Consider the following 72,089-nt stretch of genomic DNA (forward strand, 5'->3'; position numbering starts at 1 on the left):
TAGACAGGAAAAACAAACCTAAGAAAAAAACTTTTCCTAAATCCTGAGAGGTACACAATCTTATCTTTTTTGAACAGGCACATGAGACAAGATTTACCAATCAACACAATTAACTTATGCTATGGTGAACGACAATTTGTCCACCATTTTCCTCTTGAGAGGAATCCTCTGACTTCTTTCTATCAAAGCGATTTTACCATACCTTTTTTTTTCTAATGGCCTCATTTTGTCTTTGGAAACCAACCTCTTAGACGAAGATAAAATCTTACATACCTCAGCAGTCTTCTGAGAAAGTTTAAGCTTCCTTGCCAATCGATTTGCTCTTCGTTGAAGTTTGTTGGCGTGCCTCACTTGATGTTTGTACTTGTAACATCTTGATAGTTCATGACCTCTCTGAGAACAAAATGATCACGTCAATCCTGGATGGTATTCAGGCATCTGTGGTGTGAAAGCATCTAGACACATAGTAGATCCTGAAACATTACAGACAGAGTTTTCAAATGATGGGTCAATTGATTCTTCCATCTTGATTGGATTTTCTTCTTCACCGAAACAATCAAGGTTGATATATGTATTGATACAATTATCAAAATCAATGTTTTCACATAGAAGACCAACACTTGATTTCCTATCTTCATCAGAATCATAGATCTCAGACATCTCATCAAGTGTTACAGCAAGACCTTTGTTCCCAGCGTATTTTCTACGATTTGGGCACTCGTTTGAAAAATGACCAAAAAATTTACACTTAAAGCACTGTGGAATATCCTCGTCATCAGCCTCGTCAGCATCCTTGTTTTTAAGAGGAACGCGATTGTGAGGTTTATCTGATGACCTGGGTTTGTCTCTTGAAAACCGTTTACTTCTCTTCAATAGAAGATCCTTAAACTGTCTTGTGATGAAGGAGACTGATTTTTCAAGATATTCATCTGAAAAATCACCCTCTGACTGGTCATCCTCAGAGACATAAACACTTTCACTTTTATAAAGTAATTTAGTGTTCTTTTGTGCTTTGAAGTCAACATCCTTTCCGATTTTGGATGTATGCTCATGGTCAAAGATCTTTAACTTTCAAACCAAAGTATTTCTTGAAATATTATCAAGGTTATTTCCCTCAATGATGGCATGCTTCTTAGACTCGTATCTAGATGGCAGCGATCTGAGAATTTTCATCACAATGTCCTTTTCAGGAATAGTCTTACCCAATGCAAAAGATGCATTAACAACTTCAGACACTCTGTGATTAAACTCATCAAATGTATCTTCATCTTCCACACGAAGGTTCTCCCAATCAAAATTAAGGTTTTGAAGCCTAGATTCCTTTTCACTGGAGTTACCTTCAAATACGGTTTCTAAGATATCCCAAGCATCTTTAGACCTAGTGCAATTTGACAAATGGTGCTGATGATTTGGGGTAATGGCATGTATGATGGCATTCAAACCGTCGGAATTTTGCTTTGCAGCAAGTAACTCGGCAGGACTATATTCACCAATATTCTTGGGAACGTTTATATCTCCAACTGCCACAACGGGAGCATCATAGCCATTAACAACATATACCCATGATTGAAAATCACGCGCTTGAAGAAAAGCTCGCATAGCAATTTTCCACCATAAGTAATTAGAGCCATCGAAGACTGGTGGTACATTAATAGAGATAACACCTCTATCCATAGAGTCAGATCGCTACAAACACAGACTTGTAAGGTCTTAAACGTTTTTGGCTGCTCTGATACCAATTGAAAAGGTGGGGGGTCTAACAACACCACCCTATATTTCTCTTAGCAATCTGTATGGAAAAAATCGAATATACTTTTAAGAGAATCAATAAGACTCAATCAACTAAAAATATATCAACGAGTTTATATCTCTCTTCTTGATTTGATTTATTCAAGCAAGAACTACGAGTTCAAATCAAATGCAAGGAATAACTTGGATGGTACCAAAGACCAATATCCAAGGATCAATCAATAGCAACCAACAACCAAAGGTCATATTTCCAATTGATTGATTCAAACACACAACCTGTATTATTTCAATTATATAAACAAATATAACGCGGAAATAGAAATAACACAGACACCAGAAATTTTGTTAACGAGGAAACCGCAAATGCAGAAAAACCTCGGGACCTAGTCCAGATTGAACACACACTGTATTAAGCCGCTACAGACACTAGCCTACTCCAAGCTAACTTCGGACTGGACTGTAGTTGAACCCCAATCAGTCTCCCACTGATCCAAGGTACAGTTGTACTCCCTACGCCTCTGATCCCAGCAGGATACTGCGCAGTTGATTCCCTTAGCTGATCTCACCCAAAACTAAGAGTTGCTGCGACCCAAAGTCGAAGACTTGACAATAAACAAATTTGTCTCACACAGACAAGTCTATCAAAAGATCAATCTGTCTCCCACAGATAAATCCTAAAATGTTTTGTTCCGTCTTTTGATAATAATCAAGGTGAACAGGAAGCTATTGATAATCCGGTCTTATATTCCCGAAGAACAACCTAGAGTTATCAATCACCTCATAACAATATTAATTGTATGGTAGCGAAACAAGATGTTGCGGAATCACAAACAATGAGAGATGTTTGTGATTACTTTTTATATCTTTCCTATCGGAGATATCAATCTCAAGCCAATCAATCTGATTGTACTCGTACGATAGAAGATGGAAGATCATATCACACAACTACGATAAAAGTAGTATCGGTCTGGCTTCACAATCTCAATGAAGTCTTTAATTCGTTAACCTGGTTTTAGATGAAGAAAATCAAAGGTTAAAGGAGAACCAATTCTAGTATGCAAACTAGTATCACACGTGAGGTGTGGGGATTAGTTTTGCACATATACTAGAGTTCCCCTTATATAGTCTTTCAAATCAGGCTTTGCAATTAAGTTACCTTGGTAACAAAGCAATCAATATCCACTGTTAGATGAAAACCTGATTTAGATTCAAGATAATATTTCTCAACCGTTAGATTGAAAAATTAGCTTGTTACACACACTTGATAATGCACGCTTCTAGGTTTGTTAACCGTACCCAAACGTATGCACTTGTTGGTTCAAAAATAGTTAACCAAAAGGTTAGCCATATGAGCATTCCATATCAACCACGTTCTTCTTCACCAAAACTAGTTCAAATGATTTCAAATGAACTAGTTACAGAGTTGTTCAATTTCAAGGAAATCTCATGTACTACACAAGACACAATTGAAGCAAAGATGATTTGATTCACTTGAATCGGTTCATGAAATTTTATAGCCACGGTTTGCAAACTGCATTCCTTAGTCTTTTTAAGTTTAAGTTCAGAAATTATCTTCAGATATATAACTTTCTCAAGTTCACAGACTAGGTTCGCGGACTTAAGTTACCAGGCAGAGTTTACAAACTCCAGCAGAAATTCTCGGGTATGAGAACTTCGCCGGTTCACGGACTTAGTTTCACGCAAGTAGTTTGTCAACTCCAGAAGAAATTCTCGGGTTTGAGAACTTCGGCAGTTCGCGGACAGAGTTTGCGGACTTGGCACACACCATTCTTCCGGTTCTCTTGATCAACAAAGTTCGCAAAATTTGGTTCAAAGAATAGGACTTGTACATAAATGTGTTTCCACAACAATGCTTATGTCTACCATTAGTTATGTAATCTAAACTCTTGTTTCAATCATTGAAATATTCTTAGAGGACATTATATACTTGTTACACCATTTCTCGTTAAAGAAATTTTCAAGATGATTGAAACATATCATGACTTTCGTCACATGGTAAAGATAAACTTGGTTAAAGCGAAAATCTTACCAACTCATATTTCGAGATATAGATAGGCGAGGTATACTCGGCTCGAAATACTAAATGTGTATAATCAAAGTCTATATATATAGCATACGACTTCTTGTCTGAAAGAGTAGGAGATAGAGTAGATAGACTTTTGAGTGATACATATGTTCAAGTCTTTGCATACCTTTTTGTCGGGAGTTCCACCGGTTCCTTGAGTAGTTCTTCTACTTGTATGATGAATCGCCATGAAGTCCTTGAGCTCAACTACACTTTCTATCTAGTCCGAGACTTAGCTATAATAGACTAGAAATCAAGACTTATAGTTTTGATCACTAACATTGACAAACATGCTTGAGATAGCAACGCATGCGAGTTCGACCGAGCATTGCTCTAAAAAGCTAGATGATTCATTTAACTAGTTTGAGTAGTCAAGGCCAAGGCTATTTTGCACAGGACAGCTTTGTGTTCCACCATCATTGCGCTAACCATCTAAAGTTGCAATCACTAACTTAATCTACTCAGGCCTTCTTATCCTCCAATAATCAGCTGCTCTTGACTGCAATACCTAACTTCAATGCATTCATTTTCCCCTGTAATACAAACCTAAGCAAGCAAACCACTGCACAAACACCAACATCGATTCCATGGCTTCTACATATCAGGTGACCTTAATACCAGCAGCAACACATCACCGCAATTCCAGCCTAAATATACATCTATTTCAGGCAGTTCAGTCAAGCGGCTTCGACTGCACCAGTCCTCGCAATTACTTCAACTGCATATTCTGCAGCAGCAGTTCATCATCTCCTGTTTCCGACTCTCAACTGCACAACCATACAGACTCAAACACCCACAATCACTTGAATCAATTATCATCACCACCTTCAAGTAAGGTTCAACCATCACTTGCTCTCCCAAATACAACAGCTGCAACACTAACTGAACTGCACCAACACCTAGGTGTTCATCTTAGCCGTCATTCCTTCATCTGTAATTACATACTTAATCTTATCACCATCATCTTCCAGTTCTTGTTCTCTGCTCAGCCATCATCCATGTAACAGTAACAAGTAGTAACATCTTCACCAACACAAACCCCTATCACTGTCTGTAATCAACGTCCAAACAAACTCCATTCAACCAAAATTAGAACAAACAATCTTCAAATTACCACAAGTTCCTTAGTCACCACAACTGGCATCATTTTCATACTTCAACACCAGATTCATTATCTCAACAAAACTTAAACCCAAGAATTCCAACATCATCAAACATCCTCAGATAACACATCAAAAACAACACAAGTTCAACCCATTTCTGTAACTTGATCCAACCTTGATTCCAACACAAACCCATCTGAATCTTCTCGTTGTACAGATCCATCTAACATCAATTTATTTAATTGTAGCAGAAACGATCAATTCATGAACAACCAAGTCTTAAGATCCTATCAACTCCTAAAACCCCCTTTTAATCTTCAGAAATTCTTCGATCTTATTGACAGAACCCTAATTTCAGTTTACTCTTCATCTCTATGTGTTCTTCTTCTCATTCTCTTCAGTTGTTCTTCATTTGAGCATCAACAAAACAATAATCAAAACTCCTCTCAATTTCATTTCTGAATTTCTCTCCCTTACTCTGCCGCCATTTAGTTTCTCTCTGCTCTCGATTTCAGGTGACACTTGGAAGTAAAAGAGAAACAATTCTCTTAGAATTAGGGCTTGGTAATAATGATAAGTGTTATAAGCACCCATCGAATTGATACAAGAAGCCACTTTAGTAAACCACTTCTCCATAGATATTTTTTTTTGACGTTAAGCAAATTGACTTTGTTAATTATTTTTTAGAAGACAATAGAATATTCGAACATAAATAGGAAGACATCCTAACAACTCCAAGTTACATATTGAAAATCAAAAAAAGTAATCAATCTACTGTCATTGCCGCTCTAACTTGACCGCTCTCCTACGAGAGTCATATAGGCCTTGGGACTTCTCCATAGATAGACTCCGCATATCCTTCGCCTGTGAAATGACCTTTTTTCTCCTTTCACTCCAAACGAATGATTTCTTCTTCATTTGTGCTAAATAATTCCAAAGCACCTAAACAATCAAAAGCAAACATAAGATACATATTTTACAAGAAAACTCACAAAGAAAGCATAAAAAATAGATAAATATCAAAGTGTTTTAGACACCTATCAAATTTCCCCACACTTAGACGTCCTCGAGCGAATCAAACTAAACTTATTTTGAAACATACAACTCCATTTCGTTGAGGATACGGTTACACTTAGCATGTGTAACAAGCCTTTGAAAAATTTGAAAGAGGTATACCACAAAACCTATATTTCCAAACTCCAGTTACATGTGAAAAATTTAAGAACGATATTAAAAAATATCCTTAATTAGCACACTCTCAATGACTACAGTAGGAAGTACCCTGATGCGAATCGAATTCATATATAAGTCACAGAGCTCTACTCAGAAAGTTGAAAAAAACCACAATACTTGGAATGTAACTGACCTAAATCACATGAATAGATTAAGAAGATGGATATAGAGATAAATGGTTTGCGAATGTTAACTAAGGTGAACGGTGTTTCCCATATATCTGTCTGAAGGTCGCTGGCATATACAAGGGAACCAGCGGTCGAGAATCTTAATTCTAGATCAACTCAGCTGACGTATACAAGGGAACCATCGGTCGATTTTATTGAACAATAATAAATTATTATTATTTTCAAAAAAAAAAATTCCCGAATTGACAACATGATTAGATCTTTTGGATCCATGCGCATGTTTCTTGTCAGCAGATTACATGGTAATTCCCATGGATGTTGCATTCCATGCTTGTTTAGGCGACAGGACAGGGAAAACACACACTTAAAAAGCGGGGGTATAATAACCACACCGAATAATTCGTTCAACAATCTTTTTGGACAAACTCCAATATAATTCTGAAAGCACCAATTTAACAGCGAGCTCAATCAAGAGATATATCAAAGAGCTTAATCTCAATTTCTCAATACAATCTACAATCGAACAGATAGAAATCTGTGAGCCTGATTGTTATGAGAAATAACTTGGACGGTACCAAAGACCAACGCCTAAGTGCCAATCAATTCCTATCCAACAATCAATGTCGGATTTACCAATTGATTGAACTACGCACAACCTGTGATATTTCCATTATATAAAAAATATAATGCGAAAAAGAAATAACACAAACACCAAAAATTTTGTTAACGAGAAAACCGCAAATGCAGAAATCCCCTGGAACTAGTCCAGATTGAATACCACACTGTATTAAGCTGCTACAGACATTATCCTATTATAAGTTAACTTCGGACTGGAATGTAGTTGAGCCCTAACCAAGTCTCACACTGATTAAGGTACAGTCGAGTTCCTTACGCCTCTAGAACCACGCCAGATTCTGCGCACTTGATTCCTATAGCTGATCTCACCCACAACAAAGAGTTGCTACGACCCAAAGTCGAAGACTTATAAACAAATCTGTCTCCCATAGACAAGTCTATTCTGATAAATAAATCTGTCTCCCACAGAAATACCTATGAATTTTTGTTCTGTCTTATGATAAATCAAGGTGAACATGAACCAATTGATAATCCGGTCTTATACTTCCGAAGAGCATCCTAGAACTATCAATCACCTCACAATAACTTAACTATATTGTGGTAAAAGAAATTACCGTGAAATCAAAAATTCTGAGACGAAGAACTTTGTGACTACCTATCGAAGATAAATCTCAAGCAAATCTTAGAGAAGATAATACTCAACACGATAGAACAAGTAAGATCAGAAAACACAACTTGTTGATGGTGGATTTTCAACAAAGGGAAAAACCGTAAAATCATGAGGCATATTTTTGACACGGCTTTCAGGCATGCAACGATTCATATTTTACGAAGCCATGATGAATATGTTGTCGAAGAGCCCCACTAGCTGAGCGATTCGATCCCTGGAAATTCATCATGACCTCTATGCAGATTAACAGTTTCATGACTGCAGGAGAGAGATCCACCTCCACATAGAAGAAAGATTAGGCGGTTCTCCGTAGATTGAGAGCATGAACGCCTTCAGGACGTCGGTGACACTCAATGTTCCCTGACTATGTGGAGAGACCGTGTATAGATTCAGGCGGTTCTCCGTAGATTGAAAGCAGTAACGCCTTCAGGTCGTAAACAACACCGTGACTCCCTGACTATGCACTATTATGAATGGATGTGACGATTTAACTGGCTAATATTCTTTCTGCAATAGATTAATTCTGACATGACATTCACCACTGAATTCCCAGAATGATCTATTATTGCTCCTATTCCATGGTCGAATCCACGGCCTGATCCCATGGAATGTCAATAACAATTGCTCATATTACATGGTCGAATCCACGGCTTGATACCATGGAATGGCAATAACAATTGCTCCTATTCCATGGTAGAATCCACGGTCTGATCCCATGGAATGGCAATAACAATTGCTCTTATTTCATGGTCGAATCAACGATCCCACAGAGTGGTAATGCTTGTCTTATTATTCTGAATTCATAGTCGAATCCACAGATGATCCTATGAATTGATAATAAATAACTACTCATTTTTATTACTGTGTTTCATGAATTATTCTCCACTGAATTTCATGAATTAGTAATAAATACTCAATAACTGGGCATCTGGACCATCGCTGAGTAATCCCCACAATATGGTGCAAGTATACTCAACAATGATGCACGACTGGGCACCCGGATGCACAAACGAGCATCCAAAAATATGGATAGATGAGGAATCCTATACAAAACATGAGAAAACTACAAATAATAATAAGAGGCGCCCATGGGGCTGGGCCCACCGGCCGGCCGTCCATGCCCTAGCCGTGGCCGGTCCCATGCCTCTTCCATTATTTTTCCCTATTTTTTTATTTTCATGAACTCATGAAAAACTCCTTCAATTTAGCAATTTTCCTTGTTTGTGCAAAACTCATGAATTCCCCATAACTTCATGGATTCATGAAATATTGTTATAAAATAAGGAAAGGTGTGCGGGACCGGGCAACATAGCCGACCAGCCATGCCCTAGCCGTGGCCGGTCTCACACCTCACAATCCCTATTCTTTTATAATTATTATTTCCCAATCTCATGAAACTCCTCTGTTTCAACAAAAACTCATGCATTCTCCATAACTTCACGGATTCATGAAAAATAATATAATAAAATAGGGAAAGGTGTGCGGGACAGGGCAACATGACCGGCCATGCCCTAGCCGTGGCCGGTCCCACACCTTGCAATCCCTAGTCTTTTATAATTATTATTTTCCTAAATTCATGAAACTCCTTGGTTTGACCAAAAATCATGATTTCGTCATAACTTCTCAAATTTTGCTCGAATCACGAAAAACCAAAAGCCAACATGGTCACACGACCGTCTAGCCTCTCACGGTAATTTTAAATGTTAAAATACTCTTATTTTAATATTTACAAAATGTTGATCAATTGATCATACATGCTCATTCCAACAAAAATCAAGAATTTTAGTCAAGATGAAACTCTTCTGAAAATTCACAATGTTGCTCGAACCACATCAGAAAATACTGAGACTCTCAGTACGGAGACACGGACACCATGGTAACACGTGCATGCCTCCTTAACTGACCAGAGTCATTCCTAGGGCTTGCACAAAGCCGGTCCCACACGTTTTCATGATTCTGACCTAATTTGCTCAATTGCTCATATTGGGCCCAAATTCTCTCCAACCAACATGGGGACTGCTCAAACGACCAACAGATGGTCCCGTGACCACCAAGAGCGGGCCCCATGCTCTCTTGGTCTGTCCCCCATCTTTCATACTTAGGTTTTATCACCTAATGCTGAACCCAGCAATATTTCAATAAATGATAAAACCGGCATTTAATCATCATTCTTTCACAAACCCTCCAACTGAGAACCCTGGTGCATGCTCAATCGAGCACTGGGCACGATATGGACGCCCATCATCCCATGTGGTTGATCCCTCTATCACTCGTGATCTATTTTCAGCGATTCATCAATTATGATCTGCAATTAGGGTTTTCGAATAAATGCTCTACGAATCATCATTCTGAGCAAGATTCAATCACTAATGAATTTATGTTGATTCAGCAACCAACATCTGAATTAATCATACGATATTTGGTAATCACCAATATTTTAATATTTTATTGGGTCACGTCACCGATAAATAATTCGTTGAATTGAGCAATACTTGCTCAATTGCTCAAATATTGATCCAGCTATCCATATTTAGTAATTTATCAGTAATTTGTCGAATTGAGCAATACTTGCTCAGTTGCTCGTCAAATTATCCACATATTTGTCGAGTTGAGCAACACTTGCTCAGTTGCACGTCAAATTTTCAATATTCAGTAATTCGCCAAAATTGAGCAATACTTGCTCAGTCCTCAAATACTAGTCAATAATTCATCACTGAATCAACAATATTGACATCATTTCAGAGAACTACATGTTCTATCCATGAATCACTGAGCATTCATCACTCATGCTCGATCAACAACTGACTCACTAATACACGTCTGTCATGCAGACTCCATTATTCGTGATACATCAATCACGTCAAAGTGGGGGATATCAATTAGGGTTTTGGTCTGGCGACCTACATCACGTGGATTCACCCATAACGAGAAATGTGAGTAAGTCGTGTCCACGGTTGAATGAGTTTGCAAAGTAGTGGGTGAATGATCAACCAAGTCTCCGCACAATCTGGAACTGGTTTCACCATGATCTACCACTTTCCCACTCTTTCACTCAAGAAACCGTCACTCTTACAGGGATCAAGGTGTTCACAACTCTGACAATAAAAATAAGTCTCTGAATCCATGATTAAAGAAACAGACAGCGTATGATCATCAGCTATCAGCAATTGTCTACACATAATTCTCTAGAGTAACTACTCTCAAGAATTCATCAATCCATCAGAACTTATTTCGAACTCATCAGTTCACCTAAATTGCAGAAACCTTCAACACATCCACAATCCTTGATCATCACTGATCCCACACAATTCTTAGATTCCCTCCTCTAGATCAACCCATCTCCCTCCTTGCGACCGAATTGACTCTGGAACGGCCATGACTTGGTTTAGGCTGGAGTCCTACAGATTGATCTCTCTAATCTAAGCACTCTCTTTGCAGTGCATCTGTGTGAGATTGAACAGTTTGCTCGGTTGAGAAGTCTCGACAACACGCTCGTCTCTTCGCTACCCTAAAAAACCAGCGACTCGTTTTCCCCATCTACAGATTGGCGACCATAGTGAGAGATTAATCTCTCGGTTGAAATTTCACATTTTCACAAAATGGTTTATCTTAGGTCAGGTTCAGTTACAAATCCTAACACAAACAACGCTAGCACTAGCAACGACGGTGGTACTCCAGAAACTACTCATGCTTCCAACACCAGTGTTTTTGATACCACTCCTCCTCAAACCAACGTCGGAAACCATCCTCTCTTCGGCCGGTCTCCCGAGAAAATCAGAGAAAATCCGCCTACCATAGGTGATCCTATGAAGGTGCAAGAGACTCTTGACAAAATCAGATACATGGCTGCAACACAGAAAGAGCTATGCAATTATCTCAAAACTCTCATCTACAAGATGTGAGAGAAAAATCAATCGAAGGGGAAGGCCAAAGAGACATCCTCGACTAATGATCCTGAAGTCATTCCAATCCATGTAGTAGACAATGATGAAGTTCACAAGGCTGTAGATAACCCACCAACAAAGTAACCTGCATGATTCATCACTCGCGAGGACCTGGAACGCTTCATGGAGGATCGAAGAAAAGACAAGACACCATATGTCTACTGTCATCAACCTCCATATCCTGCTTCTACTCAAAGAATTCTTCTCCCGAAGGGTTATACCTCTCCAACGTCAACGTTGTACAACGGAACAGGGAACGCTCGAGAACACGTCTGTCGATTCATGGAGGCACTAGGAGAGCATGAACACAACGGAATGATCTCAATCTACAGAGCATTGCTGGAGAATCTGCGATTCCAGACTTTCTCAAAACTTCATGAAGCAGCCAAGCGATCAGCAACTACCGCGCATGCTTTACTGGAAAGAGAAAGACCTAGACTGAGAACCTCGTGGTACCCAGTGTCTCTTCAACAGAAAATACAACCTCCAACCTTCCATGAACATTGTTGCTGAAGGAAGCAAAAGGAAAACCGAAGCACCACACTAAAAGCATACTTCTCCAATCTTTCAGGACCCTTCGGAAGCGCAAAGAAAGGATAACCAATCCTGAAATGCACAAATCTCAACCCTGCATGAACAAAAAAGGAGATGCACTACTGGGGACTGCTTACCAGTCCATCTCAGAAGAAATGAATTCGAAAGAATGTTGATCGATGCTGACACCGTCATCAACATCGTTCCACTGAAAACCCTCAGAGCCGTTGGCATCACTCGACAAGAATCTACTTGTCATCCCATCATTAGAACACTTGGAGAAATTTCGAACTTTGACGAGGTTGAAGCAAGAACATGCAAAAGATGCATAGATATTCATCAAGAGGTTCCGCACTCAGGCAAGTCTCATTCCTTCCATGTCTATGTCATTTATTTCGTCACGTGTTATCCTAGCATGGGGACTCAATTTTGCTAGCAACTCTGCAATACGTCATGAATGGTAGCTTCACCGCATTAGTATTTCACCAAGTGGTTGAATCTGACACCGCTTCGAATCGAGCATCTCACCGAGACATTCACTACTGAGAGATGACAGAAGCATGGAAAATAACGCTTTTGGAGTTTCTCCATAGACTTGTAGGAATGTCCACGAGTATCAGAAATCTATGATGTCTGCACAAGTGTTGAATCCCGCTATTGCAGCGGAATGTCGAATCAATAGAAGATACACGGTCCGAGACAATCAATCCTAAGACATTCGACACTTCAGCACTCAAGCATATAAGAAGCCTTCAAATTTTACTCCCAATCAAAGAGTACACCTTCGATAATAACGCCTCTAGCTTCAGCAGAATATCTCGACGTGACACACCGGTTCAACACTGACACAATCAAAGTATATCTGAATTAAAATCGATAAGCCTTCACTATCCCATGATAATACTTCTGAAGTAGATGCAACATCGTTCATAAATGGATGCTACAAACTCCTTCAACTCTGCTAAGTGAATGAGGGATGCACTGGGGACTTGATTTTATTGGAAATATCAATTCAATATATTTCAATAAATGTTATCCACATAACAAGTCATTGCAACCTAATGTGATTCCATGAAATTTCGTCAAACGGAACCTCTCTACATCAAAAGCCCCTGCACGACCGGGGAACTTCCTCTCTTCACCAATCATATCCAGAATGAAGACTGCTTCTGTTATCTACCGCGCAACAACATCGATTCCATGACGAAGCTACTTCATAGTAAAGTCATATCAGGAGAATTTGGGTTGAAATCCTAATACACCTTCATCTTAGGAATGCTCAACTCACCAATTAGTTCGTGCATGCTCACTGGATGGAAGAGCAAAGACTATCATCTTCGGTCTCTGTATCAACTCCAATCATAATATTGGCATCAGCATGTGGAGGAAATCTATTCATGGTCTCAGCATCAACAAGAATTTATGGAGAACTTCCAGTTGTAATCTCAGCATCACTCTCGGGTGCAACATCCGGCTTCATAAACTATCCATCCTCTAGGGATCATACTTCTTCAAGCCCTAATGATTCATATCAAGATGTGTAGACCTGAAAACATGGTAACGTGAACGTCTTCCCAAAGCTTACACGACATACGGGCATAAATCAAAGTCTTCTACAAGATGTTTTCATCACTTCTACAAATGAGATACAACACACTTCAGTCCATGGGTTTACAAAAACGTACCAATGGATAGGGAATAGGACAATAATTCCTCAACAAAAGATGTTTGTCTATGTCTTTTCTACAACATCCCAAAGAGGCGTATCGATCGGACATACGAGCTGAAAGATATAACCTTTACCGTCAGGTCTACGAAATCTGAAAAATTTGTACGAGATTAGAAATTACAAATGTGCACGCTTCGTTGGCTGACCTCTGCAAGTCCAAATTGAGTGATTTTTTCTCATGTGATAACTCAGTCTCTTATCTTAAAAATTTGGGGTTAAGCATTGAATTCCGACATCGTATGAGGTTCCTACAGCTTCCAGAGCATACAACATGCAAGCAGAAATTCTTAGACGGGATTCATAACTTCCACAGTCGATCAGTGATCACCGGGTCTTTCGGCTAACTCCTTCATCAAAGTACCTCCAACTTCTACCACCTAGATCTTTACATCAATTTCTCTACCTGAGTCCTCTATCTAGATCTCGCCAGAAGAAGGGAAAACGAAAAGGAGAGATTTGACAAAATACTGGGGACTGACGGTTTACTGATCATGGCGATTAGTTTCATAGTCCAAGACCCGTGGCAGCATACTCTCATGTGTTGGTTATTCATCATAAAAGTAATTCTATCACCGGTACATGCAACTATGGTCACTACATCACCCTCTCTAGGGAGCAACCTCAGTTATGGTCCCGTGACCAGGGTTTCAGAAGCGATGTTTCTACGACTGACAGAAACAAGATGGCACTGCAAGCACCATGCTCATGTATAAACCATCAAGGGTTCCTGATATCAAATGAATCAATGACATTAAAATCCTTCACCAACCATTCAAGACACAAGCGAATGGTCTAAAGACAACATGATTTTTTTGCGACAAATCCGTCTGAAGTAATTTTACACTGCCCTGTACAAAGCAATGATCTGGGAGAAATTGGTGAAGAATATAGGGATGGGTCATATACCATTTTCTTCGTATGGGTGTCCTCTACAACATATCCAAAATTCACAACAATCGGATAAACGAGCAAAGATAACATTGGACTACATGTCAGCTGAAAATTTTCTGAAAGTCTCCTGGAAGTTTACTGGTTCGCCTTTTTCAGGCCCTAAACAAGATCAAAACTCAAAAATCTCTATTAATAAAGCTTGGAAATTTTCTGGGATTGAAGATACTTATGCAGATCGCGAAAATCCGACTTCTAACGAAGATTCTACGGTGTTTTTACTAAAAGGCTGAAGTCTGAAATTTTCTGGTGACGTATTTCAGCAAAATTACTCGTATACTCACATGGATTCTCATTCATTCATTCATTCACACATCAGCAATTTCATACTTCTATGAAGAGATTACAGGAGATATACTTACTAAGGGAGTCTCTAAATCATTTGAAGGCTCGACAATTCCGGAATCTCCATTGGAAACTCCGCTATGTCCATTCGGTTCAGGATTTCGGGAATCTCCATATTCCCGTGTCCCAAATAAGAGCACGCTTCATCAACATGCTGCTTATCTACAATGATTTCTTCCTGGATTCATCAACAACAACTATTATTATTTCGTTCAAGGAGATGCCACGATCACCTGCATGAAAGAGATACTTACATTGACTTCTTCATCAATGCTGGATTCCTGAATTGTTTGTCCGGGAACAAGTTGAAGACCTTCATGGAGCCAAATTCTGAAAATAAATAACAAACCTTGGTTTCGTGATCCTAATTGCACGGGCAAGGAAAATCATGACACAAGGAGCGCTAACAACTCACCAAAGAAACGGCTGGGGGCTGCACGTCATCTTGTAGTCCTTACTTCTGGGTTCTCCGCTCCCGTATACTTTCTTCCATTTCCGTGGAGCCTACATTGATTCGGGATCTCACTATACGATCATCCTGTGGTAAAGTTAATGGAATAACCAGGAGTACAACTCAGTATGAAGGATCTCTCACCACTCATAGCACATCGTTCATACAAAGTGAAGGATTCGACAAAACAATGAATCATGGAAGAAAGGTGCTCACAACAGCGTCTACAAAAATGGTAACCATCCAACTCTTACTTATTTACAATTTCACTAGTTGTAGTGAGTACATTCTCGAGAAGTTGTTCGCTCCTTCAAACCTGCAAAGACGAACAAAATTTGTTATTCAAAACCATAACGTGATTTTCATAAAACTGTGAACAATTCACGAAACTTCCATCATGTGAACAGTTCACGTTATTTTCACCGTGTGAGAAACTTCCATCGAGTGAACACTCATTGGTTTTTTGTATACGCTATCAGATCACAAAATACATACAAACAATATTTTATTACTTCTAGCAATTGCTGAAAATCAAAATTTAATTTCACATAAATTTTCACTGTGTGAACATTCACTGGTTTTTCAAAAATTGGATAAACGTCCATTCTACAATTGTGAAAACTCACATACAGACATTATTTCACCGTGAATAATTATCCACTTTCAACAGTTGTTCAAAATCAAAACATTGATTTCAAATACATATATATTTAAAGTGAAACTCACGTACCTTTGAAAATATATGTATATATATATTTGCTCCCTCTTGCGAGCATCTGTCTTTGAAACGAGAGCATATTTTCAAAAAATTTATGAAGACTCATATATCGAAAATAAAAAATTTCATGAAAGCTCATAAAATTTTTTTTTATTACTAACAGAAGCACGTCTATTCAAAAAGAAAACTTTTATCTCGTACCAGCATCCATCTTTGAAACAAGAGTTTATTCTTTTTTGTGAAATCTCACATATTTAAAAAATAAAATTTTGGCTTCCGTGAAAGCGCATAGACAAAATTTTTATCATTAGACTCAAGTCTATTTCGTTTGTTTCTTAAACTAATGAACAAGCAAACGTCTGTTCCTAAAACAGGGATTTCCTTTTTGGTCCCGAGCCCGCAAACATTAAACCGACCAAAAAAGGATGCCCGATCAGCCAAATCAGCAGTGCCTCATCTCACGGGATGACACTTTATCATTCAGGGTCCTTATCTGAGCATTTGCTTGTACATGACACCATTGGAGCAAATCGAGGATTCTGAACATACCTTTGTAGACTGAGTTCAACCACCGATCTCATCGACTGAAAATCACCATTTAACGCATTACTGTGGAACATGACTGTTCCCCACTAAGCAGGGGACTTAATGTTGATAGTGGATTTTCAACAAAGGGAAAAACCGTAAAATCATGAGGCATGTTTTTGACACGGCTTTCAAGCATGCAACGATTCATATTTTACGAAGCCATGATGAATATGTTCTCTAAGATCCCCACTAGCTGAGAGATTCGATCCCTGGAAATTTATCATGACCTCTACGTAGATTAACAGTTCCATGACTGCAGGAGAGAGATCCACCTCCACATAGAAGAATTATTAGGAGGTTCTCCGTAGATTGAGAGCATGAACGCCTTCAGGACGTCGGTGACACTCACTGTTCCCTGACTATGTGGAGAGACCGTGTATAGATTCAGGCGATTCTCCATAGATTGAGAGTAGTAACGCCTTCAGGTCGTAAACAACACCGTGACTCCCTGACTATGCACCATTCAGAAAGGATGTGACGCTTTAACTGGATAATATTCTTTCTGCAATAGATTAATTTTGCCGTGACATTCATCACTGAATTCCAAGAATGATCTATTATTGCTCTTATTCCATGGTCGAATCCACGGCCTGATCCCATGGAATGGAAATAACGATTGATCTTATTCCATGGTCGAATCCATGACCTGATCCCATGGAATGGCAATAACAATTGCTCCTATTCCATGGTCGAATCCACCGCCTGATCCCATGGAATGGCAATAAAAATTGCTCTTATTCCATGGTCGAATCCACGATCCCACGGAATGGTAATGCTTGTTTTATTATTCTGAATTCATGGTCAAATCCACAGCTGATCCTATGAATTGATAATAAATAACTACTCATTTTTATTACTCCTTTTCATGAATTATTCTCCACTGAATTTCATGAATTAGCAATAAATACTCAACAAATGGGCATCTGGACTATCGCTGAGTAAGCCCCACAATATGGTGCAAGTGTACTCGACAATGATGCACGACTGAGCACCCGTATGCACAAACGAGCATCCAAAAATATGGACAGATGAGGAATCCTACGCAAAACAGGAGAAAACTACAAATAATAATAAAATAATAAGAGGCGCCCAGGGGGCCGGGCCCACCGGCCTGCCGGCCATACCCTAGCCGTGAAAAACTCCTTCAATTTAGCAATTTTTCTTGTTTGTGCAAAACTCATGAATTCCCCATAACTTCATGAATTCATGAAAATAATGTTATAAAATAGAGAAAGGTGTGCGGGACCGGGCAACATCTCCGGCCGACCATGCCCTAGCCGTGGCCGGTCCCAATCCTCACAATCCCCAGCCTTTTATAATTATTATTTCCCAATCTCATGAAACTCCTCCGTTTCAACAAAAACTCATGGATTCTCCATAACTTCACGGATTCATGAAAAATGAAATTATAAAATAGGGAAAGGTGTGCGGGACCGGGCAACATGGGCGTGGCCGGTACCACACCTTGCAATACCTAGTCTTTTATAATTATTATTTTCCTAAATTCATGAAACTCCTTGGTTTGAGCAAAAATCATGATTTAGTCATAACTTCTCAAATTTTGCTCGAATCACGAAAAACCAAAAGCCAACATGGTTACACGACCGGCTAGCCTCTCACAGTAATTTTAAATGTTAAAATACTCTTACTTTAGTATTTACAAAATGTTGATCAATTGAGCGTACATGCTCATTCCAACAAAAATCAAGAATTTCAGTCAAGATGAAACTCTTCTGAAAATTCACAATGTTGCTCGAACCACATCAGAAAATACTTAGACTCTCAGTACGGAGACACGGACGCCATGGTAACACGTGCATTCCTCCTTTACCGACCAGAGTCATTCCTAGGGCTTGCACAAATCCGGTCCCACACGTTTTCATGATTCTAACCTAATTTGCTCAATTACTCATATTGGGTCCAAATTCTCTCCAACCAACCTGGGGATTGCTCAAACGACCAACAGATGGTCCCGTGACCACCAAGATCCGGTCCCATGCTCTCTTGGTCGGTCCCCCATCTTTCATACTTAGGTTTTATCACCTAATGCTGAACCCAGCAATATTTCAATAAATGATAAAACCGGCATTTAATCATCATTCTTTCACAAACCCTCCAACTGAGAACCCTGGTGCATGCTCAATCGAGCACTGGGCACGATATGGACGCCCATCATCCCATGTGGTTGATCCCTCTATCACTCATGACCTATTTTCAGCGATTCATCAATTATGATCTGAAATTAGGGTTTCGAATAAATGCTCTACGAATCATCATTCTGAGCAAGATTCAATCACTAATGAATTTATATTGATTCAGCAACCAACATCTGAATTAATCATATGATATTTGGTAATCCACTAGTATCTTAATATTTTATTTGGTCACGTCACCGATAAATAATTCGTCGAATTGAGCAATACTTGCTCAATTGCTCAAATATTGATCCAGCTATCCATATTTAGTAATTATCAGTAATTTGTCGAATTGAGCAATACTTGATCAGTTGCTCGTCAAATTATCAACATATTTGTCGAGTTGAGCAACACTTGCTCAGTTGCACGTCAAATTCTCATTATTCAGTAATTCGCCAAATTTGAGCAATACTTGCTCAGTCCTCAAATACTAGTCAATAATTCATCACTGAATCAACAATATTGACATCATTTCAGAGAACTACATGTTCGATCCATGAATCGTTGAGCATTCATCACTCATGCTCGATTCAACAAAACCTAGACTCACTGTCTAATCACTCAACAACTGACTCACTAATACACGTCTGTCATGCAGACTCCACAATTCGTGAGACATCAATCACGTCAAATTGTGGGATATCAATTAGGGTTTTGGTCTGGAGGCCTACATACGTGGATTCACCCATAACGACAAATGTGAGTAAGTCGTGTCAACGGTTGAAGGAGTTAGCAAAGTAGTGGGTGAATGATCAACCAAGTCTCCGCACAATTTGGAAATGGTTTCACCACGATCTCCCACTTTCCCACTCTTTCACTCAAGATCAAGGTGTTCACAACTCTGACAATAAAAATAAGTCTCTGAATCCATGATTAAAAAAAACAGACAACGTATGATCACCAGCTATCAGCAATTGTCTACACAGAATTCTCTCGAGTAACTACTCTCAAGAATTCATCAATCCATCAGAACTTATTTCGAACTCATCAGTTCACCAAAATTGCAAAAACTTTCAACTTATCCACAATCCTTGATCATCACTGATCTCACGCAATTCTCAGCTTCCGTCCTACAGATCAACCCATCTCCCTATTTGCGACCGAATTGACTCTAGAACGGCCATTTACTTGGTTTAGGCCGGAGTCCTACAGATTGATCTCTCGAATTTAAATATTCCTTTTGCAGTGCATCTGTGTGAGGTTGAACAGTTCGCTCGGTTGAGGAGTCTCGACAACACGCTCATCTCTTCGCTTCCCTAAAAAACCAGCGACTGGTTTTCCCCATCTACACAACTACAGAGAAAATAGTTGGATCTGACTTCATGAATCCCAAATGAATTCTTCAAGTCGTTAACCTAATAGGGTTTTAGAAAAACCTAGGTTAAAGGAGAATCGACTCTAGTTTGCAACTAGGACACAGGAAAGTGCCTGGATTAGGTTTTTCCAGTTGCTAGGGTTCTCCCTTATATATTCTTTCAAATCAGGGTTTGCTTAAATTGAAAGCTAAGATAACATAGTAACAAAGCATCAATATTTCACCGTTAGATAAAAACCTGATTTAAGATTCAAGCTAAGTCTGTTTTAAAATAAAGAAATCAATCTCCACCGTTGGATGGTCTTAGCTTGTTACACACAAATGAAATATACCTTCATTTAGATATGGGTAACCGTACCTAAACGTGTATATTGAGTTGGCTCAATAACAACTAACCGGAGTTAGCCATATGAACACTTTTGTCTTAACCATATTCATCTAACACTTCTAGATCAAATATGATGATCAATCAATCATGAAAGATAATCAAATGAATCTTATCGTGTTTCAAATAGAGTTGTTCAATTGTTCACTATCTCATAGAAATATATACGAACCAATTGAAACTAAATCGAATTGATTCGTAATTGTACAAAGTACTTATACATGAATAAATTCATGAGCATTAAGCCATGGTTTGCAAAGATTGCATTCCTTAATTCATAAATGTTTAGTTCATGAGTATGAGAATCATACTTAACCGAACTTAGAACTTAAACCATTTTGTTCGCAAACCAGGTATGCAAACAACAGCTCCGTACCTTGGGATGTCCAGCAGTTCGCAAACCAGGTATGCAAAGAGCAGTCCCGGATCTAACTCAGGTAGAACCGTTCGCATACTAGGTACGCAAACAAGGGTACCAGACATGAATCATAACAATACAGTTCGCATACTAGGTATGGATACCGTGTTGTATCCAGACATGGTCAATTGTTCTAAACTCCCATTTCAATCATTGAAATATCCTTAGAAGACGACAATAGCTGTCTCACACAAACTATTAGCTTCAAGTAATTTTCAAGTGATTGAATGATCAATACGAAACATTCCAAGTCGACGTCAAATGATTGTCTTATATAAATCATATAAAGATGTTTCAAGGCAATTTTCACATGATCATCTTTTGACTTAATATTTAGTTTCCAACAAATAAATTGTTTCAAACTAAACTCGTCATGAATAATGATGAACATAGTCAAAGCAAAAAGCTTCCAACATATATTTCGAGAAATAGATAACCGAGATAAACTCAACTCGAAATATCAAATGTGTATAATGTAAAATTCTATATAGCTATACGACTTAGTCTCATCAGGAGATATAATAGAATAAACTTCTGAGCGATAGAGAAGTTCTAGTCTCTGTATACCTTTTGTTGATGAAGTTCCTCCAAGCTCTCCTCAGTAGATCTTCGTCTTCAATCGATGAATGTCGTGAAGTCTAAAGCTCAACTAAATATTTTATCCTAATCCGAGACATAGCTATAAGAAGACAAGAAATCAAGACTATAGTTTTGATCAACTAAACTTGACAAACAAGCTTGAGATAGCGACGGTAGCGAGTTCGACCGAGCAGTGCTCTAACACAAACATATTTCTATCCAAGTGTCAATCTATTTTTATTCCGATTGGTCTGGTCTATCTCTCTCTTTTTTAGTGACCCAATCACTCTACTTTATCCTAGCAGTGATAACAATTCAATGTTGGTGCCCCATCAAATCACTTAGAGAAACAAAAAGTTTGCAAAAAAATAAAAACAGAAGGTGATATGGTGACGACTCCAAGATATGGTGACAACTATCATGTTATTTCTAACACCTGAGCTCTTGTCCTTTTCTGAATAGACTCTATTATTGGGTTCCTCAACTCATACAACGATGATGTTTCCATTAGTGTAAGGAACAAGCTTCCAGACTTAGGATTTTATCATCATTTTTATTTTATTTTATAAATATATACACAAGGGAAAACTAACAAGGATAAAAACTCTATATGATAAACACTCCCCCACACTTAAACTTTACATTGTCCTCAATGTAAAATTTAGTCATTCAAAGTAAAATTTAAGGTGGGAAATTCCTAACATGATATGTAACAAGAAATCAGAAATTAGAAAATAAAATAAAACAAAAACTTGAAAAGAAAAGAAAAATAAAATAAAAGATAAGAGATACAAAACCAATGGGTTGCCTCCCATGCAGCGCTTTGGTTTAAAGTCGTTAGCCCGACTATCTCCTTGTTCGCTACGGCTTGGCTGGCTTCCAACACATTATGGAAATCGGATTGAATGTTACTTGGGTATTTACTCGCCCCAAAGATGTTAAAGTGTATGACTTCTTCGTTTTACTCCATAGTCAAGGTGTCATTGTGGACATCAATCTTCGTTCTAGCGGTACTCATAAATGGTCTACCCAACAGTAAAGGTATAGACGAGGATGAATTCACATCACTCATGTCTAAAACATAGAAATCCACTGGAAATATTAGTCATTTTACCTGCACCAAAACATCCTCAACAATCCTTTTCGGGTAAATATTAGATCTATAGTCAAGTTGAATAACTATGCCGGTTTTCTTGAGAGGACCAAGATTTAAACCATCATAAATTGAAGTAGGCATAACATTAATAGAATCTCCTAAATCTAGCATAGCTTTTGTGAACCTTTTTATTTTAGAAGAAAACAGAGAGAGTGCCCAACCAAGAGAAACTAACTCTAATATACATAACGGTGTTCAGATAGGCTAAGAATAACACCATTCTGAACAGCCACAGTCGGATGAGAGTTATAAGTATTCGTCTCAGCAGTCGAAACATGAACTGACTGGGGAGTATCAAAAAACTGTTGGAGGTTAGGACATTTCCAATTTAAGTTATGTAATAAGTTTGACTGAATATAAAATTTTTCTAATTTGATCGCCGAGAGGTTCTGGTGAGGAGCTACTTTAATTATGTTGCCTATAACAAAATCAACAGCTTCATAATTGCCTCCATGAGGCTGGTTGAATCCTACTTGAAATCTTTCTTGAACCTCCATCTGGTAACCCGAAGTGCATGGAATAGTGAACCTTGTTTCTTGAACAAAATCAATAGCTTCAAAATAGCTTTTGTGAACCTTGTTTTACCAATAGTGCATGGAATAGTGAAACTACCGGGATCCTTCAATTTAGATGGGAGTTTCCTTTGAAGATACGTCGAAGCGTTCTCCCACACACACATTATCTCATTACCGGTAACCTTGTGCTTGTTAGTGCACAATTCCTTTACACACCTTGCATAGTGAGGAGTTTGCCTAATATTCACTTGGACCTTCTTAAAAACATCCCAAATATCCCTATCTTGTTCCACTTTCTTATTAGCTTTCGCGAACCTGTCAGGAAAAGGTAGAGAAGGAACATAAGTAGAAATAAGAGTTTTAGAGTTGGAAATAGGTACCTCGGAAGTTTGGGGGAAATCAACATTCCTTTCATCCAAAACCGGTTCTTTTTGGATCTTCATGTTACCCGTATCGGTAACTTCAAGTTGCACAAGTTGTGTACCACTTCTCAACATAACAACATTGACACCCTCTCATGGGTTAAAAAGTTGAGAAGGGAGTTTCTCACCATTTTGTGCATTCAAGTAATTAATCTCCTCGGCCATTGAACCAAGTAGTTTTTGCAACTCCTTGACTGCACCATCTGCTCTTTGCATAAAAGATTTCAGCAACTCTTCCATATTGGACCCTTGGTTTTGAGGTTGTTATTGTTGCTGGAGTTGTTGTTCTTGTGGTTGACCAACTTGTGCTTTCAACTCTTTAATTGCATTATCCGTTTTATGCTGATTTATGCCCGCTAGTTGTTGATTTTGCTGTACCACGGAAATCAGAGTCTCCACCAAAGTAGCCATCTTTTTCAATTCTGGACTTTGAACTTGTTGTGGTTTTTGCACTTATTGTTAGAACTCACTCTGACGGTTGTAAACAGAACTTGCACTTGAAACTTGCTCGTTACCATAGCTCAAATTGGAGTTGTCTCTCCATCCTTGATCGTAAGAGTTGAAGTAAGTATCAAACCACTGATTTGAGAAAATATCATTGACTTGATTTACGATCTCATAAGCGGGGCATGATGGTTTTACAACCACCGCTGCAATTTGTTGCATCATTGCTATCATATTGCTCATTTGATGACGTAATTCAATAATCTCGTCAATTTGATTAACTCCCTTGATGGGTGGCTCTGATCCACGACTTGAAAATTGTTGAGAATTTGTTGTCATACTCTCAATCAACTCTCTAGCTTGTGTCACCGTCTTGTTAATAAGTGCACCACCACTTGTAGTATCAAGAAGACTCCTATCAATTGCTTGGAGACCTTCGTAGAAGTATTGAATAATCATTGCGTCACTGAATTGGTGATGAGGGCAGCTTGCCACCATCTCTTGTACCTTTCCCAACATTCATACAATGACTCTACCACATTTTGCTTCATCCCACAAATCTACTTGCGAACTTGAGTAGCCTTTGATGCAGGAAAATATCTTTCTAAGAAAAGCTTCTTCAACCCATTCCATGTAGTGACACTTCCGTACGGAAAATAGTACAACCATTCCTTAGCACTGTCCTCCAAAGAAAATGGAAAAGCTTTCAACATTTCACCATCCGCATTAGTCTCTGCTGGTAACATTGCCATTACTATAGTGTGGAAGTCCATAAGATGCTTGTTTGGATCTTCATTCACCATACCATGAAACTTTGGTAACTCTCTAATCAACCCCTGCTTGATATGGAAGGTTGAGTTTGTTTGTATACACCATTGTTGTGTATCCAGCTTGTGAGAAGCCAAGTCCTTGGGCGTACAATCACCCATTGCTTCTTCTTCTTCAACTAGTGGTTCTCGTGGATCCAGAACCTCTTGTTCTTCTTCGTGATATATAACTTCTTCCTCCACTTCCAACTCTAGTTATTCCGTCTCGTCAAGTCTTTCTTGTAGTATTGTTCCTCTACGATTAGCTATCCCACACCTTGGATATTTCCAACTTTTGGAAGCTAGGGATTAAGTACCTGAAAAACAATTCTCACAAACAAGTGAGAAACAAGAGACAAAAAACGATGCAAATATGAAAGAAGAAATAAAAATAAGAAACTAAAACGTAATAACAAGCCAAATGCCTCCCCGGCTGGGCGCAAAAATTTAATCGCTGTCGTATGCGTCAAAAATAAATTTACTCACTGAACCAAGTATGAATGAAGTATGTGGTAAGAAAGAGTTCGTTCCACATAAGTTTTTGTTGTATGCAATTTCAGTTTCTAAGTAACCAAGAGGGGGGATTGTCAGATTTTATAATGCAATAAAACAATAAATCAAAAGAAATAAAACAAGTGCTTGCATACATGATTATAATTACGATTCAATCTCTTTTTCGTCAAAAGCCCTAGACTATCAAGAGACCAAGATAATCCGTTAATTTCCTAAGTTCATCAACAAACACATTAGAGCAGCGAATGTGAATTCTACCTAAAGAATAACCTAATGCCTTGCGCTAATTAAGTTCAATTTCTAGGAGCATTAAGTTTCAGAAATAGGTTATGCAATTGTCGTACATTGCGCATGACCGTTCGGACAAAGGTCAAACTCTACATATGATTGCAAGAGTGTAGCACTACAAACTGTAATCATATCATGTTACTTGTATTTAAGGTTACCACTCGATGATAAACACTCAATTAGCTAAGGAAAATGATGCAAATTCAATTAATTGACCACTTAACTAAAAACACATATAAATCCGATTGCAATACGTCACTCATGCAATTATGAAAACAATAGAAGTTTGAACGACAACAAAGAGAGAAAACTAATGCATTAATCAAGCACATGTTCTCGAAATCAGACTACATCCTTAACCAATAGTATAAGATTTAGCTACTCATAGCTATGGAGTTCATCAACATAATAAATGAAATAAAGAAAATGAAAAATAATGAAAACAAACCCTAATCGCGGCTATCTCCAAAGTTCCAAGTAAAAAACGTGCCCTCAAAAAGTTGTAGAAGTCTTCTTTCAATAACTATCTTGTTTCCAAAGTCCATCACCAAGGAGTCCACCAAGCCCATGTGTGATAATAGCCAGTAAATTTCTGCCAAAAAGTAGTCACCGGAAAACTGTGGTCATCGCCGGAATTTGGCCGGAGAAATCACCAGAAAACTGCTTAGGTGGCCGGGAAAGTCAAACGGTCACTGGGTCACGTCTGAGAGTCAGCTGGCTGACTCATCTAACTAGTCTGAGTAGTCTAGGCCAAGGCTGTTTTGCACATGCCAGATTTGTGTTGCACCATCAGTGCGCTTCACCTTGCACCTGCACCACACTGCACTGCTATTACCAGCACCAATCCCCATCACACTGCCTTTGTCCTTCATTGCAGCCAACAACACTGCACACCTGCAACTAAATCAGTACCAGCACTTCTCTATTGTAGTATTCACTGCTGTAACAATCACCAGGTCAATCTACTCAGGCCTAAAGATAACAGGTTGAAGATGTGGATGGGTTTCTTTGTTTCCTTCTGTCCTCCAACAATCAGCTGCTCTTGACTGCAATACCTAGCCACAATGCATTCATTCCTCCCCTGTAATGCCAACCTCAGCAAATACACCACTGCACAAACACCAACAGCAATTCCATGGCTTCTACTATTAGGCAGTTAAATTGATGCCACTTCCACCACCTGCAGCTCAGACGACCTCAATACCAGCAGCAACACATCACTGCAATTCCAGCCTAAACATACATCTATTTAAAGAAGTTCAGTCAAGCGGTTTCGACTGCACCAGGCCCTGCAATTACTTCAACTCCATATCTGCAGCAGCAGTTCATCATCTCCTCTTGCCGACTCTCAACTGCACAACCATACGGACTCAAACACCCTTATCAATCTCACACAATCACTTGAATCAATTAGCAACACCACCTGCAAGTCAGGTTCAACAACCACTTGCTCTCCCAACTACAGCAGCTCCTAGCTGTTCATCTTAGCCTCCATTCCATCATTGGTAATTGCATACTTAATCTTGGCACCATCATCTTCCAGTTCTTGTTCTCTGCTCAGCCATCATCTATGTAACAGTAGCAAGTAGCAACAGCTTCACCAACACAAACCACCATCACTGTCTGTAATCAACAGCCAAACAAACTCCATTCAACCAAAATCAGAACAAACCATCTTCAAATCACCACCAGTTCCTTAGTCACCACAACCACCATCATTATCATACTTCAACACCAGATTCATTAGCTCAAGAACACTTAAACCCTTGAATTCCAACCCCATCACCATACAGCTTCAGATAACACATCAATACCAGCACAAGTTCAACCCATTTCTGTAGTCTTCCCTGTAACTTGATCCAACCTTGATTCAAACACAAACCCATCTGAGTCTTCTCGTTGTCCAGCTCCATTTGACAACAATCTATTCAATTGTAGCAGAAACGATCAATTCATGAACAACCCAGTATTAAGATCGTATCAACTCCTAAAACCCCCTTTAATCTTCAGCAATTCTTCGATTCGATTGACACAACCCTAATTTCAGTTTCTTCTTCATATTTATGTGTTCCTCTTCTCAATCTCTTCAGCCGTTCTTCATTTGAGCATCAACAGAACAATAATCAAAACCCCTCTCAATGTCATCTCTGAATTTTTCTCCCTTTCTCTGCTGCCATTTAGTTTCTCTCTGCTCTCGATTTCAGGCGAAGCTTGGAAGTAAAAGAGAAACATTTCTCTTAAAATTAGGGCTTGACACGGACACTACAAAATTCTCCAAAAAACTTAACGCGGACACATGTGTTTCAGACACGCACTACTACACGAATTGAATAAGTTGTCGTGCTAACCTACCAGCGAGTCTCATGGGTAACCTAGCCAAGGGAGCCGAAGCGGGAGGGGCTGAGATTGTGTCACAAGGGGGGCAAGCTAACTCTACCATCCATGTTAATTCCTACAATATTACGTCATTGAGGACTCGAACCTGGAATCTCCTGGAGCGCATGAAACTTTGGGAAACGGGGATGACCAGCTGAGCTAGGGGCCCGTTCTTATTAAATCATGTATTTATATAGCAAAGTCAAGTATTTCGATCCAGAAAATGATTGCTACATGTATATAAAATTCAAAAGAAAAAAGATATCATTTGTTTATACATGCCGGAGGTCAAACAATCAGTCACTATTTAACACATGGCAGTATGGCACAATCAAAATGCATTCTTAGAACAACAGATGCCCATCTAAGGGTATACGTGATGCTATTTCCAATTACAAAACCCTAATAAAGACCTAAATTATTGATGTAAATGTTTGTTTTTCTTCATTTGGTTAATAATAGTAAAAATAAAGGAAGAAATTTAAATGAAAATGAAAAAAAAATGAGTCGGACACGCGTCATCCATGCGTCCAAACCAGACGCGCAAATTGGTGCGTCGGACACGCGCCGTGTCAGCGTCCCACGCGCGTCCCGTGTCCGACGAAATCTTCGCTTTTATCTACTCTTTTGAAGTTTATCTTCGCTTTAATAGTGTTTCTTGGTTATTGAGTTGGGTTTTAAGATCAGTAGTGATACTCTCCAACGACGAAATCTTCATCTTTATTGTCTCTAGCGACGAAATCTTTATCGAAATCCTCATCATCAACTTACCCAGGAAAGGAATCTTCATCGATGATTTCTTTGATGACGGAAGCTTCATCATTAGTTACAAGAGATTTGAGCAAATCATTCCTATTTTGGGAGCACATCTTTCTAAAGAAGAAAAACAAACTAAATGGTTGAAATACGATTTCGAGGAAAACCATTCTTTCTCCGATTTAATCGGATCTTATTCATACTTGTATTTGTCTTATTATGGTAATCCTTCTCTTTCTCTTGTTGAATTCTTAGGTATTATAATTTTAGGGTATGCTTTTGTTCCTTTGTATTATTTTATTTTAACCTCGAACTTCCATTGATCAAAAGGTTCCTAGTTTTATCAACATAAAAAAACTAGACCCGTGATAATAATACCTACTCGTAATTCTTACTTTAACATTTTTCAAAAATCAGGAGAGAGAAAGGTGAGAGGAGAGAGAAAAGAAGCTATGGTGAATCTAAGAAGGACAGTTGATGAAGAAGGATTTACATCGGTAAGAAGAAGGAGATCACGATCTTTGACAAGGGTTTGTGAAGATAGAAGGGGGTATGAAGAAAGCATGGGTAGGAAAACAGATCTAAAATCAAGAAAAGGTGACAGTGTTAAGATCGAAAGAAAAGTTATTGGAGGCTCAATGGGAAAAACGGGTACGTGAGATGTTCTTCACCTTGCAGTTTGGTCAGAGATTAAGATAAGTTTCTGTTGGTTAAGTTACAAGGCAGGGTTATGGTTTTCTAGACTTCTTAAGAGGGAAGCTAATGGTTGAAATGGTAAGCTCTCTAACTGGAATTTCCGAGATAAAGAAGATTGGATTTTTGCTGCTCGCGAAGAGAACAAGATGGGACAATATATTCGTATTCTGGTTTCACATAATAAGGAGTATCCGACGTCTCTGTTTTTTCCGGCAGGGGACACTGGTGTAGGATGGTGGGAAACAGGGATGATACTTGAAAGTGTATTGTTTGGAGTTTCAAAATCAAAAGGGTGTAAGATGATGGAGGAAAAACCAGTTGTTAATGTGGGAAATGCTTGGTTAGATGGAAACATAAAACATAAATCTGACGGAGGTTCATCTCTAGTGAAATCTAACCCTGAACAAGTTGTTAATTCTTCTTGGCATCGTACTATGGTTGTGCAATTGGTTGATATAGATTATAATTGGAAAGAAATGGGAAGATGGATTATGGACATACTTGGGTGGAGTCTTAGCTTTGAACTTCAGCAAATTGATGATCTTAAAGCAGTTTTCACTATTAATACTACGAAGGAATTTAATCGAATTAGAGATACTGGTTCATGGAAAGTTAATGATAGAGAAATTCGTATTTATCCTTGGAATGAAATTATTAATGCAATCCCTAAACCCAATCCTTGGAGCATCAAGAAGAAATGGATCGGAGTGAAAGGAGTTCCTTTTAATTTATGGTGCTATTCAACATTCAAATCTATTGGTGATAAATTTGAGGGTTCGGTTGAAACAAGCCCCGAATCTTCGATGGCTACTGATTTATCTGAGATCAAAGTCTCTTTTAATGGCCCTGTTAGTAATGGAGTTTGTTGTGAGGAAATAATTATTGGTAGCAGAGGATTTTGGGTTGAGATTCGTTTGATTGGTGAAGAACTTGATCCATCAAGACCCGATATGAAACCAATTTCTATCGTTAAGGATCGGATGGAGCCTATTGCCGGTAAGCGATGGAGAAGGAAACCAACACCGATAACTGAGGAGGAGGAAGAAGAAGATGGAAGACGTGGAAGTTTGGAAATTGAAAAATATCATGGGTGTACGAAAAATAGTGTCGTTCTGGCTGATGGAACAACAGGTAATGGTCTGAATGACGTGTCGCCACCTGTTCGTCTTGACTTTTCTAGTAATAATTCAAATTTTGTAACTATGGAGCCAGTAGAAAATGTACGCACAGTAATTTTAACTCAGATTTTGTGGATAATACTTTCGTCGGGCCAAGCTCAGGTTGACAAGCCCGTTTGGATTTAAATACAGTGGATATGTCTAAGAAAGTTGTTAGTCCTGATAGTGAGGATTTAAATTCAGAGAATACGTCTAACAAAGCTAGTGGCTCTGTCAGCTTAAATTCTTCCTCCCTGAGAAGCTTGAAAAAAAAGCTAAAGTGTAAAATGTCTAGTGGGATTTCTTCATCCTCTATATCGCGTGGGTCTGTTAACGAAGGTGCTTCCATCGGTGCAAAAGATACTCTAAAGGCTCATATTGGTTGTTCAACAAATGACTTGGTGGTCGATAACAGCGACGATGCTTCCTCTAGTACTAGTGGTAATTCAAAAGTCAAAGATGACGAGCCTAATGATGCGGTGAAAATTGCAAAAGGAATTGCAGCAAAATTCAATGCTTTTCATGGAAAACTAAAAGACACAGGTATTGATTCCGGAATTGTGTTATCTAAAAACGAAATTGCCTTTGTTACGAAAACGGTTCTCCTTTATGCAAATGCTTTCAAAGATGAATTGGTAACGAAGGCTTGTTAATGGAGTTGTTTCTTTGGGGTTTTGTTCTCTTGGGTTGTATTTGTATTTGTTTTTAATGTTTAACATAATATCTTGGAATGTAAAAGGTCTCGGGGATCCGGATAAACGGTCGAAGTTGAAAAAGCTTGTGAAGCGGTGGAAACCTACAATTCTTATTATTCAAGAAACCGAGCTTAATATTTGCTCCGATTTTATTGTGCGTCAATGTTGGGTCCGACGTCATGTAGATGGATTGCTTTAAATTCTTATGGAAGATCCGGGGGTATATTGATTGTTTGGATTACGGATTTGGTAGAAGTTGATGATTTTTTTGAAGGTATTTTCACGATAAGTATCTCTTGTCGCAACTTGGAAGATAACTTTCGTTGAGTTCTTACCGACGTTTATGGTCTTTGTAATGTGCAAGAAAAAAAAATGATTTCTCTTGGAGTTGGCTACTTTGAGGAGCTATTGGGATGGTTTACCTTGGTGTATCGGGGTGACGAAATAAGAGTTATGGAAAAAAGAAAGGGATGTAGTAGAGCCTCAAATTCTATGAATTGTTTTTGATAAACTTTGCAATGACCTCGATCTCGTGGAGTTTCTTATTCCCGGTGCGAAGTATACTTGGAGTAGACCACCGAATAGGAAGAGCAAGATTGATCGCTTTCTATTCTCTCTCGATTGGGAGGTGCATTTTTCAAATCTTATCTTGAAGCGGCTTGCGAGACCTTTTTCGAATCATTTTCCTCTTGGGTTATGCTCTCTTGTGACGGATTGGGGAGCTTGTCCCTTTCGGTTTCAATTAGCTTGGCTTGAAAATACTAACATAATTTCTTTGATGAAAGAGTGGTGGGAGTCTTTCTTTTTTGTAGGTTCCGCGAGTGAATGCTTTTCTAAGAAGTTAAATGCTTTGAAACAAAAATTGAAATCGTGGAACAAAGATGTCTTTGGGAGTATTGATTAAGCCTTTGATACGACTCTTGACAAGATTAAAGATTTGGATGATCTTGGTGATGGAAGGGATCTTACAATGGCCGAAGAAGACATGCTTGTCATGGCTAGAGTTGAGTTTGAGACGGCACATAGGCGTAAAGATATATTGCTTCGTCAAAAATCAAGAGTCAAATGGATCCGTGATGGTGATAGAAATACCAAACATTTTCACCGTGTGATGAAGGGTCATAGAGCTATTAACAACAACAATAATCTTAGCATCAATGGTAGATGGACCGGGAAAAAAGATGAAATCAAGAAGGCATCGCAAATCACTTTGAGAAAGCTTTCAAGGAAGATTCAAATGATAGACCAAGAATTAAAGATATGTGTTTAAGACAAATCTACGAAGATGCTAGAATTTGGTTGGAGAGGCCGTTTAGTGAAAATGAAGTAAAGAAAGCAATTCATGATTTGGGTGTTGATAGAGCTCCGGGTCCGGATGGGTTCCCTATAAAATTTTATATTATCGTTGCGACTTCCTTAAAGATGATTTGTTGAAGATATTCAAGGAATTCCATGATCATAATATTCTTGATCTCTCTTTAAAGAACAACTTTATTGTTCTCATTCCTAAGAAGGTTGGTGTTGAGGAGGTCAAGGACTTTCGACCTATTAGTCTTATATGAAGTGTTTACAAGATCATCTCCAAAGTTCTAGCGGAGCGATTAAAGGTATATCTCCCTATTTTAATTTCTCCAACTCAATCTAGCTTTATAAAAGGTCGTCAAATCCTAGATGGAGTGTTTATAGCTAATGAATGTGTGGATTCTAGACTGCCCCAAAAAAATCCGGGGTTGGTGTGCAAGTTAGACTTTGAGAAGGCATTTAATAATGTGTCTTCGAGTTTTTTAAATGAAGTTTTGTATAAAATGGGGTTCGGGGGTGTTTGGCGAGCTTGGATTCGAAATTGCTTATTGATAGGCACATATTTGTGTCTAAGTTGTCCTCAATTTTCTGTATGGTTGGTACTCGATTTCGTATTTATTTTGGTGTTTTATGTGTTTGTAGGTATTTTTGGGAAATAAACATTTTTGGAAATTTTGGCTCGAAAAGTTGTTAAAGGCACCCTGGAAAATTACTAAAGGCACCTTCGTTTTGGATAGGGCACCCCCAGAGCACCCTGTGTTAAAGGCACCCGCAGAACGGATTCAGGGAACTTCATCTTCAACATTCAAATTATGTTTTTGGCGGGAAATTTGGTTCTTCTTCAACAGTTCGATTTTGGAGAAGATTCAAGGAGACTCAATGGTTGAAATTTCATGGGAAGGCATGTTTAAGCTTAACAGGCATGGTATGATCAATGGTTTCTACCAGAATTGGCTATAATGGTGGAGTTGAAGAAAAACAGAATCTCGGGTTTATCTTCAAACGGAAAGCTTTGTTTCGAATTCCGAGGAGTTTGAGCGAGAATCAATCACTAGGTTTGGTTGTTTTGGGCCTGTTTGGACCAAACAAGAATGGCATGGTCGATGGTTTCGGTTAGAGTTGGCTGCATCGTGGGTTTGAAGCAAATAGAGCAACACGTTTGTGGGAGAGTTTTCACAGGACTTGCTATGAATGTCGTGTGCTGCTGGGACTCTAATTTGTGTACTGCACATGTATGGGGAACTCTGAGTTGCAATAGACACGTGAAGGATGTAAAGAAGGATTTAAAACCATAAATTTGGAAATAATATATTCTCAAGTAATGGCTTTGCTGTGAGAGAATTTGGATACATTATTACGAGATATTTTGAATCTATTGTGTATACAAAGCGTGTTCTGGCATCTTAGAAGGGTTACAGAGAGTTTGGGGAGATTATAGAGCATCACAGAGTCGAGAAAATCAAGTTCCAGAAATATTTTTCTGGTGCTGCTCATCTGAAGAACGCGAAGAACAGACCATCCAAGACAGTCGCTTTTCAACAGTGGAAACGACACATAGGCGAGGGTCGAGAATCAGCGACATTACTGTTATATCGTTCTTTTCAGTTTGTAACACTTATAACTGTTGCAAACCCCGTTATCATTGTTTCTCCCATTTCATCATTTGTACACCACCTTTGAGCAATAAAAAAATGAATTTTGAGCGTGTTTCCCTAATGATGAGCTAAACCCAATCCTTGGGGCGACGGAGGAAGCCATTCTCTCAAGAATTATGTGGTAATGTTTATTTTATAAATTTATGCAATATTTTTATATTATTAATTGCATTGATAAAAAATAAATTAAATCATTCTTATTAATCAAATGTGTTTTCTCTTGATGATGCATGCTTAGTTTTAGAATCTTGATGCGTTATACTTGCGACTAACATTTGATAATTTGGGAATCTGATTTTGGCAATATTTTAGAATCGAATCAATTGTTTAAATTGCATGATGAATGGTGAAATCCTAGCTCCATCCTCTCCATAATTTTCACAACATATCAACATTTATTTACTTTATTTTCTTTGCTTTGCTTTAAAATTAAGTCTAATATCTAATGCTTTCACAAGTCTCAACGAACTTTTTACTACAACTCAATTTGAAATCACATCAATTTTTGGCGCCGCCGACGCGGACTTGTCTTTAGGCTAGAGTTTTTAGATTTTTTTTAGGTTTTTATTTGTTTTTCATTTTTATTTTATTTGTTCTTCTTTACGTTTTTGGGTTTTTGTCTTTTCCTTACAGATTTTGGAATTTGGAGCGAAAGAAAAAATTTGCCAAAGCTTTTGGTGAATACTTAAAGATTTGGAGTAAAAGCAAAGCGAAAGGAGCGAAAGAAAAGGAGAATAAAAATTAATTAAAAAAAAAAGAGAGAGAGAGAGACAAAATTTTTTTTTTAGAATTTCTTTTAGATTATCTTTTTCTTTTGCACTTTATTATTGGACTTTGGACTGTGGACTTTGGGACTTTATTTTTTTAAACCCTACGGAAGGGTAGTTTAAATATCAATTGTTTGCAGAGAAGGACGGCGATTCCGATATCGCCTCGGCCCCTCGGGTTCATACATGATATAGGAGTCGTGGCCCGAGTCGACTACAACGGTTCATCCCCCGTCTGGTACGGGAGGTAAGTTTGTCGAAACACTCGCGAATCCCCTGTCAGCGAGTTAATGTATTCCTTAGTTTGCATATATGCTGAGGATTTGAAAACGGCTGCTTTAGTTTCCTAGTAAATGGCAAGGACTGGCCATACAAGATAAGGGTTAGGATTTCATCACCGTTCCCTTCTTGCCCTCCTTAGGAAAACGAAACCAAACGCGAACCTAAGCCTAAAATTTGACTAGAACGAGACCTATAGGGTAACGAGCTTAATAGGAAAGTCATTCGAAAAATATTGGTTACTCTTTTAAGCATGCTTCAAAGTTCATGATGGTTTCTGTGAGTTGAATACGCCGCCTTGTAACGCCGGTGAGGCCTTGGGTATCAAAGCTCCACTGAGCTTCCCTCGTCTCGATTCAACTTTATTAAACTCGAATTGATTCCATAGGGGTTTGCTTAAATTATAACGAATTCCCTTTCGAAGGATTAGAAGCTGGTCTAGAAACAATCTAAGTGGAGCCATCATGCTTTTTTTTTTGCTAGAAATCAGTAGGTTTGCTGTGGTGGAGTCAGCTTTGTTTGTGTTTGCATAGGACTTCCCTTCCTTTTAGGGTTTCTTTTTTTTTCTTTTGTTTTTCTAGTGTATGCCCAAGGTTATTAAAGAGCGGGCATGGAAAATAAACACTCTAGAGTCGATTGATTAGTGAAAAACCTAGTAGTTCTTCTTGTGGAAGCAGGGAGCTCGAAGACTCTTCTTTTGAGATCCTTGTTTTTGGAAACTTCAGTTTTGAGAATTTGTCTCTTCGTGAGGAAAATACCCCTAGTACTTCAGCCGTGCCAGCAATGGCAACTTTGAAAGATTACATGTTCCCAACTAGGTCCACCAGATCTTCGTGCATTAAATTGCCAGCCACTACGGCTAATTTCGAGATAAAACCTAGTATTCTTCAGATGATCCCTATATTCTTAGGGAAAGATGATGAGAACCCTTATTTTCATATTAGGGACTTTGAAGAAATTTGTGGGACAATTAGAATAAAAGACCTTACTGATGAAGTCTTGAAACTTAAGATGTTTCCCTTTTCCTTGAGAGATAAATCCAAGACCTGGCTGAACAACCTACCATCTGAATCCATTGAAACATGGCATGAACTTATTGCTGCTTTCTATATGAAATTTTACCCTAAGCATAAAACTGCGTCTGTTAGGCAGAAAATTAGTGCTAGTGTGCAACAAGAGGGAGAGTCTCTTTATAGGTTTTTAGAGAGATTCAATGATCTCCTATCCCAGTGTCCTCACCATGGATTTGATAAGATGAAACTCGTAGAGATTATTTATGATGGTTTAGACTATTCAACCAAAGCCATGGTTGAGTCTATGTGCGCTGGTGAGTTCACTAGTAAAAGTGCTGATGATGCTTTTACCTTCTTAGGAGATGTCGCTGAAAAATCCCAACAGTGGGAGTCTTGTGTTGAACCCCCCAAAAGATTCTTGGTCAATAGAAGTAGCACCAATGTGGTAGATACAAGCTTCGGGTATGATGCTAAGTTTGCTGCTTTGTCTAGAAGGTTAGAAGCTTTGGAATTGAATCATCCTAAGCATTGGTCTCTTGTTGAACCCGATGATAGGTTTAGAGCCTCTCAAGTGTCTAGTTGTGGAGTAGAACCCAATAACTCATTTTGGGAAGGTCAGGTTAGTGAAGAGCAAGCCCATGCTGTCTATTACAATGCTAGATTTGAGAACCGTTAAAAGTTTGACCCATACTCAGAGACTTACAACCTGGTTGGAGAAACCATCCTAATTTTTCTTGGTCTAAGGGTCAGAATCAAGGACAGTCTAGTAATTCTCAGCCTCCCCCAGGTTTTGGTTATGCTAAGAGCTCTTCAGATCAACCCCAGTTTCAGAATGAGAAAAAGATCTCCACCTTAGAAGAAACCCTTACTATGTTAGCAGAGAACCATGAGATGTTATCAAAGAACCACTATGGTTTTCAAGAAGAAACCAGGCAGAATTTTAAGAATAATTCCCAGTCTCTTGCTAACTTAGAACTTCAAGTCGGCCAAATAGCTAAGTTTCTTAGTAAAAGAGAAGATGGAAGGTTCCCTAGTCAAACTGATCCTAACCCTAAATGAGAGAAATCGTACAATCATGTGAGTTCTATAACAACCCTTAGGAGTGGAAAGAAAGTTGACAATAAGGTTTCCATGCCTGATAGTGAACATGATGTAGTTCACCCTTCTGAGCCAGAAAATGAGGAGACTGATAGAGTCTCCAAAGAGACCAATGAAGGTCCTGCTGAGCCCGGCTTTGTTCCCAGAGCCCCGTTCCCCCAGCTGCTAGTTCCAACTAAGAGGGAGTCCAAATTTAATGATATATTTGAGGTTTTTAAGCAGGTTACTATCAACCTCCCATTGTTAGATGTGATTAAGCAGATTCCCGCTTATGCCAAGTTTCTTAAGGATATGTGTACACGAAAGAGAAAACTTAGTGTCCAGAAGAAAGCCTTCCTAGCTAGTCATGTGAGTTCTATTATTCAGAATACCACTACTCGTAAGTATAAAGACCCAGGGTCCCCTACTATTTCTTGCACAATAGGTAAATACCGTGTCGAGAAAGCTTTGCTTGAGTTAGGAGCCAGTGTGAACTTACTGCCATACCATGTGTACCTTAAGCTAGGACTTGGTGAGATGAAACCTACCCAGATGACACTTCAGTTAGCTGATAGGTCCGTTAAAATTCCTCGTGGTGTGATCGAGGACGTTCTTATTGAGGTCGACAAGTTTATTTATCCACTGGATTTTGTTATCCTAGATACCCAACTTGTCCCTGACCCAGAGAACCAAATACCAGTGATTTTAGGTCGCCCGTTTTTAGCTACATCCAATGCGATCATTAACTGTAGAAATGGTATTATGAATTTGTCTTTTGGTAATATGACTATTGAGCTAAACATTTTTAATATTAGTAAGCTACCCTCTGAACTAGATAACTCGAGCATAGAAGAGGTGAACATGATAGGAACATTAGTCGAGGAGTCATTACCAAACACTTTTTTAGAAGATCCATTAGAGAAATGCCTAGCCCACTTTGTGATTGATTTTGATGATGACGATGTGATTAATGAGGTGAATGCTTTGTTAGATTCAACCCCTTTGATAGACACTAGTAATGGATGGAAACCTAAGTTCGAACCTCTACCCGTTTTTGAGTCTACCCTAGTTCCTTCGTTAGAAAAGCCTCCTAAGTTGGACCTTAAACCATTACCAGATTCCCTGAAGTATGTGTTTTTAGGCCCATCTGAAACTTTACCTGTGATTATAGCATCTGACTTGGATAGTGATCAGGAAAGTAGGCTAGTGACCGTCCTTCAGAATAACAAGGAAGCTTTAGGGTGGACCATAACATACATTAAGGATATAAGTCCTACTGACTGTATGCATCATATTTATTTAGAGAGTGACACCAAACCTTCTAGGGAGATGTAACGTCGACTGAACCCTAATATGAAAGAAGTAGTTCGAACCGAGGTTCTTAAGATGTTAGATGCAGGCATTATCTACCCCATTTCAGATAGTAAGTGGGTCATCCCCGTTCAGGTTTTTCCCAAGAAATCCGGTATTACTGTAGTCCAGAATGATAACAATGAGTTAATTCCAACCCGGGTTACCACGGTTGGCGTGTCTGTATTGACTATAGGAAATTGAACAAGGTCACTAGGAAGGACCACTTTCCCATTTCCTTCATCGACCAAATGCTAGAGAGATTAGCTGGACGTAGGAATTATTGCTTTTTAGATGGATACTGCAGTTATAATCAGATTGTCATAGCCCCAGAAGACCAAGAGAAAACCACTTTTACCTGTCCCTTTGGTACCTTTGCGTATAGACGCATGCCTTTCGGGCTATGTAATGCCCCTGCGACCTTTCAGCGTTGTATGTTGAGCATATTTTCTGACATGGTAGAACGGTTCTTAGAGGTCTTTATGGATGATTTTTCAGTGTTTGGTTCGTATTTAGATGAGTACTTGCATCATTTGTCATTAGTTTTGACTAGGTGTAAGGAAAAGAATTTAGTGCTTAATTGGGAGAAATGTCACTTCATGGTTCGTTCAAGAATTGTTCTAGGGCATATCGTATCTTCGAAGGGTATCGAGGTAGATAGAGCCAAAGTTGACCTTATTAAAACTTTACAGGTCCCAAAAACCGTAAGAGATATTAGGTCATTCTTAAGGCATGCAGGTTTTTATCATCGATTCATTAAGGATTTTATCTTGATTTCTAGACCTCTTTGCAATTTGCTTGCAAAAGACGTTAAGTTTGTCTTTGATGATGCTTGTTTAGAGGCTTTTGAGAAGCTTAAGAATTTACTCACTACCGCCCCCATAGTCCAGGCAACCAACTGGAACCTACCCTTTGAGATCATGTGTGATGCTTCAGATTATGCTATTGGTGTTGTGCTAGGTCAGCGAGAAAATAAGTTACTTCATGTGATTTACTATGCTAGCAAAACTATGAATGATACCCAGTTGAACTATACCACTACGGAGAAGGAACTATTAGCTATTGTGTTTGCCATAGAAAAGTTTAGATCCTACCTCTTAGGTTCTAAGGTCATAATCTTTAATGATCACGCTGCTTTGAAGTATCTTCTTTCCAAGAAGGATACTAAACCTAGATTGATTAGATGGATCCCATTGTTGCAGAAATTTTTCTTAGACATTAAAGATAAAAAAGGTGCAGAAAATGTAGTAGCAGACCACTTGTCTAGGCTTGTTGTGGATACCCTTAATGATTCTCCTCCTGCTAGGGATAGTTTTCCTGATGAACAACTGTTCTTTGTTATCCAAGAACCTTGGTATGCGAATATAGTGAATTATCTTGTTACTGGTCGAATGCCCCAACATTGGGGTAAACAAGATCGTTCTAGGTTTTTAGCCGAGGTGAAGAAATTCTTTTGGGATGATCCTTATTTGTTTGGGTATTGTCCAGACCAGATTATTAGGAGATGTATACCTGAGAGTGACCAGTCCAGTATTATTTCCTTTTGTCATGATCATGCTTGTGGGGGTCACTTTAGTGCTAAGAAGACTGCTGCTAAGATATTGCAGTGTGGATTCTATTGGCCTTCATTGTTTAAAGACTCCCATAGTCACTGTGTTACTTGTGAGCGTTGCCAGAAGTTAGGAACCATTTCCCGTAGGAACATGATGCCCTTGAACCCTATTTTAGTTGTTGAGGTCTTTGATGTGTGGGGTATTGACTTTATGGGTTCGTTTCCTAATTCTTTTGGTAACCTTTACATCCTTGTCGCTGTAGAATATGTCTCTAAGTAGATTGAGGCGGTTGCATGTAAAACCAATGACCATAGGGTTGTGATTGAGTTCTTGAAAAATAATATACTTACACGTTTTGGTACACCGCGATCTATAATTAGTGATGGAGGGTCGCACTTTTGTAATGGACCTTTTAGGCTTTTGATGAAAAAATATGGTATTACACATAAGGTAGCTACCCCATATCATCCATAGACTAGTGGTCAAGTAGAGGTTTCCAATATGGAGATAAAGCGTATATTTGAGAAAACAGTTAATCCTAATCGGAAAGACTGGTCGTCTAGGCTTACTGATGCCTTATGGGCTTACCGTACTGCGTTTAAGACCCTCATTGGAATGTCGCCTTATCGGCTTGTGTATGGAAAGGCATGTCATTTACCTGTTGAGTTAGAACATAGAGCTTATTGGGCTGTTAAGCAGCTAAATTTTTCACTTGACAAGGCAGGAGCCCATAGGAAACTCCAACTCAATGAGTTGGAAGATATTCGTATAGATGCTTACGATAGTGCGAAAGAGTATAAGAACAAAATGAAACTCGTGCATGATAAGAATATTTTAAGAAAGTCATTTTCTCCAGGTCAAAAAGTTCTTCTGTATGATACCCGTTTGCATTTTTTCCCTGGGAAGTTACGTTCTCGGTGGACGGGTCATTTTATTGTTCGCATTGTCTTTCCTCATGAAGCTGTTGAGATTGAGACACCGGATGGTAGTAGTTCTTCAAAGGTTAACGGTCAGAGATTGAAACCCTTTTTAGAGCCCTTTCCTACAGGTGATGTTGAGTAGGTCCCTCTGGAGGACCCTGTTTACCCTTGATTGACCATCGAGGCGATTGTATGTTGTATATTAGTTTTTTATTTCTCTCTTCACCCAGGTACTATCTTTCCGACTTCTCTCTTTACTGATTCCTCAGGTTACTTTGCTTTTTGGTATTGCTCTTTCATTAGAAACATTGAGGACAATGTTAGATTTAAGTTTGGGGGTGGGAAAGAAACTTTTTGTTAGCTTTTAGTTGCAATAAATAAAATCCAGAGCCTAGAAATTTATGCTTATTAAGGTTGGCACTAACCAATCTAAATGGATGGGAATATCTTGGTTGTAGGAACAGAGGAACCAATCTGATTAGATGGAAACATCTAAAGAGTCTATCCATAAAAGCACAGAGCTCAAGTGTTAGAATTAAAAAAAAACATGGCAGTTTCGCCATAACTCGTTGAATCCTAATCCCTTCTGTTTTTATTTCTTACGTGATTTGGTGGGGCACACGACTCAATTTTTTACCATTGCTAGGTGAAATAGAGTGATTGAGATACAAAAAAAAAAAAAAAAGTTTGAGACCAGACCATCAGACCAATCAGAATAAATTCAATAAAGTCGACCATTGGTGCCCTTGTATATGCCAGTTGTGTTGACCTAGAGTTAGGTTTATCGACCACTGGTTCCCTTGTATATGCCAGTTGTGTTGATATTAGTCAGACCGATATCTCAGTCCACTAGGATAGGATCATCTTGGCAGAGGCCTTCAGACAGATATGGGAAACACCGTTCACTTTAACCATCTATTTTTCTCTTTATCCATCTTCTTAATCTTTCCATATGATTGGTTGAATCCGGTTATGATGTCTAGAAACTATCAGAGTAGAGCTCTGTCACTTATATATGAATTATAGTATGCTGAGTGCAAACTCGTGTACAACAATTGGAAATTCGCATCAGGGTACTTCCTCCTATAATCAATGTTTGTATGCCAACCAAGGAGATTCTTTAGTGCCTTCCAAGGTTCTGCGTAGATAGCTAGGGTCTGGAGTAAAGGTTTTGTGGGTACACATCTGGTAAACCCTTCGGAGACAACACTCCGCCGCTAGGGCCACCTAGCGGTTTAACGGCTTGCTGCACGTGCTAAGTATAGTCATTTTATATTAGATTTGCTCGAGGACTAGCAAATAATAAGTTTGGAGGTATTTGATAGACACATTTTTGTGTCTAAGTTGTCCTCAATTTTCTGTATTGTTGGTGCTCGATTTCGTACTTATTTTGGTGTTTTATGTGTTTGTAGGTATTTTTGGGAAATAAACATTTTTGGAAATTTTGGCTCGAAAAGTTGTTAAAGGCACCCTGGAAAATTACTAAGGCACCCTCATTTTGGATAAGGGCACCCCAGAGCACCCTTTGTTAAAGGCACCCGCAGAACGGATTCATGGCACTTCATCTTCAACATTCAAATTATGTTTTTGGCGGGAAATTTGGTTCTTCTTCAACAGTTCGATTTTGGAGAAGATTCAAGGAGACTCAATGGTTGAAAATTTCATGGGAAGGCATGTTTAAGCTTAACAGGCATGGTATGATCAATGGTTTCGACCAGAATTGGCTATAATGGTGGAGTTGAGGAAAAACAGAATCTCGGATTTATCTTCAAACGGAAAGCTTTGTTTCGAATTCCGAGGAGTTTGAGCGAGAATAATCACTGGGTTTGGTTGCTTTGGGCCTGTTTGGACCAAACAGGAATGGTATGGTCGATGGTTTCGGTTAGAGTTGGTTGCATCGTGGGTTTGAAGCAAACAGAGCAATACGTTCGTGGGAGAGTTTTCACGGGACTTTCTATGAATTTCATGTGCTGCTGGGACTCTAATTCGTGTACTACACATGTATGGAGAACTCTGAGTTGCAATAGACACGTGAAGGATGTAAAGAAGGATTTAAAACCATAACTTTGGAAATAATATATTCCCGAGTAATGGCTTTACTGTGAGAGAATTTGGAGATATTATTACGAGATATTTTGAAGTTGTTGTGTATATAAAGCGTGTTCTGGCATCTTAGAAGGGTTACAGAGAGTTTGGGGAGATTATAGAGCATCACAGAGTCGAGAAAATCAAGTTCCAGAAATATTTTTCTGCTGCTGCTCATCTGAAGAATGCGAAGAACAGACCATCCAAGACAGTCGCTTTTCAACAGTGGAAACGACACATAGGCGAGGGTCGAGAATCAGCGACATTACTGTTATATCGTTCTTTTCAGTTTTTAACACTTATAACTGTTGCAAACCCCGTTATCATTGTTTCTCCCATTTCATCATCTGTACACCACCTTTGAGCAATAAAAAAATGAATTTTGAGCGTGTTTTCCTAATGATGAGCTAAACCCAATCCTTGGGGCGATGGAGGAAGCCATTCTCTCAAGAATTATGTGGTAATATTTATTTTATAAATTTATGCAATATTTTTATATGATTAGTTGCATTGATAAAAAATAAATTAAATGATTCTTATTAATCAAATGTGTTTTCTCTTGATGATGCATGCTTAGTTTTAGACTCTTGATGCGTTATACTTGCGACTAACATTTGATATTTTGGGAATCTGATTTTGGCAATATTTTAGAATCGAATCAATTATTTAAATTGCATGATATAAATTAATTTAGAACCACTTAAGTATTGATGAATGGTGAAATCCTAGCTCCAGCCTCTCCAGAATTTTCACAACATATCAACATTTATTTGCTTTATTTTCTTTGCTTTAAAATTAAGTCTAAAATCTATTGCTTTCACAAGTCTCAACGAACTTTTTACTACAACTCAATTTGAAATCACATCACTTATCTTATTCAAAATTTTTAGTTCTTGTGAATGGCTCGGATCACGGGTTTTTTAGTAGTAGTAAGGGATTTCGTCAAGGTGATCCTCTTTCACCATTTCTTTTTACCATCGTCAGAGAAGTGTTGAGCCATATGTTGAATAAGGCACAAGAAGTTGGTAAAATTTCTGGTTTTTCGGTAAAAAACGGGGGAATCAAAATTAATCACCTTCAACTTACCGATGATACCATTGTTTTTCTTGACCCGAAGCATGAGCAAGTGGATGCTCTCCGATATTTGCTATTATGTTTTGAGCTTTCGTCGGGTTTGAAGATTAATTTCTCGAAAATTTGTTTGTTCGGTGTCGCTCTTAATGAAGATATTGATGGCTTTGCGAGTATGTTAGGGTTTAAAAGATCAAATTTCCCAAGTATTTACCTTCGTCTTCCTTTGGGTGATAAAGTTAATGGTTCTCATAAGTGGGAGAAGATAATGGAATCTTGTGCTTCTAGGCTTTCTTCTTGAAAAGGGCGGTTAACATCAACAGGAGGTAAGTTGTCTCTTATAAAAAGTTTTTTGGCTAGCTTCTCTTATAAAAAGTGTTTTGGCTAGCTTGCCAATTTATTACCTTTCGATTTTTCTTGCTCCATGCTCCATAACAAATAAACTTGATTGAATACTAAGAAATTTCTTATGGGATGATGACTCAAATAAGAAAAGGATTCATAACATTCAATGGTCCATGGTATTGAAGTCTAAAAAGAGTGGGGGTCTTGGAATTCGAATGTCTAAACATATGAATTCGGCTCTTCTCAAAAAATGGTGGTGGAGATTTGGAACGGAAAAGGATGCTTTTGGAGGAAAATAATTGCGGAAAAATTTGGCGAAATTCCAACGGGGTGAGACATTCTGCGCCCAAAAGGGCCAAAGGGTTGTAGTTTGTGGCACAATATTTACGATGATCTTAAAGACTTTAATAAACATGTAAGATTCAAGGTTGGTGCGGGGAAAGAAACCAGATTTTGGGAAGACTTATGGATCGGTGATAGTGTGTTTGTAATAGATTTCCGTTATCTTATGAAGCTTCAAGAACCAAAGGGTGTGTAGTGGCTCGGTTGTATGAAAGCATTAGTGACAGCATCAAATGGAAGTTTATGTCTCGTGAAAGATATTCTCAATCTATATCGAGGGAGGTTGCTTTTATAAAGTCATCACTTGAATCGGTTAATATACAAGAAGGAGCTATAGACTCTAGATTGTGGATGGTTGGGGATAATAATAAGTTGGAGGCATACTCGGTAAAGAATGGAGTAATTTCTCATAGTGGAACGGAGGCGATGGATTTCCCAAGCGAGATTATTTGGAGTCCGTTATATTCTTATAAAGTTAATTTCTTTCTTTGGTTTTCCTCTCATGAAAAGTTGATGACGACCGATAAACTTGCTCGGAGAGGAATGGACGTGGATAGGACATGTAGTTTTTGTGAAGAAAAAGATGAAACAAGCTCTCACTTGTTTTATGAGTGTTAAAAATCTTTAACTAAAGTCATACACTGAAACTTGCATGTGACACATACCTAATTCATACACTGTACTAGGGAGAGAAAAAATCTTTAACTAAAATTTCCATATAGGTATACATCAATATATCATGATCAATAATATTACAATAGGAAAATGTCAATGCAAATTTATTTGGTAGAAACACGTGCGAACTACTACTGAATGATATGGTATACATCATGATGAGATTGGTAATGTAAATGTGCAGGTAGAACTGGTAGCTGGTAGCAGTGGTTGTAGTTCTTTGGCCTGAGAAAGCATCTGAACAACTTCTCTCATAGTTGGTCTCTCTAAACTATGTTCTTGAACACATAACATCCCTACAAAGAATACTTGCACGGCTTCATTTAGAAAAGGGATACTTGTATTTTTGCAATTGTTTACCGGTACTAGTAATCTTTCATCTAATATCTTCGTCACATTTTCTTTGTTCCAATCGGTAATCATCTTTGTCCATTGAACAATATCTACTAATCCATTCTCTTCTTCCCCGTTACCAAAATCACCAACTGGTCTTCTTCCTGTTATGAGTTCTAGCAATACAACTCCAAAGCTGTATACATCACTCTTTTCATCCACTTTCAATGTGTACGCGTACTCTGTATATATATATGGAGTCAAATATTATATTATTATTATAAATATACATAAAATAATAATATCCAGAATTTGTATATATATACAGTATAATGTCTTGACCAAAACAACCCATCCAAGTACCCCCAACCCCAGTAACAGCAATTTCCCCGTGATTGAACATTGCACGTCAAATTTCAAAAATCAGTCGAAGTGTCTATTTTATCCTTTCTGTAGACACCTCTTAATAATATTTAAGGGGTGTCTTTCGGTTACCCATTTACCTAAACTGAAACAAAATTAGCAATTAGCAGAGCTTTTGGCAAGATATAGGTTAACTGTGAATGTCGTTGCAAAGCCAATGTTGTCTAGTCATTGATAATCATTGTACAGACGAACTTAAATTTCTCGCTGTAAATACCACCACATCACAAAATGGATACTACTCCTAAGTCCCAAGTTCAGATGGGAAGCTTCTTGCATATTCCAACAGGCAACCACTCTGTATCTAGAATCTATATGCACTTGCCAGTGCTCTAGCTAGGCTCATGAGTATTGATTGCACTAATGCATGGAACAACCTAGTCAGGATGAGTTGTGTCAGACGGGATATATTATTTTTGAGCTCTAAAATATATGGTTGAAATTTAAGATTCTATGTCATTGCGATCACTCACCCACAACTGGACCCTTTCGCTTTACAGACCACGGAGAAGAAGCTGCTAAGTTATTCATCTTCCCCTAGGAAAGTTAAAAAAGATAACCCCATGCACTGTAAAAATGAAAAGATGGTTTTGCTTTGCCTTTTGTTTTCTCCTTTTTAGTGTTTTTGATCCTTTAATCTCTGTCTTTATCTACTCTCTTTTCTTCTTGGTTTTGATGAAAATACAAAGATTTGATCCTGGTTAATTCCCTTTTTAACGCATGAGCTTATTTTGGGTGTTGGGCTATTTATTTTCTTCTAGTCTTTCTTAAGTTGAAAGAAATGTATTATATTAGTTGCATGAATTTGTGTTGATCATTTGTAGTCAAGCAATAATTTCTAGACTAATGCATCTGCCGCGCGTATTTGGTCAAACAAGGTAAAGGAGTTATTTGTTGATTGAATTTGTTGCCCTTAAACTAGCTAGGGGTTCATATAGTAATAAAAGAATCACTTGCATATTTACAAGGTTGTTAATGGGGGTGTCAGGTTTAGTGGGGGTTTTGGTATTCCTATTAAATTTTAGGTTTTTTGATCTCCCTAAACAGCGTAGTGCAGGTATCTATTGGGATGGGGAAGAAAAAGAAAAAAGAAGAATAAAGAGTAAAAAAAGCTAAAGTAGAGCATTTTTGTTTCTTTCTTTTATGCTTTTAATAGGGGTGGAGGTGGTCTTGTTGAACCCCACATGCATGAATCACCACACCACCCACCATATAACTTGTTACTTTTGGTTGGACCAGCAAAATTGGGAATATAACTAGTTTGTACAGTATTAATTATTACTACCAGGAGTAGTAGTATTTTTTATCTTCAAGGAAGTTAAAAAAAAGAGATGATCGCTGCTTATTACTAGAAAGGAATGATTACCGCCACTACTACTACTTCTTTAACTCAGTTACGAGCTCAGTCTGTTGGTATTTTGGAGACAAGGAAGATCTATTATGTAATCTTGGACACGTTTATTGTGAAAGTTCCAAGACAAAGAATGAATAGCAAGGTCAGTGTCTGAGTTTCTGACCTTTAGTTTTTCTAAGGACTGTGCGCCTGATTTAGATAAAACGTCTGGCTTGATCAGGATTCAGGAGTTGCATATATTTAATATAAATGCAGCAAAAAATAAAAAAAATGGTAGTATAAGGGAAAACTATGTACCTGGAGCGATGTAACCGTAAGAACCAGCGATGGCAGACATGCATTCCGATGTTCCTGTATCTTGCAAGAATTTAGCGAGTCCGAAATCTGCAACATGAGCTTCAAAATCGGAGTCCAGCAAAATGTTATTTGATTTTACGTCGCGATGAAGTATCAAAGGAGAACAATCATGGTGCAAATAACAAAGACCCTTTGCAGCTTCCATTGCGATTTTAAGTCTGGTTTCCCAATTCAGATATCCTCCTCTCTTTCCGTGTAGAACTTCACCTAAGCTTCCGTTGGGCATGTACTCGTAAACAAGCAAATTTGTGTCTTTATTCGAACAAAACGCTATCAGTCTAACGATATTTCGATGTCTAATCCTACCCAATGTTTGTACTTCTGCTGAGAACCCATTATCATCATGAGAAGAGCCTTTGGTTATCCCCAGTAATCTCTTTACAGCGATGTTTTCTCCGTTTGGCATTGTTCCTTTATAAACTATACCAGCTCCGCCTCTCCCTATGATGTTATTCTCTTTTAGACATTCTAAGATATCGTCCTGCCCAAAGTCTAGTTTCTGAAATGCTGTGAGTTTCCATGCCTCGGGATCCTTTCTTCGTATCGATTTAGTCTTCATAATCGCCACAACTGCAAATGCTAAAGAACAAGCTAATAGACCTAATGCGAAAACCAGCTTATACCTGCCAAACATTGTAGACCGAGTACGTCGTTGAGCAAACCCTGACGATGATAAATTCGACGAAGAGATACACTGGTTTATGCTCAGATCATTAGACCCACCACCGCACAGCTTTGGGTTACCCACGAAGGCAGTTGAGTTCAAGTATGCGAATTGACCAGTTTCGGGAATCAATCCAGACAAGTCATTATGAGAAAAATCAGCTGACGTTAAACTTTTGATAGAACCAATTTCCTTGGGAAGACTTTGGTTCAATTGGTTCCAAGATATGTTGAGATAATTCAGCACTTGAATTTGAGCAATTTGAACTGGGATTGGACCAGAAAGTTGGTTTTGGCTCAAGTCGATGTAAGACAGCAACAGACAGTAACCTACCTCAGGTGGAAGCTCACCAGACAATTTGTTCTTACTCATATCTAACTTTAACAGATGTTTCAAATTACCCAGCTCAGACGGTATCTTACCACTGAAGCCGTTGCCGTTGAGTTGAAGTATCTTCAGTCCCGTGAAGTTCCCAATCGAACGAGGAAGTGATCCCGATAGGCGATTGTTTGATAAGTTGAGTTGGTCTAGCTCTGTAGGTGAAGACACCTTGTTGTGCTCTTCTGAAATACTTCCAGTCAGGTAATTACTTTGAAGTTCCATTAGTGTCAACATTGGCAAGTAAAGAAAGCCATCTGGTATCGACCCGGTTAAGTAATTCTGTCCTAGTCGTACTCTCTTGAGTGTCAGACACTCGCCGAGATCCTTGGGCAACGGACCAAACAGAAAATTCCGCAACAAAATCAAAGTCTCTAGTGTCCTAGCAAAACAAAGTGATTTAGGAACCAAACCAGTGAGTTTATTTGTTGAGACATCAAGAAACTTTAACCTCCCACTCGTTCCCAGCTTTGGCGGTATAATTCCAGTAAAGTTATTCTGCCATAACTGCAACACTTGTAAACTTGGCAACTCCGCAATGAAATCTGGGATCTCGCCATGAAACCTATTCATGAACAAATTGAGTAAAGTAAGCTCCTTGAGTTGAGACAACTCAGCTGGTACCTCTCCTGTGAAGTCGTTATTCGAAAGATCCAGTGATCTCAAGTTACTTAATTTTCCCAACTCTGGTGGAATTAAACCAGTCAGTTGATTTGTCTGCAGGAAAAGAGTATCCAACTGCTTCAAGAAACCCAGCTCTGATGGAATTGAACCTTGTAATTCACAACTTGACATGTCAAGACAAACAAGGTTCACAAGCTTTCCAAAATCCGATGGAATACCGCCTTTGAAGACGTTGTAATATCCCAAGTAAAGATATTCAAGCTGAGTAAGATTACTAAGCTCACTTGGTATCACCCCATTCAAATCATTTCCTTTTACCGACAGAAATTTCAGCTGTTTCATAACTCCGTAACTAGGTGGAATGTTTCCAGTGAAGAAATTCCCACCAAAATCCAAGTGTATCAGTTTAGGAAGTTGGGTTACACCTAAAGGAAGAAACCCGTTGAAGTTATTATCGTAACAATCCAATACTTCTAATTCTTTCAACTCAATGAAACCCCATTTCAAGGTTCCATTAAAATGATTTGTTGACACATTCAAATACTTCAAACTTTTTATTCGATGAATTTGTGATGGAAATGAACCGGAGAAATTATTATTAGAAATGGAAAGATTAACTAAACTTGTAAGGTGAGTGATGACAGGAGATAAAACACCAGAAATTTGTGAATTTGATATATCCAGAGAGACTATTGTTTGATAATTATTACATTTGATTCCAACCCATGATGAGCAGAGTGATGAGTAGTTTGGTTCATTCCAAGTGTTTAAAGAAGAAGGAAAAGTCTGAAAAGATTGTTTCAATGATATCAGGATCTTAGCTTGTTTTATGAGCACTACCGATGAACTATGTGAAGTTGACAAGAAGAAGAGACATAGAAGAAAATATAACAAGATAATCTGCTTAATAGAATTATCTGCCATTGCTGAGTTCAATTCTTTGTATTATAATGATGATGCTAAAGAGATGCACAGGGTTGTAGAGAGACAGAGCACAGAGTAGAGAGTGATACTGTCATAGTGGTTTTTATATATTGAACTGTCATTCAATTTTCGTTGATCTTGTTTTGATAACCTTTTTTTCTTTTTTTTTTTTTTAAATATTTTAGATTAGATTTGGTTTTGATGTTTTCTTTCTCTTTTAAAAGAGAAAAAAGCAAAAGCATTTGGTTTGTGTGTATAAAGTTAACTCCACCATACATAGGCACAGACCGTTTTTCTTTCTTTTAAATCAAACAGAGACATGGAGGAGACTAGAGAGTGAAGACCTTTGATCAGGGCCGGCCCTGACATTTTGCTGCCCAAAAGCAAACCAAAAAATGTTGCCCCCTTCCATACAAAGAAACGTGTAATTAGGAGCATAAGATGGTCCATAAGTTGTACTATCATGAAAATCAATTTTCGCAAATTTTATTGAATCTTGTTCTTGTGCTGTGTTTTTACTCAGTGTTACGGTGGTTTGCATGAAAATTAGGGTACTACTGGTACAAAGGAAATGGAATTTACTGGAATGACGGCTGGACAAAGATCATGGGTGGATCCACTGACCAGAAATGGAGGTAGAGGAGGTAGAGATTTCGGGTTACTACCAACGGATAAATTTCAAAGTGAGCATTTGCCATCTGGAGTATTTCGGTTACCACGTGCTGTAGATGCGGATGATAGTTCAGATATGGATGAATCATCAGATGAAGAAAGTGCTAGATATTCAATTAATTCGCCTCCACGGAGATATACAAAGCCACATAGAGAAAAAAAATTGTTTCTAAAGTGAAACACGTTTGTACTTGTTAGAAATTTAGTATTCACCCCTCTGATATTTAGTATTAACCCCTCTTATAACTCCTTCTCTATTATGCCCCTTATATTCTTTAATAAATGCGTCCTATTTCGTATCTCTAATTATCGTTTAGACCTTTTGTTTTCTGCTGTAACATAAAACCACCCACATAAAAAAAGAAAAATTGTTGCCCCTGGACGTGCTGCCCCAAAGGAAGGCTTTGACTCCCTTGCCTCAGGGCCGGCCCTGCCTTTGATTATCTTTCTATCAGAAGAATATCCATATGCTTACACTTCATTTACGCCAGATAATAGTGTGAATTTACCTTAGTCCAATTTTGTGCACATTTCTTCAAGTTAAATGAGTCTGTCAGCCTTGCATAAATCAATCTCATTGAATTAAAATAAAATAAACAATTATCTTTCAATTAAATTCGATTGTTCTAAGATTTTTCTTCTTTTTATTGTTTATTTTGTATGTACGATTTTGAAGTTAATTGTTCAAATCTAACTACTTAGATGTATTGATATATTATTAATGGAAAAAGAAACGAAAATGATTACATACTGCTAACTCTTCGATCTTAAACTGATTTGATGTCCTTATCCATTCACTCAAAATGGATTCATGAAGACATATACAACATAACCCTCGTCTACTATCTCCGAAAGTACTAACGTTCACAACATTTTATTATAAAGCTCTATAATGGAAGGTGTGCAACAATGTCATTCGCTTCTTCCAAATTGTAATTGCTTTACATATGATAGATGAACATATCAGAGAAATCTCATAACTCGCTAATCTAGATTATCCTTTTTCTTTTGTTTTTGAAAATACAATATTTGAAGTTATTACTGGATATTGATACATCTATCTTTACCTTTTATGCGGATAAAAATATAATTTAAATAAAAAAATTAAATTAATTAAAAGATAATTGTTAGTTAGTCTAATCTAATCTAATCAGATTAGTTTGTTTTGTGCACACTCTTTAAAGGAGTCTGCACAAAGTTAGACACCATATGCCATACTTTTAGTCTAAAATATTGAATTTCAAGATCGAGATTTATGTGAGAGATACCAACCCATGAAACTAAGAATCGTTTGTTAATTCTCTACTCCATGGCGTATAATGCTTATAATTTGAGGTACTTTTTTTTAATAAAAAAAAGAAATGTATATCATGAAAGCAACTTCAAATTGTTCATATCATGCTGGATTAAAATATTTACCTAACTTGGACCACTAACAGACCAACCAAAACTATAATCTGAGACCTTACAAATTGTGAAACAGAGTCTGCAATTGTTGATGATGGTTTTTAATTTAGGGAGAAAACTGTAAAAGTCTGTCTACCTGACCCAACATTAGGAATACTGGACCTTGACATGTCTACATTACGCAAGGAATTTAAATAATATATAAAATTATGTGGAGTGTTTGTGTTGTTTGTACCCAAAAATAATTCTAGGTACTAAACACGATGATTTGATGGTTAGTATATGAATTAGGGTTAAAAGATGATAGAAAATAAATAAGAGACACGAATTTAACGTGGTTCGGCAAGTTGTGCCTACATCCACGGAGGAATCCCATAAGGAGTAATTAAATTGATATGAGGTTTACAATAATTGTGGTTAGATAACCTAGGATTCCATGTCTTATTTGGGTTTAGGATACATGTATTTATAGTGTTTATGTAACCCTAATTCTGATAAAAACTTGATATGCAAACAACTTGGGCAACAAGACTTCTGGAAACTTCTGTCACGGGCCGGCTAGACGGGATCGATTACGGGCACTTAGTGTATAAAATACACGGTACAAACATGTGCCTCTCTTCTTGCATGTATGTAGCTATATTTAAGAGCTTCACCCGGTTGAATTCAGAAAATATACATGTATATATATACTCACTGAGTAATTCAGTATCACATATTTTTGATGGGGATTTTTGACGAAGGTCATATTTGTAAAATCACATCTAAAATTATGTATTTCTGGTCGGTATCAGAATCATAAGAAATTTGTATCTTCACAAAGGGTGAGTCGCAGTTCTGTAATATCATGACAATAATAATATATGACAGTGATATTAGGGTTTCTGAGGCAAAACTTTTAATATTCCATATATTTCATGATTAAAGCTGAAAGACTCAGCACATTTTATTGAATTCGGAATTCATCTCTGGTGTTTGAGTTAACCCAGAATTGCATATGATGCTGATCACATCATATTTAAAGGTCCCTAGACATGCTACATGCTAGTGCAGAGCAACCTGTTAATTATATCTAGTTTTGTATTAATCAGTTGAATTCCTAGAGAAAATATGCTAATCAAACCCTAATATCCAACTACTCAGATCCTTGGCTTTTGTCAGCTGAATTACACGGAATGGTAATGAATATTCATCTTTTGGGCATTTGGGGCACCCCCGAGTAAGCCCCGAGCAAGAGGCACGAATGTATTTAGTAATAATGCTCAAAGGAGTATCCAAAAGCATGTAAGAACTAGGATTGAAAGTCTGATCAAAGAAGGAAATGGAAGAGAGAGAAAATAACATATATCTTACAGAAACAAATGTGTTTTTGTTAATCCGACGGATATAGATGGGCGTTTTAAGGCGATCGACGACTCATATTCCTCTGAAAGTTTGCAAAAGATAAATCGTGGCTAAGAATGTATCCACCTTTTACACATTAATCCAACGTTTGTGAGTAACTCGAGCATAATTTTTGTAGCACCCCCAAATCTAGCAGCTGACTAATCCAAGAGATTAACTAAATAGAGAGGCACTACGAATCTAAATCATTTACTTAAACAATCAATTAAGAAATCTGCTATAAAACTTAACCCAAAAGTAACTCGCTCTGAAACATATATATACAAGAAGTCCTCTCAAATGATACATATACAATAGTCATTTAGTTTACAGATACAATATGTAATATAATAAACATAATAGAAGTTAACCAACTAACGAAAACAACCCTAGAAGCTTTCGCTATGCAACTCTGATCTGTCTCTGAAACTGAAAGTGGGAATGGATGAGCACATCATCCCTAAAAGGGGTTCCCATTAGGAATAACATTTAACTTTCAAGTAATCATGGAAAGATTTGGAAAACAATAATGTTTTCCCAAACATTAAAAAGTGACCAAGTCACTGAAATAAACAAACATGTATATCGACAAACTCCTTCTTCAAACAATGTATAATATTCGTGCTAACCACACTCATTAGCTATTGATATCACCAATACCATGATGACCCACTCTAAGCAATAAAAGCTAAATTCATGTAGGTATAAATGTGAAGGAGCGTATCCTATATACCACAAGTGGAAATTCGTATTTCCCATAACAATTGATATGACAAACAAACATTACAAGTCCTTTCCAAATCATGAAAAGATTAACAAAATCAACAGGAGTATAGTAAAGCAGTTTAAACAAAGCATGGAATGCACTCTAGACAATGCATGAGTTTGTTAAGCATAAAATTTTGTAAAAGAAACAACAATGGTTACAAAAGAGTCAAACGTATTCCCACCTCTTTTGATGACAAGCCACGCCTACCTCAAGATCCACGATCCACTTGTTCATCTTTTGAATCGATCGTCGTTAATATAGACCAACTGTTAATCACACAAGAAGTCTAAGAATCTAGCCAAAAGGCTTACACAAGGCTCATTACATAATCTCATACAATTTTCCAGTTATAGGCTAAGTGAACTAATTTAATTGTTCTAAGCCCATTTAAGGTTCTACACATCTTCATTACCCATCTCTTGCATATCTAATGGCTTACTGATTCTAGTAGATTAGGTCTATAGTCTATTAGATAAGACTTAAGAATATCTACAACCTGTAGAAGGCATCAAAGGCTAATTTAGACTATAAGAGTCCATAACATAAAACTAAGAATACATAACACTAAGCCCAAGTCCATTAGACTCGGCCCATTACACAAGTGCTGACCCAACTGGGTCAACTAACAGTGAACGATGGTCAAATGTTTCAACAAACAGTCAACGTCCATAGTCAAGTCAAGTCCAGGGTCAATGGTCAACGAGTCAAAATCCACCGAGTCAAGTTGGGTCAACTGAGTTAAACTGATTCAACTCAGTCAGAAAACCGAGTAAGCTAAACTAAATCAAGGCCAAAGCCTTTGCAAGGGCCAAAATCTGAACTGCACCATCACCAGACTCAACACACTAACTAAGCTCAAACTGAGCAACATTCCTCCCTGCCCTAGCCTCATTTCTAACTCTACTTCATTAACACTTCAAATCTACTAAACTAAAATTATACATTTATTTTAAACAAACTTTGAATATTAATTACAAATACAAACTAAGCTCACCTGCAATCGCAGCTTTAAGACAACTCAGATCATCTCAACATAGTCACTTAACTTTCTTTCCAAAACTTCAGTCACATAACATCTCATTCAACTTGAATCCTTTCATCCTACACTAGCACATACAACCCTCACCAGACAACACCATGACCTTCATCTCTACCTAAACTTTTAACTGCAGGATAACTCTTCTTACGGAAATTGCTCTTCGCGCATGCAAACTTCAGCTGAGATTAAGTATAATCCTAATATATCACTTCCACCATTTCAACATCATCAACACCAACACCTGCAGAACAAGCTTATGTCTCAATATCCTCTAACTTACATCTTCATTAGAGTCTCTGCGAAGTCCTAACATTTATCTAAAAGAACTTCAAACCATTCTAGACAATGCCAACCCCTGTTATCAACATCGACCACACTACAACTGACATTTTAGTTCACTTATTATATAAACACAACATTCATGATATTACAGTTCTACCTGCAGCCACTCAGTTCACCGCAAACTATATTCACAACACCTGCAATCTCAACACACAAATAACTATCATCTCATGCCAACACAGCTAACTGCCACTGCAACTCTGGAACTCCCAATTCAACCTTTAAACACTTCTTAATTCAGTTTAATCAACTCAACACCCTTCTTCAAATCACAGATCAAAATACAAATCTCACAGACATCAAATACATCCATACTTCAATAAATATAACAACCTTACTTCAATATCATTTCCATTCTTTTTCAGATTCACCTCAAATCTTAACTTCAATAACCAATCACAAATACTCAATTACACAACAAGATCAATCTTAAATCACACACAATATTTCCTACTTCAATTATAACAAATCCAAGACCGACGGTTCATAATCAAATTATCATAATTTAATCTTCAATTCAAAAGAACCTTAGTTATTACCTTTTTGATTCTTCCTGATTTTGAATCAACACTTGGATTAACACCACCATCATCACCAGATCAACCAACCCATCTCTAATCAAACCCTTTTAACCCTCAATTTCATCTTCTAGTTCTTCATCTGAATTTCTAACTCAAACCCTAATTCACTGAGACATAAATCATCACCTGAAATCTTGATACAATCTGTAATTTCAACATAACCCTTCGATTAACTCAACACCCAACTCGAATAACAATCAGAATCATCTGAATCGAACCCATCTTCTAAATATTCTCTGAGTCTCTTCTTATAAAACCCTAACTACTGATTCAATCCTCAAACAACGATCTACAGGTTCAATCAACCTCAACCCTTCCAATCTTCATCCATCAGGAACTCAATACACTAATGAATTCCACGAAACCTCAATCAAAGTTCATCTTCAATTCGGAGAACCTTAACTTCTAATTCTCTTCAATTCATCACTCCTTCTTCAAGATTCAAGACAACAACACCTCTTTCATCATCTACACCTTAACATTAATCGACTCTCTCAACTCAGAGCGTATGAATCGGCCGGAGCAGAAAAACAGAGAAAGAAAGCGGAAGAAGAAGAATGAAAAAGAAATAGAAAGAAGAGTAAACGTGTTTATCTTCTCGGTACGGTGCAGATAAGGCCGACAGAAAATGCTAAAGGCACCCGTCCAAACGATAAAGTTATCCCGACGGTTTAAGGTAAAGTGACTAATTTTCCCTTCACACAACATTGATAATATCTTCTTCATCAGATGTCTGATTGACACGTTCGAGTACTCCATTCCGCATAAATTTTTCAAGATCTATCTAACGCTACTAGTTTCCTGTCTAAATCGTTATTAAATTAATTTCTATTAATTATCGCTCGTGTTAAACTAATCGAGTCCTTAGCGGCTAAATCGTCTCTTGACTAGTCTAATAGCGTTGACGAGCTTGAGGGTCTTTACATTCTCCCTACCTTATATATTTTCGTCCTCGAAAAACAAACCATGCTCCTGGTTTTCAAAACTCCCCACCTTATAGAATAATTCTATCTCTTGTCTAAGCGGAAACAACATAAAACAAAGCACAAACTTATGTGGCTTTCTACAACTAAAATTTGTGGCTCTAGGTTCAGCAGAATAATTTCTATTTCAATAAGTTACTGGTTCTAATTACGAGAGAAAATATTCTATAAGCTTCTAAATATAATTTCGGATCTATAAGTTCACTATCAGAAGAAAGTTTTCCTTCTATGCCTAGTGATACAAGAATGCAGTTGCCCTGTCTAGGTTCTGCGACGCCTGACAATGCCTACCTACGTAACAAGTATCACCCGAACACATCATAATTACCAACCTCACTAATCCCCAGTGCTGGATTAACTAAGTGCAAACTTATTACGATTTAATCAATTTATTAAGGTCAATTAGTCTTTAACTTCTATCTTAACTGGTGTAAGTATGATAAATTTACTTCGTAAAATATATAAATAGTTCACATCATTTTAAATAATTTAATCATCAAAATTTATTTACCGTTATTATTACTTATTTAATCATTATAAGTAATCCAAATTCGATTCACGTCAATTTATAATATCTGATATTTTAACTTTAGTGTGATACTACATGTATAAATTTTCCAAATATTATCTATTATAATTTTTTTACTAAGTTAATTACCCAAATAATTTTATCAACTCTATTATTATTATCATTATTTTTAAGTTGATACTCCGGTTGGTACACTAAGCCTCAATCTTTTAAATATAATTCTACATTCACGTAAGGATTGATATAACTTATTTATTCATCTCGAATCCGTATGCTATATCTTGTTAAGATTGGCGTTGGTAATTTAATATGGTTTAAATTTGAATTTACATAAAATTATAATATATCTTAATAGTCTTTAGATTTTTCTATCAAGGTAAAGTATCCTATTAATATACAAATTTATTTTCTTTTAGTTATAATATTACACTAAGTATCTGAATGTTGTAATTACTACCTCATGTATATTTGTTTCATTTTAAAGATATACTGGATCATTTGTCAGACTAAAGATAATTTCGGTATAAGATTACTAACAAATTGAGTATTTTTATTTTATGTATTATTTCCTCGCTTCCTTAAGTCTAAGGCCTACTAAGCATTATATTAACGATCTAGTTTAGATGCAAAACATATATTTCTAATTTGTCATTAGTTTAATTTACAAAATTTTAACTGTAGATAAGCGTTATTAATTTTCTATAACTATTTAATCATAATTTATTATTTTTATCGTTATATATCCTTATTGAAATTTTAGTTAAGTTAAGTACAATATGATACTTACTGAGAAATGCTAGCACTACTTTATTAAAATTATTATCACTATTATTAACATATATAATTACTATTATAATATTTATTATTAATGTTGATGATCGAACTATTAGTCTAACTACTCTTACAAATATTATTGAATCCCAACAATATTATTAACATTTATGTGATTACAAATTGCTGACTCTACATATAAGTCAAGGTGTTCAATAAATTTCTATGTGACTTTCAAGATTTATCAATAATACTAATCTTATTATGTTTAGTATTGAATTATTTACGTGTTCACACTTTTTAGACTAATTGTTCCCAAACCTTTATTAGCCAAAGTTACCGGTGCACCATAAAATTTTTACTTCATTACATACACTAACAACCAAACAAACAAATCAATCAATCAAATAATTCTTTTAATTATTGATAGCTTTTAGTGATTAAGATTTATCTCACAAACCCAACCCAGTTCTAAACTAGTCTATTTCACTAACTAGCCCTGGTTATTCCAATATTTTCCCATTTAAGATCTAATAATAAGCTCTGATACCAACACTGTAGCGCCACCAAAGCTAGCAGCTGACTAATCCAAGAGATTAACTAAATAGAGAGGCACTACGAATCTAAATCATTTACTTAAACAATCAGTTAAGAAATCTGCTATAAAACTTAACCCAAAACTAACCCACTCTGAAACATATATATACAAGATGTCCTCTCAAATGATACATATACAATAGTCATTTAGTTTACAGATACAGTATGTAATATAATAAACATAATAGAAGTTACACAACTAACGAAAACAACCCTTGAAGCTTTCGCTGCACAACTCTGATCTGTCTCTGAAAATGAAAGTGGGAATGGGTGAGCACATCATCCCTAAAAGGGGTTGCCCAGTAGGAATAACATTTAACTTTCAAGTAATCATGGCAAGATTTGGAAAACAATAATGTTTCCCCAAACATTAAAAAATGACCAAGTCACTGAAATAAACAAACATGTATATGGACAAACTCCTTATTCAAACAATGTATAATATTCGTGCTAACCACACTCATTAGCTATTGATATCACCAATACCATGATGACCCACTCTAAGCAATAAAAGCTGAATTCATGTAGGTATAAATGTGAAGGAGCGCATCATATATACCACAAGTGGAAATTCGTATTTCCAATAACAATTCATATGACAAACAAAAATTACAAATCCTTTTCAAACCATGGAAAGATTAACAAAATCAACAGGAGTATAGTAAAGCGGTTTAAACAAAACATGGAATGCACTCTAGACAATGCATGAGTTTGTTAAGCATAAACTTTTGTAAAAGAAACAACAATGGTTCCCACCTCTTTTGATGACAAGCCACGCCTACCTCGAGATCCACAATCCATTGGTTCATCCTTTGAATCGATCGTCGTTAATATAGACTAACTTTTAATCACATAAGAAGTCTAAGAATCTAGACAAAAGGCTCACACAAGGCTCATAACATAATCTCATACAATTCTCCAGTTATAGGCTAAGTGAACTAATTTAATTTTTCTAAGCCCATTTAAGGTTCTACACATCTTCATTACCCATCTCTTGCATATCTAATGGCTTACTGATTCTAGTAGATTAGGTCTATAGTCTATTAGATAAGACTTAAGAATATCTACAACTTGTAGAAGGCACCAAAGGCTAATTTAGACAATAAGAGTCCATCAAACTAAGAATACATAACACTAAGTCCAAGTCCACTAGACTCGGCCCATTACACAAGTGCTGACCCAACTGGGTCAACTAATGGTCAATGACGTTCAAAAGGTTCAACTAACAGTCAACGTCTATAGTAAAGTCAAGTTCAGGGTCAATGGTCAACGAGTCAAAATCCACCGAGTCAAGTCGGGTCAACTGAGATAAACTGATTCAACTCAGTCAGAAAACCGAGTTAGCTAAACCAACTCAAGGCCAAAGCCTTTGCAAGGGCCAAAAGCTGCACTGCACCATCACCAGACTCAACACACTAACTAAGCTCAAACTGAGCAACATTCCTCCCTGCCCTAGCCTCATTTCTAACTCTACTTCATTAACACTTAAAATCTACTAAACTAAAATTATACATTTATTCTTAAACAAACTTTGAATATCAATTACAAATACAAACTAAGCTTACCTGCAATTGCAGCTTTAAGCCAACTCACATCATCTCAACACATTCACTTAACTTTCTTTCCAAAACTTCAGTCACATAACATCTCATTCAACTTGAATCCTTTCATCCTACACTAGCACATACAACCCTCACCAGACAACACCATGACCTTCATCTCTACCTAAACTTTTAACTGCAGGATAACTCTTCTTACGGAAATTGCTATTCGCACATGCAAACATCAGATGAGATTAAGTATAATCCTCACATCTCACTTCCACCATTTCAACATCATCAACACCAACACCTGCAGAACAAGCTTATGTCTCAATATCCTCTAACTTACATCTTCACTAGAGTCTCTGCAAAGTCCTAACATTTATCTGAAGGAACTTCAAACCATTCTAGACAATGCCAACCCCTGTTATCAACATCGACCACACTACAACTGACATTTCAATTCACTACTTATACATACACCACCTTCCTGATATTACAGTTCTACCTGCAGCCACACAGTTCACCGCTAACTCTATTCACAACACCTGCAATCTCAACACACAAATAACTATCATCTCATGCCAACACAGCTAACTGCCACTGCAACTCTAGAACTCCCAATTCAACCTTTAAACACTTCTTACTTTAGTTTAATCAACTCAACACCCTTCTTCAAATCACAGATCAAAATCCAGATCTCACAGACATCAAATACATCCATACTTCAATAAATATAACAACCTTACTTCAATATCATTTCCATTCTTTTTCAGAGTCACCTCAAATCTTAACTTCAATAACCAATCACAAATACTCAATTACACAACAAGATCAATCTTAAATCACACACAATATTTCCTACTTCAATTATAACAAATCCAAGACCGACGGTTCATACTCAAATTAACACAATTTAATTTTCAATTCAAAAGAACCTTAGTTACTACCTTTTTGATTCTTCTTGATTTTTAATCAACACTTGGATTAACACCACCATCATCACCAGATCAACCAACCCATCACTAATTAAACCCCTTGAACCCTCAATTTCATCTTCTAGTTCTTCATCTGAATTTCTAACTCAAACCCTAATTCACTGAGACATAAATCATCACCTGAAATGTTGATACAATCTGTAATTTCAACGTAACCTTTTGATTAACTCAACACCCAATTCGAATAACAATCAGAATTATCTAAATCGAACCCATCTTCTAAATCTTCTCTGAGTCTCTTCTTATAAAAGCCTAACTACTGATTCAATCCTCAAACAACGATCTACAGGTTCAATCAACCTCAACCCTTCCAATCTTCATCCATCAGGAACTCAATACACTAATCAATTCTACGAAACCTCAATCAAAGTTCATCTTCAATTCGAAGAACCTTAACTTCTAATTCTCTTCAATTCATCACTCCTTCTTCAAGATTCACGACAACAACACCTCTTTCATCATCTACACGATAACATCAATCGACTCTCTCAACTCAGAGTGTATGAATCGGCCGGAGCAGAAAAACAGAGAAAGAAAGCGGAAAAAAGAAGAAAGAAGAAGAATGAAAAATAAATAGAAAGAAGAGTAAACGTGTTTATCTTCTCGGTTCGGTGCATATAACGCCGACAGAAAATGCTAAAGGCACCCGTCCAAACGATATAGGCTGCCCGACGGTTTAAGGCAGAGTGACTAATTTTCCCTTCACACAAAATTGATAATATCTTCTTCATCTGATGTCTGGTTGACACGTTCGAGTAGTCCATTCCGCATAAATTTTTCGAAACTTATCTAACGATACTAGTTTCCTGTCTAAATCGTTGTTAGATTAATTTCTATTAATTAAAGCTCGTGTTAAACTAATCGAGTCCTTAGCGGCTAAATCGTCTATTGACTAGTCTAATAGAGTTGACGAGCTTGAGGGTCTTTACAATTTTCAACGCTCAATTTTTACATTTACAACCCATTTATTGTCCGTTGCCAACCAAAATCACCACTCAAAGGCGTTTTATTCTTCATTCATTAGTAATCAATCCATTTGGTTTTTGAAACGCTCTATCAAACGTTTGAGTATATAAATTGTGAACACAAATGTAACGATCATCGTGTCCACAAAAAATATTCGCAATATGGTTAAAACTATTTAAATAATCGAAATACATATAAAATAACACATGGCATTTATATAGGAGACTCTGAGCTTTAGGGCTCGTCCTCATCTCGCATCATAGGGGTATCTATGATGGATTAAACAATGCATGATGCACAAATAAGATTATAATTGCATAATATAAATGAGACGATGATTTACGTGGTTCAGCACTAAGGCCTACGAACCACGGGGGTATTGGTTTTCACTATGATTTATAAGAGATTATAAAGGTGTAGTCAAACGACTCTGAGTAGGGAACGAAGGTAGGTGAAGTTACTGTTTACAATCTCTCTTACTCTAACTATAGGTCTCTCCTAGATTTTTTGTCGACCCCCTCTCACTTAGTGGAGTTGGGTATTTATAGGATTCTTAAATGAGACCCTCCTCTCTGAGACAGCTGTTCCTTATCGTCTTGGTTAATGTGTTGGTCCCGATGGTAACTTCGTTTAGATATGATGGTATCCGATGGTATCCTATTATAACGATGAACCGCCTATGCTTCTTCCATGGAAATGTTGACATGTATCCTAGGTGCGTAGAATTTAATGCGGGTGGTTGAGACAATTTGCACGCCTCAGATAGCTGTTATTGCAGCTGTCCCCTCCTTGTCAGTGAGGCTCATCTCCTCCCTTCATTTCAGATCTGTTTTGGGATAAAGTAAAGCAGATTTTGGGCCTTCTATTGTGCTTCGCGGTGGTTGATTCATCCGTTACTCCTTGGTCCCTTTTCGTTGGATCAATCTGATGATGAGTAGATGAAGATGATGTATGCCCCTTCGGTGTTGAAACGTGGCATCATGCCTTGATGTCTCTTGACTGCGTGTCATCCATGTGTGATTCCTATGACACGTGGCTAGTGATGTATTATGTGTATATAATTTGCCCCTTTCCTTCAAGTTTGAAGTTGGTCAAAGTTTGAAGAAAAACTGTTTTCACAGTCTCCTCCTCTTCTTGCAATAACTTCCCCTAGATTGTAGGGCACGTTTCCCACTTCTAGCATTTACTTCTTCTTGATTTTAAAGAAGATTTTCTTCTCTATTTATTGTAGTTATAAATACGTGAGGGGGTCAGAGCATAATATCTTTTATTCTATTCTCATTCTCTTATTTGTTCTCTTTTTCTTCTCTGATAAACTTGATCTTCCTTCTTTTGTTCTTTTGCTCTTAACTGCTCCTGATACCTGCTTCCTCAAATACTGCCCCAGATTTTCTCTGACAATATCTTGTTATTCTTTGCTATTTATTACGGCTATTTCCTGATTGTCTGTTGGATATCTTGATCCCACCATTGTTATAGGTATGTAGTTTTTTGTTGTTGTGTCTGTGATACTGTTTGTCTATGCTTCTTCCATTCGATGAACCTAGGTTTTCTGATGAAGAAAAAATCATACGAAAGTATACATACTTTCTCTTGTTCTTTATCAAAAAATATGGGGTTGTTTCATTAAAATCTGTATTCTTGATATGGTGTGTGATGAACATGAGTTTAGTTCTTAGTCTTTTCTGTTTTCCGACATTTTGATGGTGTTCTTGATGCATTATGGTGATCACGTTTATAGCTTTTGATTCCTGTGATTATTCGTTGCCCCTTGTAGGTTCCTATGGCTGGTAATGATCGTAGGCACGGTCCTTATAGGTCCCCGCTGCCGAGTCTTTATAGATATACGGCTGTCTAGGAGCGCTGATATATCTCCATCGAAGGGTGCGCCTCCTAGAACTTCTCAATTGGATATTCGTGCTCATGCGATTTCCTCATCATCTGGTCCAAAGACTGATCCTCAAAGAAAGGTGGATCAGGTCAGAGGTTCTCGTTACCCGTTTGATCGTCCTATTGGCAAGCCTTCCTCATAGCGTCCGGAGCCGTTGGATGTTCAACCAATCCGTTCTCTTTCTCCTTCACCTACTAAGAAACCTAAGGCGTCGCTTAAAGTTTCTCCTCCAAAAGACTCTCCGTCTAAAAATCCTTTGTCAAAGGGTGTATACTTATTGAGAAATCCGTCGAAGAAGAGGAAAGCTTCGGATATGAGTCCTCCGAAGCGATCATCGTCGGGTAAGGAGGCTCTACTGGGTTTGCTCCTTCTAGACGAACTGCTCTAGCTCCAAAGAAGAAGAAGAAAGTTTCTTTCAAGCATATCGATCTTGAGGAAGTTAAGGCGAGGCACGGCCTTGAGAACTTCGAGGTTCGTTTTTACAATCAAGGAGATGATCTTACCTATGATATGAACAAAAATTATAAATATGATGCTTCACATCTCTTGAAGACCGTGGGAGCCTTCGAGGATGGTTTGATTCTGCCCTTGTATAAGTGAGGGGGATTCCTTCTATCATGACGATCTGGAGAATCGTGAGGGCTCTACTTCTCATACCCATTGTCGTTCGGAGGTTCAACTGAGTGGTAATTTATTAGAGCACTGCTCGGTCGAACTCACATGCGTTGTTATCTCAAGCATGTTTGTCAATGTTAGTGATCAAAACTATAAGTCTTGATTTTTAGTCTACTATAGTGAAGTCTCGGACTAGGATAGAAAGTGTAGTTGAGTTCAAGAACTCCATGGCGATCATCATACAAGACGAAGAACTACTCAAGGAACTGGTGGAACTTCATCGACTAAAAGTTATGTGGAGACTTGAACTTATCTATCACTCAAAAGTCTATCTACTTTATCTCCTATCTTGAGACAAAAGTCGTTTTACTATATAGACTTTGATTATACACATTTGTTATTTCGATCCGAGTTTATTTATTTATCGAAATATGTGTTGGTTTGCTTTCGCTTTGGCCAAGTTCATCTTTACTAGTGATGAAAGTCATGTTAAGTTTCAATTACTTGAAAATGGCTTTGACGAAAAATAGTTTGTGAATAACAACTATATAACGTCCTCTAAGAATGTTTCAATGTTTGAAATGAGAGTTTAGATTATATAACCATTGTTTGATATAAGCATTGTGTGGTAACATATATATGTATAAGTCCTTATTCCTTGAACCAAAGTATGTGTACTTTGCTGCTCAGGAAAACCGGAACAACGTCCATGAATCCAGACCGCATACTGTCAGAGGTTCTCGTCCCGAGAAAATCTGCTGGAGTTTGTGAAATATTTAAAAACTTATTCTGGGTACTTAAGTCTGCGTACTTAAGCTGGTTATTTTCTAAAAACGATTATTCGTGAATTTTAAACTAAGGAATGCAAGTTCACAAACCGTGGCTATAAAGTTCATGAATCGATTCGAGTGAATCAAATCATTTTTGCTTCGATTGTGTCTTGTATACTTCTATGATATCTAAGCAATTGAACAACTCTCTAACTAGTTCATTTGGGTCATTTGAAATAGTTGTGGTAAAGAAGAATATGGTTGATATGAAAGTGCTCATATGGATAACTATTGGGTTAACTACTGTTGAACCAACTAGATGTACATGTTTGGGTACGGTTATATAAACCTAGAAACGTGCATCTCATTTGTGTGTAACAAGCTAAGTTTTCGATCTAACGGTTGGAAGATATTAGCTTGAATCTAATCAGGTTTTCATCTAACGGTGAATATTGGATGCTTTGTTACTAAGATAACATTGATTGCAAACCCTGATTTGAAATACTATATAAGGGAGAACTCTAGCAACTGGGAAACCTAATCCCCACACCTCCTGTGTGATACTAGTTGTATTAGCTAGAGTCGATTCTCCTTTAACCTTAGTTTTATACCGAGACCCTGTAGGTTAACAACTTCAAGACTTCATTGGGATTGTGAATCCAGACCGACACTACTTTCTTGTAGTTGTGTGATCTGATCTTGCAGTTTCTATCGTATTGAGTACAATCGTAAAGATTGGCTTGAGATTGATATCTCCGATAGGAAAGATATAAAAGTCATCACAAACATCTTCATCTCATCGTTTATGATTCCAAAATGTCTTCTTTCGACGCGTTGATTAAGATTATTGTGAGGTGATTGATAATACTGAGCTCTTCTTCGGGAATATAAGTCTGGTTTATCAATTGATTCCTGCTCACCTTGATTTATCAAAAGACGGAACAAAACTCATAGGTATTTATGTGGGAGACAGATTTATCTATCATCGTAGACTTTTCTGTGTGATACAGATTTGTTTATTAAAGTCTTCGAATTTTGGTTGTAGCAACTTTTAGTTGTGGGTGAGATCAGAAGGGAATCAAAGTGCGTAGTATCCTGCTGGGATCAGAGACGTAAAGAGCGCAATTGTACCTTGGATCAGTGTGAGATTGATTGGGGTTCAACTACAGTCCAGACCGAAGTTAGTTTGTCGTAGGCTAGTGTCTGTAGCGGCTTTCTATAGTGTGTGTTCAATCTGAACTAGGTCCAGGGGTTTTTCTGCATTTGTAGTTTCCTCGTTAACAAAATTTCTGGTGTCTGTATTATTTCTTTCTCGCATTTTTTGATGGTGGTTTTTCGAATAGGTTTAAAATTGTAAAACCCTGTATTTAATGCGCTGACGCCCTGCAAGGGTATAAAGCTATTTAAGAAGTGATGAGTGCAAAAAACCTCTTCACTTATTGAGAAATTCATGTATGGAATTCATTCAGAATGGTGCAACAATCCCGAATATTGTATGAATTTTCCTAGTAGCATTATCCATGTGCGCCTGATATTGTTTCCATGCTATGTTCTCAGCCTAACTCTCAATACTGACATGACATGACGATCAATGCTCACTCTCAGCAGAGTAGCATGAATCTCCCGAAGTGCTAGTATTGGGATCTACACAAAAATACTCATACAAGCTACATCTCTTTGACAAATAGATCAACGCGTTCACACACTTTTAATTAAAATTAGCGTGATTGAACACATATTTATTTTAAAAGAAAATCTAGACTGTCAATATCAGTCTCAAAAACAATCACGGCCACACGCATTGGCCGCACGGTTTAACAAGCATAGCTTACTCCTAGTAGAACTAGGCAATCACCGTAGAAATCACCGGCGGGCCCACTAGTCCTGTAGATCGAATTCCATGTTGCCCATTCACAAGCGTTTCAAACGCTGACCCAAACAAGGTAATTTGCGCTGCGTAAAAACAAAGCTCGAACGAGCTAGACTGTTCAAAACAGTTTTAGAAGCATCATGAACGTCCAACTTTGCCATCCTGGTTGGACGGTTTGGATCCTTATACGAACAGTTAAGGAAGCACAAGCATGATCATCAGTGGGCCCACTAGTTCCCTAGTCGATCGACTTGCATGCGGAAAACCTATAGAGTGCTCAACCGTAGGGTTAGAAACCTACAATATTAAACTGCAGGCGCACAATGTCTATAACATAGATAGCGGAAAATACAGTTCGATCCCACAAGGAGTTGTTTCGGTGACAGTAAACGTCTAAGGTTCTACTGGTACTAATCTAGAGACGAAAGAGTGTGTCGATACGACTAGAGATTAACGTTTATACTAAAGAAACAAGATTGAAAGAAAATACAAAGATAACTATGGTGTCGAATCCACCGCCCAAATGCTTAGAATTCCCTAATTTGATATACTAGTTCCCTTTTAATCAAGGAGCTATAGAGATTCTAGCCTCAAACTACCTTGAAGATGTGATAAATCACTTGCACAAATGGGTAATTTAACCTCAGCAAAATATGTCAATCCCTAGCATTATATAACTGTTTAATGCATAGATAATCACAAATTGAACTAATCAGTTTACATGAAGCTTGAATACTTAGCAAAGGATAGCTCAAACTACCATGGATGCATGACATACAAGGTGAAGGTAATTTGCTATGAATTCAGAGATTAAATTATGCTTCTCAATATAAAATCATGGAGAAAAAGTAAACCAAATCAAGCTATTCTGATTATTTAGGGGTTTCATCTCAACCCTAGTTAGAAAACTAAAACATGGAGAAAATAGAAATTAAACCTAAATTACAACAAAATCTTGGTGCACCGACTACTCCGGGCTTGCCTTTTACATCACAAAACCATCTCTACTTATACATAAAATTCCCCTCAAATATTAACAGTAGAAAAGCATAAAATTAGGTATGAATTCTGTCACTTAATAGTTGTCTAATCAAAATTGAACCACTTCCTCTTGACCACTCCCTGTCTTCGGTATGACAGTTCCTTTTACTGGTCTTGACTTCACAGATTGATATGAAATTCCATGCTCAATTATATCCATCTTCCTCTTACTTTTTGAATAATAAAACATTGTTCTTGACAAGATCGAATAAGAAAAAGATAGGGTTGGAGGTGTAATAGGGGATTAAGGCGGGGAAGGTGGAGTACATGGACAGGGTGAGCTTGGTGGTGGTTAGAGTACACAGAGGTTGGGAAGGAGAAGATGAGAATGGAGATGGGTTTCTGGTCGATAGTGTAAGTGGGGAGAAAAGAGGAGGTGATTCGGTGTGGAGCCGTTGCACGAAATGTTGATGTATCGGGTTATGAAAATGGGTCAAGCCTTGGTTTTTTTTGAAAATTCTGCTATCAATCCCACTTTCTCTTTTAAGCAAACATCTCCAACCAAGCCCACTGTGTAAACGGATTGCAAGAGGAATTGCAAGCGGATTGCACCCGTCTTTCGCGTAACATTTGTTCTACACTTCTCACATCCTTTCTGCGGAGCCCTTGCTTTCTGCCTCTAGCCACCAATTCTCTGTTCTTTTATCTTCTCAAGACATCCAAGATTTAGTTACTACCTAGAAACACAAAACAAACTAGTAAAAGTGTTTATTCTTGAAAATACTGAAAATACAGAATTTGGGATAAAACAGGACATTAAAGCACTTGATATGTGATAAAAGACAGCAAAATGATCTATAAATATGCATTATTAGGCACCGATCACACCCCCAAACCTGAATTTTTCTCGACCTCGAGTAAACCAAAAACTAAGGAAATCCTACCTACACCACTATCACTGGTTTCTCGATTGCATTTAGCGAAAGCAATAAGCCTTTTAAACCACTAAGTGTCCCTAGTGGACGAGTTGAAGTCTTGAGATGGCTTGCTTAGAACATACCCACAAAGTTCTAGGTCAAAAGAGAGCTCACCTTGTATGATGTGTGTCACCTGCAATTCTGAGATTTGTTCACAACAAAATGGATATGTCAATCTAGCTTTCAATGGTACAAGCGACACACACTGATTCCAGCACAAAAAAAAATATTTTGAAATCCAAGAGTTCGAGTAGTTAACATGTGATAAGAGTGTAAGGTGTAATTCTATCGTGAGAATGCATAGAAACTGATTTATCAACCTAAGTCATGACTGCCAATACTAAGAGATAGTTGAACCGATTCTAAGCCAAGCTAGCTACACCCTCCTTTGTTTATTACATGACTATTTACAATGCGTACACAAAGACTAATTACAACACACACATTGACTGACTTTTGACAACATTGAAAAAAGAAGTAAACAACTACTAACTCTATGGAACAAAAGATAACAAGCTGTCTTTAAAAAAAATATTTTTCTTCTTTTTCTTTTCTTTTCATTTCATTTTCATTTTTTTTTCCATTTTATTTTTTAAATTTTATGATTTTTTTTTCTCTTTTCTTTTTCTTTTTTTTCAAAGATACAAGAGTTACGAAGACAAGATAATACAACTGACTTTACAACGACTTTTCATAGAACAAAAAGAGACATTACATCAACATTATAATAAGAGGCAGCATCGGTATTCTAGATGATTGGCAGTCTACCGGATTATGCAAATCAGGCGCTATACATGCTTGACAGATAGTGCAAGTGCAAGTTTCGTATCACATGTTCAAAAAGTTTCAAAAAAAATTTAAATCGAACTCACAAGTTATAGTGCTAGAATCAGAAATATATCAAACTTGTACCTCATCATCTAGATCGAGAACACTAACATATATGCGCAGGCATCACATATCAAGGCAGATGAGCTCAATAATTTATTCAATTTTTTTTATATGGTAGAGTTCATATTCAATGATAGGCACAGTGACAATCAAGGTATCTATTCTTCACCCCCAAACCTAAACTAAACATTGTCCTCGATGTTTCTAAAGATAATTAGAATTTAAACAACAACATACCACAAGGACCACGCTGAGTAGGGAAAGGAAAGAGATTACCAGATGTCAACGAAAAGCAAATTTAAAAATCCATTATTCAAGGCTATAATCCAACAAGAAATCAACGGATAAGCAAATTATATTAACACAATTATATACAGAAATTGGACATTTACCTACTGGATTATATACACACATGATTCACCACAAATATACAACCTAAAGAGCTGAGGATCGACCCAAAAAATGACATGCAGAAACATCAACAGTCTTACATATATATAACATGAG

General features: G+C 37.6%; 2 protein-coding genes across 3 annotated transcripts; one reads left to right on the top strand and one right to left on the bottom strand.

Annotated features, from left to right (window-relative positions):
* Positions 1-29,320: 29,320 nt before the first annotated feature.
* On the top strand, positions 29,321-33,605 carry LOC113289867. 2 transcript variants are annotated; one of them, XM_026539289.1, is made up of 3 exons: positions 29,321-31,366; positions 31,563-33,125; positions 33,463-33,605. In XM_026539289.1, the coding sequence occupies exon 1, from the start codon at positions 29,813-29,815 to the stop codon at positions 30,968-30,970; it is 1,158 nt and encodes a 385-aa protein (XP_026395074.1). In that variant the 5' UTR covers positions 29,321-29,812; the 3' UTR covers positions 30,971-31,366; positions 31,563-33,125; positions 33,463-33,605. The 2 variants fall into 2 exon arrangements, with proteins under 2 accessions (XP_026395074.1, XP_026395073.1); XM_026539288.1 differs by having other exon boundaries at positions 29,321-33,125.
* A 12,367-nt stretch (positions 33,606-45,972) lies between these two features.
* Positions 45,973-51,160, bottom strand: LOC113289868 (leucine-rich repeat receptor-like serine/threonine-protein kinase BAM3). The gene is made up of 2 exons (XM_026539290.1): positions 48,360-51,160; positions 45,973-46,527 (listed from the first exon to the last, which is right to left on the bottom strand). The coding sequence occupies exons 1-2, from the start codon at positions 51,007-51,009 to the stop codon at positions 46,106-46,108; spliced, it is 3,072 nt and encodes a 1,023-aa protein (XP_026395075.1). The 5' UTR covers positions 51,010-51,160; the 3' UTR covers positions 45,973-46,105.
* Positions 51,161-72,089: the final 20,929 nt, after the last annotated feature.

Source organism: Papaver somniferum, chromosome 6 (genome assembly GCF_003573695.1).
Source record: "Papaver somniferum cultivar HN1 chromosome 6, ASM357369v1, whole genome shotgun sequence".
Classification (NCBI taxonomy): Eukaryota; Viridiplantae; Streptophyta; class Magnoliopsida; order Ranunculales; family Papaveraceae; genus Papaver; species Papaver somniferum.

Excerpts from the sequence above, each read along its gene's own strand:
- LOC113289868 (XM_026539290.1), bottom strand. The coding sequence starts at position 51,009 with ATGGCAGATAATTCTATTAAGCAGATTATCTTGTTATATTTTCTTCTA. Across the intron at positions 46,528-48,359 it reads TTACGGTTACATCGCTCCAG|AGTACGCGTACACATTGAAA; the intron begins GTACATAGTTTT and ends ATATATATACAG.
- LOC113289867 (XM_026539288.1), top strand. The coding sequence starts at position 29,813 with ATGGGACAATATATTCGTATTCTGGTTTCACATAATAAGGAGTATCCG.